Source organism: Nicotiana tabacum, chromosome 7 (genome assembly GCF_000715075.1).
Source record: "Nicotiana tabacum cultivar K326 chromosome 7, ASM71507v2, whole genome shotgun sequence".
In the NCBI taxonomy this organism is placed as follows: domain Eukaryota; kingdom Viridiplantae; phylum Streptophyta; class Magnoliopsida; order Solanales; family Solanaceae; genus Nicotiana; species Nicotiana tabacum.
In genome coordinates this window covers 104847073-104905633 of record NC_134086.1, presented here as the reverse complement: position 1 = coordinate 104905633, position 58561 = coordinate 104847073, and the positions used below count along the sequence as shown (strand labels likewise).

Here is a 58561-nt window from a genome sequence, read left to right as displayed (position 1 = left end):
GCGGTGCTTGAGAGGTCTATGGAGGTACATCCCTCTTAAGTATGGGGAAATCCCTCACCATATGGCGAGTGTCACTACACTTAAAACAAGTTATAGGAGGGTGTGGCTGCTGTGGCTGGCTCGGGCTAGGTCTGCTGGACTGACCACTAGAAACACCTCGTGCAAGAGGCACACTATATACTGGCGGTGCATAATAAGGCTCCTGGGGCCTAGCAGTAGCCGGAATACCACTGGTGGCTGGAAGTGCTGAATGAACAGGGTGACTCACATAGACCATACCATGGCGAACTGCAGTTGGGGCATGAGCACCAAAATAAGATCCAATCTCTCGAGACCTCTTGGTCTCTCTCTCCTCCCTCTCCCGAGCAAGAATTCCCTCCACTCTCCTAGAAATACTCATGACTTGCTGATACGAGATATACATCTCCAACTCTCGGGCCATGTTAATCCTGGTACTAGGATGGAGCCCCTCAAACTGACAGAGCCTCTCTCAAACTGTAGAAATCTAGGCTGGTGCATGTCTAGCCAAATCACTGAAATGAACTGCATACTCTAACATAGTCATAGCACCCTGGCACAACTGCTCAAACTCGGCTCGCTATAAACCTCTAAGGCTCTAGGGAACATACTCCCTTAAAAATATATCCACGAACTAAGTCCATGTAAGTGTAGCTGCCTCAGCCAGACTGTCCAACTCGTAAGCACGCCACCACTAATAGGGTACTCCTCTAAGCTGAAAAGTAGCGAAAGAAACCCCACTTGACTCCGCTATGCCCATAAAACGGGTACGGTGGCATTCCTCAAGAAAACCTGAGCATCCCCTGTCGCCAAACCGCTGAAAGTAGGAGGGTGGTACTTCTTGTACCTCTAGAGTCTACATTGCTCCTCCTCAGAAATTGCTACCTTACCGTCAGGCTGAACTAGGCTACACGTAGCACCGGTATACACTCTAGAATCTGATCGACCTGAACCTGCTAGGGTGCGGGCGGCAGAAATATGTGCTCCTCCCCCAGCCTGAGATGTGGCAGGAGCAAGGGGAATCAACCATGCGTGAGCTAGAGTAGTGAACATACTCATGAACTGTTCAAGGGTCTCCTAAAGGGTTGGTGCAGTAGTAGGCATCTAATGTGTCTGCGCTCCGATAGGACCTACTGGTGGCTCCTTTGTGGCAGCTCGTGCAGGTGCTCTGGCTGCACCACATGGGCATCCTCGGCCTCTTTCCCGGCCCCGGCCTCTAGCGGCTCTAGTAGGGGGCACGAGTGCCTAGTCATCTGATACCGGTTGTACGTGTCCTCACCATATGAGAGAATAGAGGATAGAAGTTCAGAATTTTGAAGTCAACAATTTCGCATGACAAGGAATCAAAAGAAGTGAATTTATTTCCTAACTATTCATAGCCTCTCAAAGATAAGTACATACATCTCCGTACCGATCCACAAGACTTTACTAAACCTGCTTGTGACTCACGACACTTATAAACCTGGCTCTGATACAAACTTGTCATGACCCAAATCCTCCCTCCATGAGATGTCGTAACGGCACCTAGTCTCTATGACTAGGTAAGACTAACATTGAAGAATAATGAAATGGAAAAATTTAGCAACTAACTGTAACATATAACTTAACAACTGATATAAGTGCCGCTCGGCATATACAATAACCACTCTTAAATACACACAAAATCTCCCAAGACCTGGAACACCATAAGTCACAAGCTTCTAAGATTTTGTCTAATTGTTCTATACATCAATACTAGAAGAAGTAAAAAGAGGAACAACATAAGAAGGGATAGAAGGGGACTCCGAGGTCTGCAGACGTGGGAATATGTACTTTGAAGTCTCCGAAACAGCAACAACTGTGCAACTAAAAGCGAGGCTAGTAGGAGGTAACTAGATCTGCACACAAAAACATGTGCAAAAGAGTAGCATAAGTACACCACAGTGGTACCCAGTAAGTGCCAAGCCTAACCTTGATCGAGTAGTGACGAGGCAAGCTTAACCTTTATCGAGTAGTGACAAGGTCAGGTCAGGGCCCTACTCGTAACAACAGGGGATCTCCCGAGATACCAACTCGTAGTCCCAAATGTAAATGTGCAGGGGGATCTACCGGAATACCATTCCTTAGTCCCAAAGTAAATGTGCAGGGGGATCTCCCGCAATACCATTCCGTACCCAAAGTAAATATGCATGGGGATCTCTCAGGATACCATCCCGTAGTCCCAAAGTAAATACACAGCTTAAAAAATGGAAATAACAACTATGATACAAAATCCTACAGTTTAGACTAAGTACAAGTCAAGGAAGAAGCAAGAAATCCACTAAGCATGATACACAAAGTTCAGATAAGCATTCAAGACACGTCGACATGTTATCCCAGGATAAACAGGATAATTACACATGCTAGTATAACTCAATTAAAGTGAAATAGATTATTACTCAGTGAAAAATAGTGTTTTACAACAAATAGCCTATGTACGCACTCGTCACTTCACGTACACGACGCTCACATATCACAACAATACCGAACCCTAAGGGTAGTTTCCCCCACACAAGGTTAGGCAAGCCACTTACCTCGAACCAAGCTCAATCAATCAGTAACAATGCCTTTTCCACGAATATCTGACTCTGAATGGCCCAAATCTAGCCAAAAGCAATTACATACGATAAATATAACTATAAGAAACTAATAATCTAATTAATAAAACCAAGGCTTAAGCAAGAAATTAGAAAATCACCCCAAAAGGTTGAGCCGGGCCTACTTCTCAAAATCGGGTAAAAGTCACAAAATATGAACACCCATTCAGTCACTAATTCACTTGTACCAAATTATCCAAATCCGATATCAAAATCTCAATCAAATCCCAAAATCTTAATTGAATAACTTCTTCTCATTTTCCCCAAATTTTCAACCCAAATCCGAAATTAAAAGATGAAACTAATGATAGATTAGTGGGATATAACCAAAATCAAGTGTAGAATCATTACCCAATTGATGCATCTGAAAATCCCTCAAAATCTCGTCCAAATCAGAGCTGTCAAACTCAAGTTTTGATAAAAATGGCCAAACCCTCGATTTTGAAATTTAATATTCTGCCGAGGTAATTCCTTTTCCCCGAACATAGACAAATGCTCGCATTCGCATAAACCACTCTGCATGCCTCTCGATTTAACACTACGCGAATGCGACCTCAGCTTTACGAATGTGAAGCTTTGAAAACTCCACTCTTCACGAACGTGACCCATGGCACGCAAATGCGTAGACCAAATGGCTGTGGTCCTAGCTGCCTCACACCTCTTCGCGAAAACATTCCACTTCTCATGTTCGCGCTGCCTCCACTGAACACACATTCGTGAACGCGGGATTCTCTTCGCGAACGCGAGGAACAAACTTCCATCAGCCTCCAAGAACACTTCGCGAACGCCAGACCTCGCTCACGAAAATATAAGAGGGAACCAGATAAATCATACCAGCAGATATCAGCTAGCAACTTAATCCAAATATGATCTGTTAACCACCCGAAATTCACCCAAGGCCCCCGGGACTTCATATGAACTTAGTCGAATCCTTAGATCACCTCAAACAACATAAAAACACGAGTTACCCACGGACTCAAGCCTAATAAATTTTGTAGTTTCCAAATCCTACAAACAACGTTAAAACCTATCAAATCACGTCTAATTGACCTCAAATTCACAAGTCATAAATGATACCATAAAACTACTCCAACTTCCGTAAATCTAATCCGACCCCGATATCAAAAAGCCCACTACCGATTAAAATCGTCAAAAATTCAACTTTTGCCATTTCAAGCCTAAATCATCTACAAACCTCCAAAACACAATCTAGACCTGCACCTAAGTCCAAAATCACCCAACTGAGGAGCTAACAAAATCGACAAAACTCCATTTCAGAGTCATTTTCACACAGTTCTGACTACGGTCAAAATCCTAAGTTTTAAGCTTCCGTTTAGGGACTAAGTGTCCCAGAAAACTCTGAAACCAAAAGAAAACCTCTCTGCAAGTCACATAAGTAGAAAAAGATACGGGGAAACAGTTAATAAGGGATTAAGGCTATTACTTCTCAAAATGACCGACCATGTTGTTGCAAGAATGCCGGAGATACTTATCAGTGATTCATGAACAAAATGTTTGAAAAGGAAAATAGGGAAAATCATGGAAGTTTACATAGACAATATGCTTGCTAAGTCTTTGAACGCACATGATTATCTTAAGCACTTACAAGAAACTTTTGACATCTTAAGGAAGCATAACATGAAACTTAACCCCGAGAAGTGCGTGTTAGGGTCAGCTCAAGCAAGTTACTAGGATTCCTGGTGTCAAAAAGGGGGATTGAGGTTAACCACATAAAGCTCAAAGCCATCGAAGACATCCCAGACCAGCTATCAAACATAAAGGAGGTGAATAGGCTCACGGGGCGATTGGCCTCTTTGAACAGGTTCATTTCCAAGTTTCCGAGAAATACCATCATTTATTCTTGTTACACAAAAAGAAGAAATTTTTTGAAATGGACCGCGTAATGTCAGTAGGCTTTGAAAAGATATTTTTCAAGTCCTCCATTATTATCGAATCCATAGGAAGGCGAAAAACTATTAATCTACCTTGTAGTCTCGGAGTTAGCGGTAGGCGTCGTTTTGGTCTATGAGGCTGAAGGTACGCAATTTCCCATTTATTACATTAATAAAATTTTAACGGGAGTAGAAACTCGCTACCCACATCTGGAGAAGTTGGCCTTAGCCATCGTAGTCGCCGCTCGGAAGCAAAGCCCTTACTTCCAATATCACCTGATAGCTTTGCTGACCACCTTTCCCCTTCGTAATATTCTTCATAAACCCGAACTTTCAGGTAGGATGGCCAAGAGGGCCATCAAAATTAGTGAATTTGACATAGAATTTAAACCAAGGACTGCAATAAATCACAAGTGTTGGCCGACTTTGTGGACGATTTCAATCTGGGATTGTTAACCTTGGCAACCAAAGAAGTTGTGATGGTGCCAGAATTGACATCAGGAGTTTGGACCCTATTTACAGATGGAGCTTCTAACGTAAAAGGGTCTGGGCTCGGCATAATATTAACCACGACTTCGGAAGAAACCCTAAGGTAGGCCGTAAGAACGATTCCTCTAATTAGCAATGAAGTGGAGTATGAAGCTTTGATTGTAGAGCTTGAATTGCCCCGGAGACTAGATTCTGAGGTCATATAAATCAAATGTGACTCCCAGCTGGTGGTAAATCTGATTTACAGAATCTTTGAGGCCAAAGAGGAACGCGCGTATCAATGCATAGTGAAGGTTCATGCTTTGCTTGCTCAGTTCTAGGAGTAGTCAATTACGCATATCCCGAGGGAAGAAAATGTAGAAGTAGACGCTTTGTCTAACCTTGGCTCGTCTATGAAAATAAGGGGATCGAATTTCGGTACGATCACACAACTCATGCTCGATTCTAGATGCAGATAGCTACTACGAGGTGAACGCGACTACTTTGGTCTGGGGCTGGAAGAATGAGATCATTGATTACATCAAACACAGAAAGTTTCCTGAAGATCCCAAGGCATTCCGGGCGGTACATGCTAAAGCACCGCAGTATGGTTTCAAAGGAGATCAACTGTACAGGAAATCTTTCCAAGGCCTGCTGGATCACTAGGAGCCTCCAAAGCTAATTATGTTTTGTGAGATATACACGAAGGGATCTATGAAATCATTCGGGTGCAGATTCCTTAGTACTAAAAGTAGTAAGGACATGATACTATTGACCCAGAATGGAACAAGATGCTAAAGCTTTCGTTTAAAAATGAGATAAGTGTCAATGCTACGCACCGTTGGTACATCAACCAGCAGAACCATTACATTTATCTTTCTTCTCCTTCTACTTTACAAGCTCACACTTGAGACTGTCTCTCTCAGTCTTTACTTCAGCCAATCGTTTCTTCAGCCTTTCATCTCAATATCTTTAGCCATTTTCTTCCACTATTTGAGCCTTCTTTCTCCTTTTGGGAGACCTAGTTCTTTTAGACACAATTGAGCCATCAGCCCCAGCCTTTGTTTCTTGATAATTTTTTTTGAGAAGTCTTTCTCTTTTTGGAACTAGGTGTGGGTAGTTCCATATCCTCATATTCATCTTCAAGAACCAGGTTCATCTTCTCAATCTAGACTACTCCACTTGGCTTACCAACCTTTTTTTTAAATTTTCTGTCCAAGAGACTTTCTTGGCACTCTCAGCTAAGGCCTTTTATACATTGGCCTCACTCTGCTTCTTTTTGCTCTTTGTAATTCTTTCTCTTGTGGGAGGGTTTGCTACAAGGATAGAAAAAGCACTCATTCTCTTAGTGTTAGTCATGCCCTTTCCTGCAGTCTTTCCAACTCTGCTCGTCTTATTTTGATTGTAACTAGCTACTTTTGCAGCAATTCGGGACTCTTGTCTATTTTAGCAAGAAAAGGAACTGATTTATGAAACCATTTTTTAAACCTAACCAGTCCATCTACTGTACTTCTATCACTAGAAAAACTACATATCTCCTCTAATTTTATCCCCATATTTTCATTCAAAGTCTCTTCATTATCACTAATCTTTTCACTCTAGACCACCATTGCACCTGTCTCTTCATGTAATCCATAACCAATGGGTGAATCAAATCTAGCCACTTGTTCTTCCACCCTTCCCCTCGCATCAACATCAACACCCTCACTCTCTTTTTATTTTTATTTTTACCACCAATGTCTTCACTACCAATACTTTCCTTTTCAATTCCAACCATATACCCAACCAAACAAATCGATTCTCAAGATTTTCTACAATTTCAAAACCAAACTCAGAGGTGGGAAATGTAGAGGTACCTATTCAATTTCAGAAGAAAATTGATTCTTCCCCCTTAGTCGTGGACCAGAAGGAATCATCAGAATTTTGTGGTTTTCTACTTGACTAGCTTGTAGCTGCTCATTCAATTTCTTGGCTTGTTCTTTGCTTGCTAGTGTTTTACGTGCAATCATTTTGATATGATTTGGGTGATTGAAAGTGTGAGTGAAGGTTCTTTGGGTGGTGAGGAAGAGTTTTCAGAGTTTTTGGGATTCTCATGGGTGTTTTCCATTTGATCAATTCAGATACTTGCGAGAAATGGTGAGAGTTTTGAGGTTTTGGAGATTTTGATCTTTCGGAAAAAAATTGAGATAAGAGGGTAAGGTTAGATCAATTTGAAATGAAAAAGGTTAAGTGTGTAACAACATCTTCTTGGAGGTTAGAAGTATTTTCTTCTCGGGAGTTTCAGTTTGAAAAGACGTCAGACTCTTTCCCAAAAATCTTGGCAATTATGGCGTGTGGGTTTATGGGTGAAACTAGTTTGTTTGTAACTGATTGGTTCAAAAGAATTTTAGAATACAGTGAGACTCTTTTCAAATTATGATTCATATGCAATTATTTCAAATTATGCAGATTGTAGAATACATACCTTATAAGCTCAATGAACCAGGTTCTCCACGCCTGATGTTTTCCAAGATAATAAGAGTAATATCATTAGACATCAGTGAGACCTTTTAGAGCATGTCACAATAGTATATTAAAAAATTATGATGTTAACCAATAGCTAATCCAATTATTTATAAAATCCACAACCTATGTAACTAATCATTGAGTTAGAACCGGTATTTTTAGGTGATCTTAATCATCCCTAATTCTAACCTATTCCTTTTAAAGTGATCTCTACTCAAAGCTTTTGTGAAGATGTCAGCTATTTGCTTATCAGTAGCACAAAATTCCACAGTGATCAAACCCTTCTCAAATTTGTCCCTCAAAAAATAATGCCTAACATCTATGTGCTTAGTTCTTTTGTGATGAACCGGGCTATTAGACATACTAATTGCACTAGTGTTATCACAGAAGATATGAATACAACCTACATCAATTTGAAAGTCCATTAATAGCTGCTTAATCAACAACAATTGAGCATAACACGAGGCAACATCCACATACTCAGCTTTAACAGTAGACAAAGCTACAAAGTTTTGCTTTTTGGTGGCCCAAGACACAAGACATGGGATAAGAAAATGTGCCATACCCGAGTACTCTTTCTATCCACAAGAAAACCTACATAATCAGCATCAACATATCCCACTAAATCAAAATTACTATCTTTTGGATACCACATGTAAAGATCAGTTGTGCCCTTTAAGTATATCAAGATCCTCTTGACAACCTTCAAGTGAGACTCCTTTGGATTTTCCTAACATCTGGCACAAAGGCCTACACTGAAAATAATGTCAGATCTTCTAGGAGTGAGATATAAAATAAAGCAAATCATTTTCCTATACATTTTCTAATCAACAGATGAACCATGTTCATCCAAATCTAATTTCGTGGATGTTGCAATAGGAGTATCAATTACTTTGGGTGTTCCTTCCTGGTATTATTGTTGAGGAATAGGTTCATCGAAAGGTTTGAGGATCAGTTCCTCTCTAGTCAGTTCCCCTAGTCAGGTTATGATGATAAGCCATAATTGCGTATTTTAGTCGCTTATTACATTCTAATTGAGTTTGGGCTTTAATCGCTAGTGTTCTTCACTAATTATGTATTTTATGCCTTGTAGGAGTGATTCCGAGTTATGTAGATATTATGGAATGAATTCAAGTGATTTGGTGCTTTGAAGTCTAAGTAAAAGACCAAGGAATCAAGTCGGGATCATGTTCGGGGATCAACGGATGATAGTTGAGAACGAAACGGAGAATCGATCAGGCATACGACATATTGCCTAGTAAAATGCACATAACCTTTTGCTCATAACTCCGTTTGGGCTTCACAATATATCGTTGGAAAGCTAATTGAATGGGATACACCTTTTATGTTTTGCATTTTTGTGTATTTCCACTACCGCGGTGCATGGTGCGGCGCTCCACGCCTGTGGAAATTTCCTGCAGCCTATCAGAATCACCTCTCTAAACTTCCCCACAAGCATACCGCGTGGTGCGTCGCCCCATGCGGTGCGCCTGTGCCAATTTTGCAGTGCCAGAGTCTTATTTCACTCAGGAAAAGGTGTTTCGTCTGGGCCCGACCCTACTTGGTATAAATTCATATAAAAATGCTATTTTAAAGACTTTTGACATATCTTAGACCTAGGGAAACTATTTTGAAAGGGACAAGACAATTGGATCATTCTTTGGAGGAGGAAATCATCGAGTTCTTCATTCCTTCATCTTTGATTTGTAATTTGTTTGTGCAAAAGACTTGGAAAATTGTGGTACGAACATGAGTGACTAGGCACTATAGTTTCTAGGGATGTGGTTGACATGATTATTAACGTTTATTAAATACATCTCTGTTAATTCGGATTATCATTTTGTGGTTATTTTTTTAATTCTAGTTTTAATTTGTGAATTGTTGTAGCTACCAATTCACCCTACTATCTATGCTATGCTTGCGAAAGCCATGTTTAGATTAGAGTAGAATTAGAGAGAGTTTGTTTCTGAACCCGTGGCTCTAGGGAAGATTTTGCGGTTAGGATTGGAATATACCTAATAGTCTTGCTTAATTAAATACCATATTATATTCGTTCATGATAGACTCAATACCATAGGAATATATGACTGATATATTATGGGCAGGCGAGTAGTATTGTGGGAACATGCTGTTCATATAAAAGATCTGGTTAATTAGCAACCATAGATAATCTGGATTAACGAGTGTAATTATTGAACTTAATAGGATTGATTAACCAACCACAACCCTGGAATCTTCATCTCCTCTGAATTAAAGTCTCGTCATACCCATTTGCATTCTTATTGATTTATTTGTTATTTGTTTAATTTTCGAAATATTAGACTAATAGAAGAACATCACTCTTGATTATCTTGGACAATTAATTGATTTTAGTTTGCTTAGTTAACAATCAATCTAAGTCTCTATGGGTTCGACATCCGACTTTCGAGTCACTTTATTACTTGACGACCACGTATACTTGCATGTGTGTTTGGTCCCAACAGTTAACGTGGGTGGAAGAACATGTTCTATCACCTATTCCTTTATGTGTTGTAGCTTCAGGCTGGACTGTGGTTTCACCATTTGAATTTCTTATTATCCCATTCTCTTAATTATCTTGTTCCTTCCTCTTAGAAAGTTGTTTGCATAAAAAAACATATACACTTTTCACTACACACATAGTTCTTTTATTGTATATGTTATATGCTTTATTATGTGAAGAATACTCCCTCATCACTTATGGGATTAAACTTTCCTTGGGAGTCTTTTCCATTATTATGAACAAAGCACTTGTATTTAACTACCCTAAAATGTTATATATTTGGCTTTCTCCCTTTAAGTAACTCATAGGGAGCTTTCTCAACAAGAGGCCTAGTCATGCACTTGTTTATGATGTAGCATGCAGTATTAACGACATCTACCCAGAATTTATGAGGCAACTTACTTGCAATTAACATAGTTCTAGCCATTTTATCCAAAGTCCTATTCTTTCTTTCAACTACTCCATTTTCTTATGGAGTTCTAGGAGCAAAACAATTATGATCTATGCCATGCTCATCGCAAAACTCAGAAACTTAGCATTCTCAAATTTAGTACTATGATCAGACCTAATTGATGCAAGTTGATTACTTAACTGTTTTTGAGTTTTCTAACAAATAAAGTGAACATGTCAAATGCTTCATATTTAGATGTTAAAAATAGTGTCCAAGTAAATCTAGAGTAATCATCAACAAGCACCAAAATATATGTCACGACCCCAAATACCCCGGTCGTGATGGTATCTATCACAGTACTAAGCAAGCCAACCCAACAAGTAATCACAGTGAATTCTTTTTATAAAACCATTTTCTAAAACTGATTAAATCTCAAATTTTCATTAGAAATATATAAATCAACTGAAATGTGCGGGAAAAATAGTACAAAAATATACCAACACAGCCCAACAAATTCGGTGTCACAAGTCTAGAGCCTCTAATTACAACCAGTCCGACTGACTAATACATAATAAGCACTAAAATGTAGAAAACAAAGATAGGAAGGAGGAAAGAAGGGCTGCGGATGCCATGCAGCTACCTTGTAGTCTCCGATAAGCTCTGATAATGCTGGGGGCCCTCACTCTGCTGCTCGGGCACCTGGATTTGCACACAAGGTGCAGGGAGTAATGTGAGTACGCCAACTCAGTAACTAACTAAAGTAAATAAGGTTTGAGTGCAATGACGATTAGTTAAAAATCATATATAAGAGTATGCAATAGAGTATCAAACCAAACTCAACATTAAAAAACTTCAATTTCAATTGAAATACTTTGAAATCATTTACTTAGCAGTTTTCAACAGAGGATCATTATAAAAGAAGAGTGAAATCAACAAAAATATCATAAATGGGCCCCTCGGGAAAGGTATCACTCATAGATATAGCCTCTCGGTCACTCGTGACTCACCTCTCATCACACAGTACTCACACTCAGCACTCAGGATCAATAATATCTCATAATAGTAATAATCATAATAACCATTGCGGCGTGCAGCCCGATCCATAGTTTATAGTCAACTACACTCACTCGGGGTGTACAGACTCCGGAGGGGTTCCTAAAGGCCAAGCATCATATCACTGCGACACACAGCCTGATCCAATATATATATCGCTCCGGCATGCAGCCCGATCTATATAAGTATCGCTGCGGCGTGCAACCCGATCCATAATATATATATATAATCCTCACCAATAGGTCCTCAACCTCTCTCAGTCATTAACCTCACAGCCATTTGGGCATAACAATTGAAATCAGGAGAACTCAGCCCAAACAGTTTTCACATTTTAAGAAGTAGAGTGATAAAAACCAGGTCAAAAAAAAAACTAAACAGGTAAAACTTGACTGAGAATATGCTTTCAAATAAATAGAGTGAGGAAAACAGTAAAAATGCCCCTAAGGGTCTCAACATGTCGGCACAAGGTCCCAAACATCACATACAACCCATAATATAGTATCAATATCTAAAATACGTGATATCATAAGATTTCAAATCAAATATGCGGCTTAATAGTCAATACGGGATGGACCAAGTCACAATCCCTACCGGTGCACGCCCACACGCTCGTCACCTAGCATGTGTGTCACCTCATTTATCAAAACAATACGAAATACCAGGGTTTTATACCCTCAATTCCAAATTTACAATGGTTACTTACATCAAACCGGATGAATTACTACTCCGCGATGCCTTTACCTCTCGCCTCGGCCTCAACTCATGCCGAATCTACCCAAAATCAGAATCATAATATTATAATATGCTAAGGGAATGAAGCCCATGCGAAAATAATCAAATTATACCAAAAATTCCAAAATTGATCCAAACCCGACCCCATGGCCCACATCTTGAAATTCCATAAAAATCACATCAATAGAATCTTTATCCTCCCATGAGTGTATTCATGTCAAAAGTGTCAAAATCATACCTCAAATGGCCCCTCAAATCCCCACTCAAAGCTATCCAATATCAAGCCCTAATCCCTCAATTTTCTTCCTTAATATCCACTAATAACATGATTAAACAATGGAAAAATGGTCATAAACTCAAGTAATGAAGCTTAGGCAACTTACCCAACTGATATTCTTCGATTTCCCCTTGAAATTCACTGCCCTAGCTCACTTCCCGTCTTAAAAAATGGAGAACTTAGCAAATATTCACGAAGGAAATCTTATATACCTTCTGACCTAGGATTTCGCACTTGTGGTCCCTTTTTCCGCCTCTGCGCTACCGCTTTTGCGGTCAATCTACCGCTTCTGCGATTTTCACTTAAATCCCTGGAATCGCACCTGCGACCTTTCTTCCGCATCTACGGTCACGCAGATGCTCCCAGATGCCCGCTTTTGCGGCTCCGCCTAAGTCACCTCTTGTCCGTTTCTGTGGCTTACTTCCGCATCTACGGGAGTCGCACCTGCGGCCTCCCAACCGCAGATGCAGTTATGACAACAAACCATAAAACTTCAGCTGCCAAACTCAACTCCAAAACTCTCGTCAACCATCCGAAATCACCCTGAGGCCTCCAGGACCTCAACCAAGAGCACGAACTAGTCATATACCAATATCCAAACTTATACAAATCTTCAAAACACCTCAAACAACATCGAATCAACCAAATCACATCGGATTCAAGCCTAAGGTTCCAAAATCTTCTGAATCACGCTTTTGATCAAAAAGTCTAACAAACCACGTCCGAATGACCTGAAATTTTACACACACATCACAAATGACACAACGGACCTGCTGAGACTCCTGGAATTCCATTCCGACCTCTATATCAAAATCTCACCTATCAACTGAAAGATGCCAAAATTCCATTTTTTCCAATTCAAGCTAAATTGCCAATATTCTTCCGAAGAATAGAAACATGAAATACCAGATGCACACTCGACAAGTTGGGTGGCAAATCAAGCTCATAAGCCACCTCCCCAATCCTCCGAAGCACCTCAAAAGGCCTAATGAACCGAGGACTCAATTTACCTTTCTTCCCAAATCTTATAACACCCTTCATGGGTGAAACCTTCAACAGAACCTTCTCAAAAACCATGTAGGACACATCCCGAACCTTCCTGTCAGCATAACTCTTTTGTCTCGACTGCACTGTACAAAGCCTCTATTGAATCACCTTCTCCTTGTCTAATTCATCTTGCACCAAGTATGTACCCAATAGCCTAGCCTCACCAGGCTCAAACCAACTGTATGTAGATCTACACAGTCGCCCATACAAAGCTTTATATGGAGCCATCTGAATACTCGACTGGTAACTGTTGTTATAAGCAAACTCTGCAAGCGATAGAAACTGATCCCATGACCCTCTAAAATCAATGACACAAGCGTGCAACATGTCCTCCCATATCTGAATAGTGTGCTCGAACTGCCCTTCCGTCTGAGGATACAAAGCTGTGCTCAACTCAACCTGAGTAACAACTCTCGCTGCACAGATCTCCAAAACTGTGAAGTAAACTGAGTGCCCCTATCTGAAATGATGGAAACTGGGTCACCATGCAAATGAACAATCTCCCATATATAGATCTCTGCCAACCGCTCTGAAGAATAGGTAGTACACACATGAATGAAGTGCACGGACTTGGTTAGCCTATCCACAATGACCTAAATAGCATCGAACTTCTTCAAAGTCCATGGGAGCCCAACTACAAAGTCCATGGTGATCCGTTCCCACTTTCACTCTGGAATATCCATCCGCTGAAGCAAGCCACCCAGTCTCTAATGTTCATATTTCACCTATTGACAATTGAGATACCGAGCCACAAATCCCACAATGTCTTTATTCATTCTCCTCCACTAATAATGCTATATCAGATCATGATACATCTTTGCAACACCCAGATGAATAGAATACCGCGAGCTATGGCCCTTCTCTAGGATCAACTCTCGAAGCCCATCCATATTGGGCACACATATCCGGCCCTGCATACTCAATACTCCGTCAAAATAGTCATATCTCTGGCATCATTGTGCTGAACTCTGTCCTTTAGGACAAGCAAATGAGGATCATCATATTGGCACTCTTTGATGCAATCAAATATGGAAGACCGAGAAATCACACAAGCCAATACCCGACTGGGATCCAAAATATCCAACCTCATGAACCGATTGGCCAAGGCCTGAAAATCAACTGCAAGAGGTCTCTCCCCAACTGGAATGTATGCCAAACTCCCCATACTCACTGCCTTCCTACTTAAGGCATCAACCACCATATTGGCCTTTGTCGGATGGTACAAAATAGTGATATCATAGTCCTTTAGCAGCTTCTACAATCTCTGCTGCCTCAAATTGAGATCCTTTTATTTGAACAAGTGCTGGAGGCTATGATGATCAGTAAACACCTCACAAGCCACACCATACAAATAATGCCTCCAAATCTTCAACACGTGAACAATGGCAGCCAACTCCAGATCATGGACAGGGTAGTTCTTCTCATGAGACTTCAACTAACGAGAAGCATAAGCAATAACTCTACCCTTCCACATCAACACACACCCAAAACCAACTCTTAAAGCATCACAATACACGGTATACGAACCTGAAGCTGATGGCAAAACTAACACTAGAGCTATGGTCAAGGAAATCTTGAGCTTCTGAAAGCTCTCCTCACACTCATCCGACCACCTGAATGGAGCACACTACTGAGTCAACTTGGTCAAGGGCACTGCGATAGATAAAAATCCCGGAACAAACCATCAGTAACAAACCGCCAAGCCAAGAAAGCTGTGAATCTTTGTAGCTGAGGACGGTCAAGGCCAACTCTAAACCGCCTCCATCTTCTTTGGATCAACCTGAATACCCTCGCTGGACACCACGTGCCCCAAGAAAGCCACTGAACTGAGCCAAAACTTGCACTTGGAGAACTTTGCATACATCTTCTCCTCTCTCAATCTCTGCAACACAACTCTCAAATGCTCCGTGTGCTCCTTTTGAATACGCGAATACACCAGAATATCATCAATGAAAACTATGACAAACAGTTTGCGATAAGGCCGAATTACGCTATTCATCAAATGCATTAATGCTGATGGGGCATTGGTCAGCCCAAAAGACATTACCAGGAACTCATAATGACCATATCGGGTCCTGAAAGTTGTCTTAAGAATATTCGAGTCCATGATCTTTAACTGGTGATAGCTTGAACGGAGATCAATCTTGGAAAACACTCTCGCTCCCTGAAGCTGGTCAAACAAATCATCGATACGAGGCAAAGGATACTTGTTCTTGATTGTTACTTTATTCAACTGCTTGTAATCAATGCACATCCTCATCATGCCAACCTTCTTCTTCACAAATAGAAAAAGCGCACCCCAAGGCGACACATTAGGCCGAATAAACTTCTTATCAAGGAGTTCATGAAGCTGCTTCTTCAACTCCGCTGGTGCCATACGATACGGTGGAATAGAAATGGGTTGATTGCCCGGCACCAAAACAATACCAAAATCAATATCCCTGTCCAATGGAATACCCCGCAGGTCTGTAGGACATACATTAGAAAAATCACTCACAACAAGAACAGAATCAATACTAGGAGTCTCTGTACCGACATCCCTCACAAAGTCTAATTCTGAAAGAAAACCCTTCCCAACCATCCACTGGGCATTTAGAAATGAAATCACCCTACTGGGGACAAAATTAGTAGAACCTCGCCACTTAATCCGTGGCACACTCGGCATAGCCATCACTATCTTAGCGTGACAGTCCAATATAGCACGACACAGAGATTGCCATTCCATGCCCAATATCACATCAAAGTCTACCATACAGAGCAACAATAGATCCACTTGAGTCTCCAGACCCCCAATAGTCACTACACACGACCGATATACACGGTCCATAACAATAGTATTGCCCACCAGAGTAGATATACGAACAGATAAAATAAGAGACTCACGGGGCGTATCTAAATAACGAGCAAAATATGATGACACATATGCAAAAGTGGAACCAGGATCAAATAACATAGAGGCATCTCTGCGGTAGACTGAGGCAATACCTGTAATCACAGCATTTGTGCGACAGACTGAGAGAATACCTGTAATCACAGCATTTGAAGCAACAACATCTGGTCTACTTGGGAGTGCATTGAAATGAGCCTAACCACAACCTAATCAACCTCCCCCTCTAGGGCGACCCCTAGCTGACTGACCCCCACCCCTAGCTGCCTGAGCGGGTGGTGAAGTAACTGGAGCTAAAGTCGAGGGCTGACCCCTTTGCTGCGATAGACCCTCAAGAAGACAAGGACTCTGCCTCCTTATATGCCAAAACTCTCCACACCGTAACAACTCCCTAGTGCTTGAGATGGAGACTGAAGGGAACCCCTGGCACCAGAATGACCAGTAGAAGGACCTGGAATGGAAGAACCCTGAATTGATGGAGCACGGGACGAACCCTGGGCTGGAAGGGCATTGAGTGATAAATGGCCCTAATGAGAACTGTGAGAACCATGACCTGATGATGCCCCAAGATAACTTGGGTGAGCTGACTGAGCTTGACTGAATGGATGGCCTCTATCGTGCTAAAACTGACCTCTCGTAGGAGCACTACCAAAGCTACAAGATCCCCAAGGCCTCTTAGCCTCCCTCTCCTGGCGACGAACTGACTCAATCTTGCGAGTGATGCCAACAACCTCCTCAAAAGTAGCACCTGATACCCTCTCCCTAGTCATGAGAATCTGAAGCTGATATGTGAGGCCATTAATGAACCTCCTGATCCTCTCTCGATCTATGGGAACCAACCAGACCGCATGACGAGCTACCTCAGAAAATCACATCTCATACTGTGTCACAATCATATCTCCCTGATGCAACTGCTCGAACTACCTGTGCAGCCCTTCTCTGCGAGACTGTGGCACATACTTCTCCTGAAAGAGAATGAAGAATTGCTTCTAGGTAAGGGGTGATGCACCAACAAGCCTACGTCTCTTATAAGTCTCCCACCAAATAAAGGCTGCTTCAGAAAACTAAAAAGTAGTAAATGCTACACCACTGGTCTCCAGAATACCCGATGTACGAAGAATTCTCTGACACTTGTCCAAGAAACCCTAGGCGTCCTCGCCCTCGCTACCACTGAAAGTCGGAGGCTGGAGTCTACCAAACCTCTCCAATCGATGCTGCTTGTCATCGGGCATAACTGGTACCATATACTCCAGAGCTGGTGCAACTTGCTGGGCTGGAGGTGCCCCAGGTGTCTGATGTCCCTGCATAACCTTCTCAGGTGTGTGAGCAACGAGAGTTTGAGTACCTCCCCAGCTTGAGAAGTAGCTGCGGCCATAGTAATAGAGACTTCCTGAGCCAACCCAGTGTATACTGATAGAATCTGAGCTAAAGCCTCCTGAAGGCCTAAAATCACAATAGGCACAACTGGTGACTAAGCTGGTGCTGCTAGAGCGTCCGTAACTATGACATAATCCTGAACTGGGAAGCTGGTGGATCTCTAGGTGTTGCCCTAGCTGCTGTGCGGGCTACACCCCTGTCCCTACCATGGCCTCGACCGCATCCTCGGCCTCTAGTAGCCCCAACTAGTGGTACTGGTGGTTGCCCATCCTGACCAATAGCCTCTTGTTCACTCGTGACTCAACTCTCGTCACACAGTACTCACACTCACCACTCAGGCTTAATAATATATCATAATAGTAATAATCATAATAACCGCTGTGGCGTGCAGCCCGATCCATAGTTTATAGTCGACTACGCTCACTAGGGGTGTATAGACTCTGGAGAGGCTCCTACAGCCCAAGCGTCATATTGCTACGGCATGCAGCCCGATCCAATATATATATCGCTACGACGTGCAGCCCGAACCATATAAGTATCACTGCAGCGTGCAACTCAATCCATAATATATATATAATCCTCGCCATTAGGTCCTCAACCTCTCTTAGTCATTAACCTCACAGCCACTCGGGCATAATAATGGAAATCAAGGAAACTCATCCCAAACAGTTTTCATATATTAAGAAGTAGAGTGATAAAAACCAGGTAAAAAAATAAGCAGGTAAAACATGACTGAGGAAATGCTTTCAAACAAATATAGTGAGGAAAACAGTAAAAATGCCCATAAGGGTCTCAACAGGTCGGCACAAGGCCCCAAATATGTCATACAACCCATAATATAGTATCAATCTCTAAAATATGTGATATCATAAGATTTCAAATCAAATACGCAGCTTAATAGTCTCTACAAAACGGACCAAGTCACAATTCCTACTGGTGCATGCCCACACGCTCGTCACCTAGCATGTGCGTCACCTCATTTATCAAAACAATACGAAATACTGGGGTTTTATACCCTCAGTTCCAGATTTACAATGGTTACTTACCTCAAACCAAATGAATTATTACTCTGAAACGCCTTTGCCTCTCGCCTCGGCCTCAACTCGTGTTGAATCTACACAAAGTTAGAATCATAACATTAGAATATGTTAAGGGAACGAAGCCCATTCGAAAATAATCAAATTATACCAAAAATCCCGAAATTGATCCAAACCCAACCCTCAAGCCCACTTCTCGAAATTCCATAAAAATCACATCAGTGGAATCTTTATCCTCCCACGAGTCAATTCATACCAAAAGCATCGAAATCAGACCTCAAATGGCCCCTCAATTCCCCACTCAAAGCTCTCCAATATCAAGCCCTAATCCCTCAAATTTCTTCCTTAATTTCCACTAATACCATGATTAAACAATGGAAAAATAGTCATAAACTCAATTAATGATGCTTAGGTAACTTAACCAACTGATACTCTTCGATTTCCCCTTGAAATGCCCTAGCTCACTTTCCGTCTTCAAAAATGGAGAACTTAGGAAAAATTCGCGAAGGAAACTATATATACCTTCTGACCTAGGGATTTCGCACCTGCGGTCCCTTTTTTTGCTTCTGCGCTACCGCTTTTGCGGTCAATCTACTGCTTCTGCGATTTTCACTTAAATCTCTGGAACCGCACCTGCGACCTTTCTTTTGGATCTACGGTCATGCAGATGCACCCGGATGCCCGCTTCTGCAGCTCCTCCTGACTCATCTATTAGCCGCTTCTATGGATTACTGTCACATCTGTGGGAGTCATACTTGCGGCCTCCCAACTGCAGATGTAGTTATGACAGCAACCATAAAACTTCTGCTGCCAAACTCAACTTCAAAACCTCCCGGCAACAGTCCGAAATCACCTTGAGGCCCTCGGGACCTCAACCAAGAGCATGAACTAGTCATACGCCAATATCCAAACTTATACAAATCTTCAAAACACCTCAAACAACATCAAATCAACCAAATCACATTGGATTCAAGCCTAAGGTTCCAAAATCTTTCGAATTACGCTTTTGATCAAAAAGAATAACAAACCACGTCCTAATGACCTAAAATTTTGCACACACATCTCAAATGACATCATGGACCTGTGAAGACTCCTCAAATTCCATTCCGAACTCTATATCAAAATCTCACCTATCAACCGGAAGATGCCAAAATTTCATTTTTGCCAATTCAAGCCTAAATCTATTACGAACCTCCAAAACATGTTCTGATCACACTCCTAAGCCCCAAATCATCTCCTAAAGCTATTAAAACCATCGAAATTCACATCCGAGCCCTTTTCATGTAAGTCAACATCCGGTTGACTTTTTGAACTTAAGCTTATTTAAAAGAGACTAAGTGTCTCAAACCTTACCAAAACCATTCTAGATTTGATCCGACTAACCCGATACTACATAATACGGATAAATAAATCATAAAAAAGTAGAAATGGGGGAAACAGAGTGGTAACACATAAAATGACCGCCCGGGTCATTACAATATATCTCTTACCACCTTTGTTCGTTGTCGTTATTGGTCCACACAGATCCATATGGACCAGTTCCATCGGTCTAGTAGTACTCACTATTTTCTTACTTTTGAAAGAAGATTTTTACCTACTTCCCCCCTTACACAAGCCTCACAACTTTATATTCCTTGAGCTTAATGTTAGGCAGCCCTATCAACAAGCCCTTGGAGACTAGATTGTTATGTTGATTTAGACTGGCATGCCCAAGTCTCTTATGCCAATACAAGGGATCATTGTTCATGACACACAAGCAAGTGAGTTCATTCTTCTTCCCTGCAGGACTTTCCACCTCCAATGATCTTTCCTTTCTTTCCATTTCCAAAGGAGACATTACCTCCTTTAAAGGCCACAAGTGAAAGGAACCTTTTCTTATTTCTTGTCATGTGTTTTGAGCAACCTTTTACCATATATCATTTTTGGCTGCTCTCTCTCATTTGGACCAGCAAAAGAAAATTAGAGGCTAGTCTTAGGAACCAAAACTAGTTTGAGTCCCTTTCTATGGGAAAATGGATAAATAAAATTTTTCTTTATCCAACTTGGCAGCCTATTCTTCCCTGGAATGAAATTTTTATTCATTAGAGTTGCTTTTTCTTTTGCTACACATTCACTCCTATAGTGTCAAATGTTACCACAGTGAGTGCATATCTTATTCTCAGGAAGTGTTAGGTATTTATTTTTTGGATCCCATTTGGGTGCAAAATTTCTAAAGCTAAGTCTATTTCTATTGATAATATGGTGTTCTTGTAGCCATGAAAGTGAATCAGAGGACCTGTTCCATTTATATGTTCTATCAAGCTCATGTTTAACCTTTGCCAAGTCCTCTTTCAAAACTCTTATTAGTTTATCCCTTTTGTATAAATCATCTTTGACCTTTTCCAAAATCTTCTTCTAGGTTGAATTGTATATCACTGGCTATCTCTTTTCCTATACCTAACTTTAACATTATATTTTCAGATCTAAGTTCTAAGACAATTTTATCAAGTGCATGAACGCGGTTCTTGAAAATCGTATTTTCCTTTTCAGTTTTACAAGCTTTAATTTCCAGGTTTTTACATTCTGCTTTTAAAAAGTTACACTCTTTTGACAACTATTCTTTTTCAGAACTTATATTTTTACATTCATCAATAAAGTTAGCAATAGTTCTGATAGTCTCTCTTTAGAAAGGAACTTAATTTTATGCTTTAGGCCTAGAAAACTTATCTTAGATTCTTCATAGGTTCATCTTCAGATTGTCGAATTGCTATAGGAGCTCGTTCAACATCATCATCAATGTCCTCATCTGAACTGTATTCCTTAGCAGCAACCAATGCATTGGATGGTCCTTGGTTGTAATTCTCCTTATCATGAACCTGTTCTTTCTTTCCATTTTATCTTTTAGATCTCTCATTTTTTCCATTCGACTTCCCGCATAGGGCAGTTCTTGAAAATGTGGCTCTTTTTACCACATTTAAAGCATCAATCAGGCATCTGCAAATGATCTCTTCTCCTCTCCTTCCACAAATAATAGTAGTGATCATTGGATAGTGGTAGCCTAATGGTGGATTGATCTTTATAGTTTCAAGGTAGTGCACTCATCTTGATCTTTTCCAAAGGTGTTAGCCTTTTCAAGGATAACCTACTCTGATACCAATTGATATTTTATATTTCAATACCACAAAAGAGAGAGGAGGGGGGGTGATATCTGTGGTGCCCAATTTTCTCATGCACTGGATTATCGAAATATCTGGTTCTTCTATGCATTTCTTACACTACAGTTACGAAATAAATAGTGCAAAAAGTAAAGAACACAAGGATTTTTAAGTGGAAAATACCCGACTTAAAAAGTAAAAAATCCACGACCTACTACCAGTAGGATTTTTCTTGAACACTTCACTACAACTCTGAGCTAATAACAAAGTTTACAACCTCTTGAAAACCTAAGGATTAACTCTAACCCTTGTAGCAACCAACCACAAGCTGTTACAACTACTTTAAGTTAACTCTAACTTGAAAGATACAACTCGAGTTTACAAACTCTTGCAAACCTATGGATTAACTCGAAAAATTGTAGCAACCAGCCACAGGCTGTTGTAACTAGTTCAAGTTAACTCTAACCTGTATAATACAACTCAGGTACCTACTACAATTAGCTTTTAAGAAATCTGAAAGGTACACCTCAGAGTGACTATTACACTTTGAACTAGAAAGAAAGAGAAATAAAAAACTTTATGGAACTTGTTCTTCAATCTGGTTCGTGTAGCTTTAGGATCACACTCTTGAATCTCACAAGAATTGCTCACACAATACCTTGTTATTTTGCTCTCAATTTGTGCTTTAACTTTTGTTCGGGCTTTGACTTTTGTATGTGTGTGTGTCACCTGTAATAGAGAACACAATTGAAATTTATAGAGTTAGTAGAATAAGGGTTAACAAGAGTTCTAATGCTTTACTCTTCCTTGGTGGAAGAGTTCTAATTATCTTCAACTTCTAACCCTTTCCTTATCTTGGATAGATTTCTCTTCAAGTAAGGAGTCCTTCTCCTTATTTAATATGTAGCATTTTTGTTAAGGGAATATAAAAAATAACCACTTATACTTATCCTTTGCATGTGTATGTCTTTTGCTTGAATCCGATCATAACCTGTGCATAGTTTCCATGGAACTGGTTCATGCATGTGTTCCTTTATCAATAATCAAAACCAAAACTACTCAGGTCAACACCATCTTTACCTTTGCTGCTTTTGGCCCCATGCAAGATAAGTAATTTTTGGCGAAATATATAGACGGACACTTAAAGTCGACATCAACTACCAGATAAACACTTTAAATATGCTAGTGACCAAATAAACACCTCTTTTTATTAAGTGACATAAAAGTTTGATTATATTTTGCTGCAACTTTTTCTATCGAAGACAGCCACCCACAAGTCATTCCAAGTCAAGAAAACTGTATGGGTTAAAAATTATCCTAATTATATGTGTACCAAGTCAACATTGAGAAAACCTTCGAAGGCTTCCATGCGTCATCAATGTGTTTTCAACAAAGGACGAAGATGAGGTCGAAGTGATCTGATGAAGATGAAGACAAGGTCGAGCTGACTAAATAAAAGGACCAAGACGAGCACACATTTTAGAAGGGCAGTAACGGCTAGTTTTAGAGATAAGACATTATGGAGAATATTCTAGGGGATATTCTCCCATGTGTACTATTAGAATATTTTTGGCCCATGTACCTTTATAAATAGAAAGATATGTAGCTATAGAGGGGGATTGGACATTTATTATAAAGAACAACATAGTGATATCCTTTGAAGATTTTTGCTTTATTACATACAAACAAAATATACATTTTCTTCAGATCTGTGTCTAACTTCTCTCCACGATTCAAGGAGAATTTAAATATTCAAAGACTCATCAATCATTTACCATTGTCAAGATAAATATCACAGAATCTCGCCCTTTTTCGATTACCTCACTTGCATTTATTTACATAAATGCCATTATATATCATTTATTATTATATGTTATTCTCTTTGTTCGTGGTGCATTAAATATTGTTTATTGTCACCCCTTTACTGCTATTTAGAAGAAACTTGCGATATTTTTCTACAAAGTCAGTTAATTTTTTTAAAATATTAATATTGGCTAAGATTAACTCCATTTTATTAGAAAATCTAATTGTTTAAACCTAGATCTAAAATTTGGGTAAAATAGTTTGGCACCGTCTATGGGGATTATCTCAGTCAATATTTAGTTTCCACTAGATCTACAACTCACATGACTTAATAATCTAACAAACCACAAGGTTTATCTACCCTCTTTGTGCGTACAAAAATTTTCATGGCATATAACTAAGGAAATGAAACTCGGGAAACAGATAACGTTCCCTTTAACCCCATGAACTCCATCAATGAAGGCTATGATACATAAGGTAAAGAATGACGCCTACTGCCTCCCCCAGGCGAGAAAGGTCGCCTGCCCTCTTCTGTAGCACAACAAAACCAAATGGGAAATGAGCCTCCACGTCCATGGGAGAAGAGGCACCACCTGTTATGAAAAATCTCCTCAAAGCATGTCTAACTGATACTCTAGTCATCATATTCGGTAAACAAGCTCCATGCTCGACCGTAGAAATCATGAGAATCCATGGAGTAATGTGGGAATGAACAAAATGACCAAGCAGACCCTCCTACTCCATGTAATACTCACACTATTACTGACAATGCTGGTGAAAGCATCCTCGCAGCCACATTAAAAAGAATGGAGAAAATGGAAAAGTCGAGCAAAACACTCAAAGACCAAATGAAAGAGCACCAAGAACGGGTTGACAAAATACTAGGTGCCCCTAAATTATTATCAAAGAGAGACGTAAGAAGATTTTTGGAACAATAGTACAATGAGGAAACAACCCCACATCTCATACCAAAGACCTTCAAGATGCCCCTATATCTTAGAATATACGAGAGGATAACTGACCCCGAAGATCATGTCACTCACTACATTACCATTGTGAAAGGAAACGACCTCACCAAAGAGCAGGTGTCCTCAATCTTGCTAATAAAATTTGGTGAAACCTTTACTGGAGGGGCGTTGACATGGTATTCACAGTTACCAACCTACTCTATAGAAACATTTGAGGAGATAGCAGACAATTTTTTGACAGCCCATGTCGGGGCCAAGAAAGCTGAAACAAAAGTAAACGACATCTTCACTATTAAGCAATCCCTAGGAGAGGGATTGAAGAACTTCCTCGCCCGATTCAATAGGGTGAGGATGACCTTGCCAAATGTTTTCGAAAGGATAGTCATGGAAGCCTTTCCAAATGGGTTAAGTAGAGAAGGTTCGAGGGCGACCAAAAAGCTTCTAAATCGACTAATAAAGCATCCACCGGCTACTTAGGATGAGATCCATAATTCCTACTGTGCCTAGGTCAGAGCAGATGACGACAACCTCAATAGACCAACTCGATGGCTCACCTCGATACAATCTGAGCTGAGCCCAAAAATGAGCGCAGACATAGTACGAGAAGAGACCACATAGTGTCGCGACTCCCTTTTTCTGCTAAGAAGATGGCCCTTCTAGGCCGAGACCAAACACTCAAAAGAATGATTGAGGTATGCCCTCCTTATTATCTGCTCACAATTTTTGTGTATCACCTACAAAAGTGGTCTACACTCTTAAGAAGCTCAGAACAAAAGTCAAGTGGCCGCCCAAGATGAGGTCGGACCCAAACATAAGGAAATTTGACACCCTCTACTAGTTCGACCAAAAACGTAGACATAAAATAGAAGATTGAATCGCCCTGACTAGAGGTGGCAAACATGTTGCCGCAAGGGAACCTCAAAGAGTTGCTCAACGACAAAGGCAGGAAAACCTTGGTGAGAGGTTGGGAACGCCCAGGACAGCCAAATCCCCCTTCACTAGTATCACGACCCAAATTAATGGGCCATGCTGGTCACCCGGTACCTTACTCAACCGAGTACCAATGTAACATATCTTTCCTATTACATCATCATATACACGTGACATACGGGCCTAATAGGCCAACATGATCATTTATAAATTCAAAACATAGGCCGACAAGGTCGTACAATCTTTCACATACAAGGCATATGTCTACAAGCCTGTAAGAGTACATATATGTCATAAAGGTCGGGACAGATCCCCGCCATACCAAACAACACACGTCTAAATCATACTAACCAAACACGCAACTCCGAAGCAAATGGAGTGCACCAACATCTTCCGCTGAGCTGATAGCCTACTTGGAGGGCTCTCGACCTATCTGTCTGGACCTGCGGGCATGAAACACAGCGTCCCCAGGCAAAAAAGACGTCAGTACGAAATAATGTACCGAGTATGTAAGGCAATATACTGAAAGCTGAAACTGAACTAATAATATAATAACTGCAAGTATCTGAAAGTCAAAAATAATTTGAAGACACCCTTGAGGTTGTCAAGCAAAGTTATGCCGCAAAATGAAAATACCCTTTGGTCCTCACTGATAAGTGTTGTATCTATTAAAATATATCAACAATAAACATTTGGAAATCACACTAACAATTAATGTGCATAAGACATGTAAAATCAAAAGTTTCTTGGTAACTTTGTGCTGAGAACAGTTTGCTCTGCAATTTTACGAAATTGTATACAATTATCTATTTGTTTATGCTAATTTTTAGTTTATTTTTTCGTGTGTTCTTGGTAACAATATTGTAAAATTAAAGAAGAAAAGATTAGTGAATATTGTAGTGTTTCAAAAATTGTTCATGTTATTCAAGATCATTGAAATCGTAATACAATATCTTTAATGCCTCTCGTTAATTATCTGACTGTAGAAGATTTTAGCCTTGGATTTGTTTCACCATAAAATCTATAATTAGAGGTTTCATATATGAATTCTGGGAATGCTTACCTACTGATACTGACTCAACTCTCTCAATATAGTAAGTAAAATAGTTGTCCGGCCCTATAAGGCTCGGTATATATATATATATATAACTGCTCTACTGTAGTAGGCTCGCTCATAGGTGTATATATACAAATGCTCTGCCGTAGTAGGCTCGCTCATAGGCGCTTGACCATACTAGGCTTTGTATCTCGGCCAACTGGGCTCGTTCATAAGCGCTCGGCCACAGTAGGCTCGGTATAGATATAACTGCTCTCCCGTAGTAGGTTGTCTCATATGTGCTCGGCCATACTAGGCTCTGTATCTCGACCAACTAGGCTCGCTCATAAAAGCTCGGCCATAGTAGGCTCGGTATATAACTTACCATCTTATCAGAGGTTGCCCAATAAGGGCCTACCCATCGATTATAGCTCGATGGTAATGAAAATACTTTTAATACTGTATATATGTAAATTCTCTACTCTCATGACTGGAAGAAAAAAATATTAAACTGAATATGAACTTCTGATAAGGAGAATATTATAACTTACAGAACTAGAAAAATATACGCAATTTGCGAGACTAGAAAAATATACGTAAATTCCGGGATGTGAATTTTTTTTATGCCTCGTTATCAAACTTGTATAATGACGAGATCATGCCAAAATGAAGAAAAAACTTAGCCTTAACATACATGTTCCTTAAATTATTTGATCAAAGTGAAGCTTCTGCTTCCGTGAAATATGTTGGAACGAGAAAATGAAACTTCTGCTTCTGAAATTAGAACGAACTTTGCTTGAATTTTGTTGGAGTTGGACGAATTTGATTCAATTGAAGCCTTTGCTTTTGAATTGAAATGTTTCTTCCTCAACACTTCTTTTGAACCAAGGACAACAACGATTTTGATAATTGGTAAAGACAGAATGTCTTTGTTTTAAGACTTCAAGTTATGTTACTGCTGCTACCTACCCAATATTCCATATGAGTCATCCTTATGTAGTGGCCTTTCTTCCACGTTTTCTTGGATAAGGGATTTAATCTTATCCACTTATTAGTTAACCGGTTAATATTTTGTTACCCGATAATTAATCTATTACCTGCATAATTTAAAATTTATTACAAATTACTTAAAATTCTATTTATTTTCAAAATACTTCATATACACTTTATATATTACACTACCATGGTCATATGGTACCTTGCATGGTACTAGTCCATAAATACCGAGTATTTTAGCTCGAGCCGTACTTTATCCCAACATGCCAAAGTTGGACGAAAATTTGTTTCCTTTGACTTGCTCCCCTTTCACATTTAGTAGTCACTTGTGAAATAGCATAATCCTTATAATCTCCAAATAATCTTTTACTTGGAATGATGTTAATTACCTTACGACAAATTTAATGTACAATACTTCAGGGTGCAACATCGTCGTAACTTAATACTGCGAAGCGTGACATCACCGTAATATAATAATGTTGGGTGCAACACTGTCATAACTTAATACTGTGAATCATAACATTACGGTAGTATATTACTGCTGAGGGTAACATCATCGTAATATATTACTGCAGAGTATAACATCGACGTAATACTGTGAGGGCGTAACATAATTTCCCCTTTTGGAACATTCGTCCTCGAATGTTGACTGATGCACTTATCAGTTTCATAACTTATATCATCCAAATACTTTAGAACTTCCCTTGCCATCTAGGCGAATGTCCTATGAATAAGTCCAAAGTCCAGGGCATTCCCCCCCTTACGCCTCCTTCTCACACCACAACTTGTAGTCGGAATCCTTCCAATCTCGTAACTATTGCTACCTTACATCATGCAGCTTGTACAATTTTTACCTTGTAAGTGTGCCCAATCTCTAGGCTTCATATGTAGAGCTTTATAAGATGTCCCTTTGGGCATCTATGAGTATACTGAAGTTCTTTGCTCGGTACTTTGTTGAATTCACAAATATTGCTATATCCCATCGCATAGGTCTGTTTAGCCGTCCGTATGAATTTACTGCCATAACTCTTACTTCAATTTACCATTGCTGAGTTCTGCTACCAAATCCCAACTTACTTTCATTGCTTATTCCATATCTATAAATTTAAGTCCTTTAATGCTTCCTCATTACTGCTCATCTTTAGAATGATGGTCTAGTCTCATCTTATACTTTGTGACTTTTGTCCATCCATTGTTGATTTACCTTGTTATTGATCAATACACCATTGAGAACTTGAAACTTCTTACGTAATACCTTGCCCCTAGGGCTTACGTTACATCAAGGAATATTCGAAGTAACTTTCCTGATCCACTTAGCGGTGATATTGTACTTCAATAACCATATTCTATAGCATCTCAAGGTGATTCTCTTATGTGAGTATTTTAATTACATTAATTAGTCACTGTAGGTTCCACTTTCCTTTGGAGTGCAGATAATGTTGTTGTGAGACTGTTGTTACACGACCATTTCCTCTTTAGGTCGTTGTGTTTAAGTTGAAGCCTTCTTCCTTATTTCCTCAGCTAGTTTTTTGTTATAGTACTTAGGGAGATCCCTTGACCCTCATAAAACTGTGAGCTTATTACAGACCTTTTGATGTCCGTCCTTGCCTATAATTATTCGTAGTTTCTTACCTCCGTGCCCTTGTGCTTGTAGGGTTGCTTCAACTGATATTTTGATTTCCTTCCTAGTGGCACTTTCTTTTATCCCCGTAAAACTCATACGGTATCTTTAACTACCCTAATTCTTGTTTGAATATATCTCAAGTATTATAATAACATTACTGCAAGGATGAAATCTCCATGTTAGGGTTTACTACATTTATCTTGCATGATCTACTGATTTGTCTGTAACTTCTTGTCTAGCCATGACTAGGCTCTTCCTGAATCAACTACCAACTATTCATTGACCCATTCTCATATCCATATTCCACGTAATCTCTCTTAGGTTATTTCCTTTGTCTAACTTACCTCTTGCACTGGTTCATTATTTATCAATAACCTTCCGGGCAAGAACCTTACTTACTTTTTCTGACATCGTGCTTACGTAACGTTATGGAATCATAGCATAACTGTAGGATTCGGATAAGTGAAATCTCATTCCTTTCTCATTTTTATCGCATTCTTCCTTTATCATTCCATATTCTCCCCTTTAGGGAAGTACTAAGACTTGGAACTACGACGACCTGCCTATAGATATTTTTCCTCTCTATCTTTGGCGTCCCTTCGCATCATCAATGACCCTTACTCACCTTGCGGTAATCCTTATGTACCAAGGATAATAAAATTCCTCAATCGCAATGGTGACACTTAGTGTAAGTGGCACATATGGTCCCTTAAACTTAACTTTGCTCACATTGCTTGCTTTAGGGAAGCGTTTTTATAAATGACCATCCTCTGAATTTGTCATGGATCTTCTTCTATTGTCCATTCTATTATTGCCGGAACGCAATATGAAATTCTCATGATGCTGAATATTATCAAATCACTCAGGCCCTAATTCATGTTTAGTTTATCTTGTTCACCAGTCCATATTGATCTCTATTATTCTGGGGTCTAGCTTTTCCTATTGGCAATCATGTTAGAGTCACGAATTTTTTTCTTAAAATGAGAATATGACTTCATGGCGTATAATCTTTTGTTGTCCTAAGGCATGTCACCTCTTTTCTCTTCATTCACTTGACTAGACTATGTAATACTGTCGTCATTTTTTTACCTACCTTTGTCATCCATGTATCACATCTTGCTCATAATGTTTTATTAACTTTGTTCTTATTTCCCGCTAATCATCTAGGTCTATTGCTTTACTTTGAAAACTTGAACAAAACAATATTTTGCTTTTGTCTCCCCTTGCTCCATCCCTTAGCTCTTTGGGTTGCCCAACATTTTCGTTCTACTAGGGACGCGAACAATTCATCGATCATATCTTCTTATGCTACTTATGTTAACCTCCATAGGTCATATATAGAATGGGATGCGACCAATTGTGTATACCTCTATTACTATTGAATATAACTCAAAAAGCTTATGTTCCTCTACCTCAATTATAAACTCCGTTAACCTTCATTAATTGGGTGCCCCGTACCCTTCTTCATCTTGCTTCTTTTGCTTGTTGAAACTTGTATTTATCTTCTTAATCTCTCATTGTCTTTCACCATAAAGATGGATAGGCATTCTTGCCTTAAGGATTCTTATCAAGAAGCTTACACCTTTCAGTACACCCATGATCTGCTAAAGACCTCACATTTATTTATCGTAGGCATTATACAAAAATTCAATTCCTCTGACTCAGCTTTTCCACAACAATCTCTCTTTCCAACCTTCTTTCCAGATATAGGTATCGCCTTATTGCGAATAGGATTTAGGAATTTGAATTCCTATGACTGAGATCTACCACACGATTTAGATTAAGAAGAAAGAGTAACAATCTTAAATGCCCTGTAGCATCCTGATTATAAGTGTGGTGCATGACACACCCATAAAAAAAGACTCTACTAGACACGGCTTGTAGACATCCCTAGGACAGAACTGCTCTGATACCACTTTTCTCACGATCCAAACCGATGGGCTGTGACGGGCACCTGGTACCTTACTCAACCGAGTACCAACGTAACGTATCTTTCTTATTACATCATCATATACACGTGACATACGGGCATACATAAACATAGGCCAACAAGGTCAACATGATCTTATTACAACATGATCATTTATAAACTCAAAACATAGGCCAACAAGGTCGTACAATCTTTCACGTACACCACATATGTCTACAAGACTCTAAGCATACATAAATGTCATAAAGGTCGGGATAGAGCCCCGCCATACCAAACAATACACGTCCAAATCATACTAACCAAATACGCAACTCCGAAGCAAATTGAATGCACCAACATCTTCCGCTGAGATGATAGCCTACTTGGAGGGCTCTCTACCTGTCTGTCTGGACCTGAGGGCATGAAACATAGCGTCCCCAGGCAAAATGGACATCAATACAAAATAATATACAGAGTATGTAAGACAATATACTGAAAGCTGAAACTGAACTGATAATATAATAACTGCAAGTAGCTGAAAGTCAAAGATAATCTGAAGACACCCTTGAGGTTGTCAAGTAAAGTTATGCCACAAAATGAAAACACCCTTTGATCCTCTCTAATAGGTGTTGTATCTATTAAAATATATCAACAATTAACATTTGGAAATCATACTAACAATTAATGTGCATAAGACATATAAAATCAAAAGTTTCTTGGTAACTTTCTGCTAAGAACAGTTCGATCTGCAATGTCACGAAATCGTATACAATTATCTCTTTGTTTATGTTAATTTTTAGTTTAGTTTTTCGTGTGTTCTTGGTAACAATATTGTAAAATTAAAGAAGAAAAGATTAATGAATCTTGTAGTGTTTCAAAAATTGTTCACGTTATTCAAAATCATTGAAATCGTAATACAATATCTCCAATGCCTCTCGTTAATTATCTAACTGTAGAAGATTTTAGCTTTAGATTAGTTTCACCGTAAAATCTGTAATTAAAGGTTTCATATTTGAATTCTGGGAATGCTTACATGTTGATACTGACTCAACTCTTTCAATATAGTAAGTAAAATAGTTGTCCAGCCCTATAAGACTCGGTGTGTGTATATATATATATATAACTGATTTGTCGTAGTAGGCTCGCTCAGAGGCGCTCGGCCATACTAGGTTCTGTATCTCGACCAACTGGGCTAGCTCATAAGCGCTCGACCACAGTAGGCTCGGTATATAACTTACATATAACTGCTCTCCCGTAGTAGGTTGTCTCATATGTGCTCGGCCATACTAGGCTCTGTATCTCGACCAACTAGGCTCGCTCATAAGTGTTCGGCCACAGTAGGCTCGGTATATAACTTATCATCTAATCAGAAGTTGCCCAATAGGGGCTTGCCCATCGATTATAGCTCGATGGTGATGAATATACTTTTAATACTGTATATATGTAAATTCTCTGCTCTCTTGACTAGAAGAAGGAAATAATCAACTAAATATGAAGTCCCAATAAGGAGAATATTATAACTTACAAAACTATGAAAATATATGCAATTTTCGAGATTAGCAAAATGTACGTAAATTTCGGGATATGATTTTTTCTTTATGCCTCGTTATCAAACTTGTATAATGAGGAGATCATACCAAAATAAAGGAAAAGCTTATCCTTAACATACCTATTTCTTAAATTATTTGATCGAAGTGAAGCTTCTACTTCCGTGAAATATGTTGGAAAGAGAAAACAAAGCTTCTGCTTCTGAAATTAGAATGAACTTTGCTTGAATTTTGTTGGAGTTGGACGAATTTGCTTTAATTGAAGCCTTTGCTTTTGAATTGAAATGTTTCTGCCTCACCACTTCTTTTGAACAAAGGACAACAATGATTTTGATAAATGGTAAAGACAGAATGTCTTTGTTTTAACCACAAGACAAATGCTTTTAATCTTATTTTGATAAGACTTCAAGTTATGTTTCTGCCACCTACCCAATATTCCTTATGAGTCATCCTTAAGTAGTGGCCTTTCTGCCACATTTTCTTGGGAAGGGATTTAATCTTACCCGCTTATTGGTTAACCTGGTAATGTTTCGTTACCCGGTAATTAATCTATTACCCGTATAATTTAAAAACTATCACAAATTACTTAAAATTCTATTTATTTTCAAAAAAATTCATATATACTTTATATATTACACTATCATGGTCATATGGTACCTTATATGGTACTAGTCCAAAAATACCAAGTATTTTAGCTCGAGCCGTATTTTATCCCAACATGCCAAACTTGGACGAAAATTTATTTCCTTTGACTTGCTCCCCCTTTCACCTTTAGTAGTCACTTGTAAAATAGCATAATCCTTATAATCTCCACATAATATTTTGCTTGGAATGATGTCAATTACCGTATGACAAATTTAACGTACAATACTTCAGGGTGCAACATTCTCGTAACTTAATACTGCGAAACGTGACGTCACCGTAATGTAATATTGCTGGGTGCAACACTGTTGCAACTTAATACCGTGAAGCGTAACATTACCACCGTAATATATTACATATGAGGGTAACATCATTGTAATATATTACTGCATAGTATAGCATCGACGTAATGCTGCGGGGCGTAACATCATTCCCCCCTTTGGAACATTCATCCTCGAATGTTGACTGATGCACTTATCAGTTTCATAAATTATATCTTCCAAATACTTTAGAACTTCCCTTGCCATCTAGGCAACTGTCCTGTGAATAAGTCCAATGTCCAGGGCATCCCCCCCCCCCCTAGGCCTTGTTCTCACACCACAACTTGTAGTCAGAATCCTTCCAATCTCGTAACTGTTGCTACCTTCCATCATGCAGCCTGTACAATTTTGACCTTGTAAGTGTGCCCAATCTCTAGGCTTCATATGTAGAGCTTTATAAGATGTCCCTTTGGGCATCTATGAGTATACTGAAGTTCTTCGCTCGGTACTTTGTTGAATTCACAAATATTGTCATATCACATCGCATAGGTCTGTTTCGCAATCCGTATGAATTTACTACCACAACTCTTACTTTAATTTACCGTTGCTGAGGTCTTCTATCAAATCTCAGCTTACTCTCGTTACTTATTCCATATCTATAAATTTAAGTCCTTTAATGCTTTCTCATTACTGCTCATCATTAGAATGACGATCTAATCTCATCTCATACTTTGTGACTTTTGTCCATCCATTGTTGTTTTACCTCGCTATTGATCTACAATATACCACTGACAACTTGAAACTTCTTACGTAATACCTTTCCCCTAGGGCTTACGTTACATCAATCAATATTCGAAGTAACTTTCCTGATCCACTTAGCGGCGATACTGTACTTCAATAACCATATTCTATAGCATCCCAAGGTGATTCTCGTATGTGAGTATTTTAATCCCGTTCATTAGTCACAGTAGGTGCCACTTTCCTTTGGAGTGCTTATAATGTCGTTGTGAGACTGTTGTTACACGACTATTTCCTCTTTAGGCCAATGTGCTTAAGTTGAAGCCTTCTTCCTTATTTCCTTAGCTAGTTTTTCGTTATAGTACTTAGGGAGAACCCTTGACCCTCATAAAGCTATAAGCTTATTACGGACCTTTTGATGTCCTTCGTTGCCTATAATTATTCGTAGTTTCTTACCTCCATGCCCTTGTGCTTGTAGGGTTGCTTCAACTGATATTTTGATTGCCTTCCCAGTGGCACTTTCTTTTATCCCCGTAACACTCATACGGTATCTTTAACTACCATAATTCCTATTTGAATATATCTCAAGTATTATAATAACATTACTGCGAGGATGAAATCTCCATGTTGGGGTTTACTACATTTATCTTGCATGATCTACTAATTTGTCTGTAACTTCTTGACTAGCTGATTTGTCTACACTTGTCGTTGCTTTACGAATTTTAGATATCGATGTTAAGAGAACTATGATAGATGACAAGAGAGGAGCGTGCATCATCCATCCTCGAGTCCTCGCACTGATGAGACTCGAGGAAAGGATAGTGCCATGTTGCATCACACTAACCGATTTTAACAATGCAGCTGAATGTACATCGGAAGAAATCACACTCCCCATTCTCGCCAGGAGAGTAACTCTAGAGACGACTTTCCATATCACGGACCAGGACACCGGATACAACGCTATTGTGGGACGACTATGGATACATGCTTTGAGAGCCTTCCCTACAATTTATACGAAGTGATCAAATTCCCAATACCTTGGGGAATATTCAGCATATGAGGAGAATATCGTGCATATCAGAAATGATACCAAATTGCCATGTACAACATGACAACTCAAAACAAAAGAAAGAAAAGGAAGCATAGCAATTAGCAGGGTCGAGGTCGCCACAAGGCAGACTCGAGGAAACCATTATGGATCTAGCGATGGATGAAGCCACCTAATAAACCATAGAGGACCTTGATCCCGTTCAACTAGATCATATAGACCGCAGCAAAAAGGCCTACATCAGCTGCAAAATCCGAGAAACAGGTAAGTTTAGTCAATTCTTAATAACTAACACAGATTTATTTGCCTTTAGTCATGCAGACATGCTAGGTATCCCCAATGAAATCGCAATCGACCCCTTCTACCCCTGATAAGGCAAGTACGACAAAAGTTCAACCCCTCTATCAATAATATCTTCAACAAAGAAGTAGAGAAATTATTGGCGAACAGTTCTATCAGGGAGGCAAAATACCCTAAATGGATAGCCAATGTGGTGATGGTCAAAAAGAAAAACGATAAATGGAGGATGTGCATGGACTTCAAATACCTAAATAAACCAAGCCCAAAGGATTCATTCCCACTCCAACACATCGACCAGCTCATCGACACAATGGTCGTGCACGAGCTGTTATGTTTACTGGACATCTATTTAGGCTAAAACCAAATACTCATCGAGGAAGAGAACCAAGAGAAAACTACATTCATCGCCCATATGGGAACATATTGTTATAAGGTCATGCCATTTGGGTTGAAGAACACATGGGCAACCTATCAAAGGTTGGTCACAAAGATGTTGAAAGATCAACTTGGCAAAACCATAGAGGTGTATATCGACGACATGCTAGTTAAGTCCGTGAAGGCAGAGGATATATACTAAGAAAGTACATAAAGAAATTAAACTTTGCGGAAGGAGCATTTGGCATAGCCACGAGAAAGTATTTAGGTTTCTTGGCATCAAAACGAGGGGTTGAGGTCAATCTAGATCAAATGAAGGCTTTCGACGGGATACCAAAACAATTGGCCCCTAAAAGGCAAGTCCAAGGACTGACTGATCGAATTGCCGCTTTATCTAGATTCATCTCGCGGTCGTCCGATATATGTCATATATTTTTTAGCATACTTAAAAGGAAAACGGCCTTGAGTGGATGCCCCAGTGTGTACAAGATCTGCAAGAACTGAAGGCGTACTTGTCATCTCCACCCCTGCTCTCAAAACATGAACCCGAGGAGCGCCTCATCGTTTACCTCACCGTCTCCAAAGTATCTGTAAGTGCAGTCTTGATTCAAGAAAACAAAGGTACACAATCTCCAATTTAGTATATCAGTAAAGCATTTGTCGATGCTGAGACAAGGTACCCTCACCTTGATAACCCTGCATTGGCCCTGATCATAGCTTTACGAAAGCTTAGACCCTATTTTCAATGTCATCCAATCTCGATCGTCATAACGTTTCCTTTAAGAAGCATATTACACAAACCCGAGCTGTCGAGGAGGCTGGCCAAATGTGCCATCGAGTTCAGTGAGTACGACATCACTTATCAACCTCACACAATGATAAAGTTTCAAGTACTCGCTGACTTCATCACAAACTTTAGAGCAATAGTAATGACAAAGGCTGAAAAGGAAGCCACTCAATTTTATTTTCAGACACAGGACCTTTACCGCCACTACATGTGGGTCTGGGCCGGGACTCGTACTCGAGGTTCCCACCGGTGAGATAATTTTCCAATCTATAAGATGCCCGGACATGACTAACAACGAGGTCGAGTATGAGGCTGTAATTGCAGGATTAAGATTGGAAATCAAGTATGGAGCGAAGCGGTTAAAGCTTCTCTGCGATTCTAAACTCGTAGTCAATTAGGTTACTAGAACTTTCCAAATCAGACTGAGATCTGCGATTGTTACCCAGTTTTTACGAATGCCAGCTCAACTAAACTACGAAATCAGAACGTCGAAGCAGACACTCTCGCCAAGTTGGTCGCCACCATCAAAAGTGTAACCCTTGAGAAAAAGAGTGTAGTTCACCTCCTCAGCTCGGCCTTGGACCATATTGAGGTAAAATTTTTAAATCTGACTTAGAATTGCTGCAATTGCATTATAAACTATTTGCAGGACGACACCATCCCAAATGGCGAAGCCAGAAAACCAAGAATACAAGTTGCCAGGTATAGCCTCATTCACAACAACTTATACAAGAGAATGTTTGGTGGTCCCTTGGAAAAATGCTTAGGTCCAAACCAAACCCAACACGTCCTCGAAGAAGTCCATGAAGGTCATTTCGGCAATCACTTGGGTGATCAAACACCCCTCAGGTGCCTCATACATGTCGGTTATTATTTGTACACCATGAAAAACGATGCCCTAGGATTTGTGAAGAAATGCGAGAGATGTCAAAATAGGCTCTGCTAATTCACCAAGAAGGCGAGCACCTCCACTCTGTGACTTATCCATGGTCTTTCATTAAATGGGGAACAAACATCTTGGGACCACTTCCACTAAGACGAGGCAAAGTAAAATTCCTTTTAGTTTTAACTAACTATTTCTCTAAGTGGGTGGAAGCAGGAGCATTTACCGAAGTGCATGAACAAGAGGTAATCGCTTTCATATGAAAAAATATCATATGCTGATTCGGCCTAGCCAAAGATATGAGTTATGACAACGGGCCCCATTTTACGGGAAGAAAAACCACCGGAATTTTTGAAAAATGTCATATTAAGTGGATATTTTCAACTCCTTATCACCTAGCCGGCAATGGGTAAGCGAAATCCTCTGACAAGTCCATACTGAACATCATGAGAAAGAAACCCGAAGGAGTTAAGGGACTGTGGAGGGAAATACACCCAGAAGTATTATGGGTGCATAGAACCACCCCGAAGACGAGCATAGGAGAGACACCATATTTCATAATCTATAGAACAGAAGCAGTTATACCAGTCAAGGTCGTAGAGCCCAGCCTGAGGTACTCCTATGAAAGCGGCATCAACAATGATGAGAGTAGGAGGCAATATCTCAACAAGGTCGATGAGCGAAGAGATATGGAATACATAAGGATGGTCGCATAGAAATAACAAGAAGAGCATTACTATAACAAAAAGACAAAGGTCCGATCGCTCAAGATCAGGGACTGCATACTCAAAGACAAAACCCAATCAAGCGGGGATAACCAAGATGGAAAGTTTGGGACCAACTGGGACAGACTATACAAAATTATAGGCAAAGAAAACAAGGGTTCATTCCAACTAGAAACCATGGAAGGAAAACCCCTGCCGGATAATTAGAATATCAACAACCTCTAATACTTTGATGATGTCCAAATCCACTACTAAAAAGTAAATGGACACAGTTGCATGCAATATAATTCACCTAACTATGAGTTGGGGTCGAATCCCACGGAGAACAATATGTAGGCGATTAGGCGTGTAAGAGAATTATCACTTATTATGCTAAGCCAAAGACTTAGAAAAGTGTTGAGAAAATATTCATAACTAAATGCAAAAATATAAACTAACCTAGAAAGCAAGTAAAATGATCAATGTCTACAAGTATAGATACATGAGAAATTACACTGAAATAACGATGCAATGTATTTTACGATATTACAAATATGAGTGAGTTTATGTTAATTAGCCTCAGGTAATAATTCTATATTAGCTTCTTCCAAAGACTAACAAGACTTCCTAATTGTATTATCCCTAAAACAATAAAGAGATTAATCACAACGTATTATGGCTACAAGTAGTTTAATCCTATCACTAGGTAAAATCTATAAAGTGAGGGTTAACGCCTCAAATTCTTGTTAATTAATCTTTCCCATCCCCAAATTATCTTTTCCAAAATTAATTCAAAGTTAATGGGTGAGTCCTAGGGTTAGCTAACCCTTTTGGAAACATTAAAAAACAAGAATAATAAAAGAAATAATAACTCACTTCATAATAAATAAAAATCGTTCGATACATAAGCACAACAAGAATTTTAATCCACACTTTAAATATGAATACGTCTATAAACAAGATTCAATTGTTGAAATAAATACTACACACTTAGATATAGAATACAAAGCAAGGAATTGAAGAAATGAGCACAAATGAGTAAGAAATTCTCAACCAAAAGCTTGAAATCTTCAAGACCCAAGTATGTGTGCAAGAACCCTAGCTTCCAAAACTTGTCTTCTCTTGTCTAAGGACTGAAAATAAGAGAAAGATTTTTATAAATGAGCTAGGTCGTGTATTAAATAGTTTGGGGATCAAAAGGTGAAATTCCATTTCTGCCTAGAATTTGCCCATGCGATTGCACACAGACACTTGTGTTCGCTGTGAATAACTTCTCCGAAGGTATTCGATCACGTATAGTGTCTCGCGTTCGCATAGTTGTCATGACCCCAAACCAACCCAGTCGTACCAACCCAGTCGTGATGGCGCCTATCGTGAAACTATGTCAGCTAACACATTTCCAATTTAATCCACATTTCTTTTAAAAAATTAAGTAAAACCATTTCTCAACTGAAATCCGATAAAGAAATAAAGTTAAAATCAATAAAGTGGAAAAATACAAGCCCGCCCTCGGGTGTCACTAAGTCATGAGCGACACTACAATAGTTCTGAAACAAGAAAATACCAAAACAGTCTGGAAATAACAACAAAGTACTAATAGGAAGATAGAAAAGGAGAAAAACGGAACTGCGGTCGCTAGGAAGCTACCTCGCTATCTCTGTGAACTCCGCAACTGCAATAGTCAACAATCGCTACCGTGTCCTGAGATACCTGGATCTGCACACAAGGTGCAGGGGGTAACGTGAGTACACCAACTCAGTAAATAACAAGTCCAAACTATGGACTGATAGGTAGTGACAAACCAAACCTCAACAGGTAATACAATTAAACTTTACAGAAAAGTAGACATGCTTGTAGTTCAAGTAAAAACTCAACAGTAAATAAATGCAGTCTGAACAGAACGGAGTATAAAGCTCAGAAAATCTCTATGTAATGCATAGATAGCATGATCAATGTTCCGTGTACCTCCACTCACGGGTGCTCAACCACTCGATACTGTATATGGCCATCCGACCCAGGGAAGATCCATCCCAGAATATATATTCATCGCTGACCGCAGTCATCCAGTACCGAGAAGGCCATTCCAACCCTATAGAGAAGATCCATCTCCAGGTATAAATACTTCAGACAAGATCCATGTTTAGGGAAGATCCATCCCTCAATATCATCAACTGCGCTCACTGGGGTGTAAAGACTCCGGAGGGGCTCCTTTCAGCCTAAGGGCTATAACAAGCTAATGAAGGCATAATCAATATCTCGCTATGGTGTACAACCCGATCCCATACTGTCACACAACATTAGGCTCTCGGCCTCAAACAGTCATCACTTTCCAGTCTCATACACACGGGCTAAAAATGTCATGATACAGCCCGAACAATGATATGATGTGTCAAATAACAATAATCGAGACTGAGGCATGATATAATATGCATGAACAGGACTGAGTATAGAATATCAATTAAACAAATGATATGACAGCAAGAAATGACCTCTCGGTCTCAACAGTGTTGGGTGAAGCCTTAACATGATAATTAGCATGATTTACAGCTCAATAACTTGATCATATAATTACAGCACAAATTTCAGCAAGAAAGAGTCACTAAGCGATGCCATGGAATGATCCAGGCCGCAATTCTTACGGTGCACACCCACACGCCCGTCACTTGGCATTTGCATCACCTTATAGTAATCATAGAACACATAGTTCGAGGTTTCAAACCCTCAGAACCAAGTTTGGAAGTGTTACTTACTTCAAACCAAGCCAAACTCTAGCCCGCGACGTCCTTGCCTCTCCATTCGGCCTCCAAATGCCCTAAATCTGACAAAAATCAGTATATAACCATCAGTATATGCTAAAGGAATGAAACCCTTACGAAAATTATCAAATTAACTCAAAAATCCTAAAATTGGCCAAACCTGACCCCCGGGACCATGCCTCAGAATCCAACAAAAATCGCAAAACTAGAATCCTCATCCTCCCATGAGTCCATACATACAAAGAATATGAAAATCAAACCTCAAATGACTCCTCAAATCCGCAATTTAAACTCTCCAATTCAAAGCCCTAATTTCCCAATTTTTGCCTTTAAATCCCACTAATTGCATGTCTAATTAGTTAAAAATTACCATAGAATCGAGTATTGAATTCAAAAACCTTACCTCCAAGTGTTTCCCTTCGAATCCCTCTTAAATCCCTCTCAGAAAGTATCAAAGCCGTTAAAAATGGTGAGAAATAGCCTAAAAATAACGAAGATGGCTTTTTAGACATTCTGCCCAGGTGCTCCCTTCTTCGCGAATACGGTCAAAGCCTCGCATTCGCAAAGCACAAAAATTCCACTTCTCAAATTTCTCTTTTGCGAACGCGAGCTCCTTATCATGAACGTGAAGCTTCAGCTTCTAAAGCCTTCGCGAACGCGACCCCTCCTTCACGAACACGATGAACAACTCCTGGGGTCCCCAGCTGCTCCAACTCCTCTTCGCGAACGCATTCAACTCCTCGCGTTCATGATCCTTCCACTGGCCATACCTTCTCATCCGCAATCCCCCTTCATGAACGCGAAGAACAATTCTCTACAACAAAAATACCAAAAAATCTACTATCTCCTCAAGTCCGAATATGATCCGTTAACCACCCGAAACTCAACCGAGACCCTATGGACCTCAACAAATCATGCCAACACATCCCATAACATCATTCAAACTTGTTCCAACCTTCTGAACACTATAAACAACATAAAAATATCAAATCACCATCGGATTCAAGCCTAAGGATTTCTAATCTTCTGAATTCTGCAAATGATGCAAAAACCTATCAAACCTCATTCAAATGACTTAAAATTTTGCACGCATATCAAAAATGACACAACAAACCTGTTCCAACTTTCAAATTCAAATCTGACCTTTATATCAAAATTTCCACTGCCGACGGGAAAATGCCAAATTTTCAATCTCGCCAATTCAATCCTAAATCTTCCATGGAACTCCAAAATACATTTCAATCACGCTCTTAAGTCCCAAATCACCTAACAAAGTTATACGAACCATCAGAATTAACATCTGAGACCTTCTACCCATAAGTCAACTGACTTTTTCAACTTAAACTTACTCAAAAGAGACTAAGTGTCTCATTCCTCAACAAAACCACTCCGAACCCAAACCAACCAACCTGATACCACATAATACAGCTGAACAAGACATAAAGAAGCAAAAATGGGGGAAACAAAGTGGTAACTCATAAAACGACCGACCAAGTCATTATATCTTTCCCCTCTTAAACAAACGTTCATCCTCAAATGGGTCAAGAAACATACCTGAAGCCTCAAATAGGTGAGGATATCTGCTCTGTATCTCCCGCTCGGTCTCCCAAGTATCCTCATCCATGGACCAACCTCTCCACTACACTTTCACTGAACCTATATCCTTTGATCTCAACTTTTGAACCTGACGGTCCAAAATAGCCACTAGCTCCACATCATAAGTCAAATCACCGTTTAACTAAACCGTGCTAAAATGAGACAGATCGCCGATATACTTCTGGAGCATAGAAACATGAAATATCGGATGCACACTCGACAAGCTGAGTGGCAAGGCAAGCTCATAAGCCACCTCCCCAATCCCTCAAAGCACCTCAAAAGGCCCAATGAACCGAGGACTCAATTTACCCTTCTTCCCATATCTCATAACACCCTTCAAGGGTGAAACTTTTAATATAACCTTCTCTCCAACCATGTAAGACACATCACAGACCTTCCTGTCAGCACAACTCTTTTGTCTCGACTGCGCTGTACGAGGCCACTCCCGAATCACCTTCACCTTTTCCAAAGCATCATGCACCAAGTATGTACCGAAAAGCCTAGCCTCACTTGGCTCAAGCTAACCAACTGGAGATCTACACCGTCTCCCATATAAAGCCTCATATGGAACCATATGAATACTCGACTGATAATTGTTGTTATATGCAAACTCTACGAGCGGTAGAAACTAATCCCACGTACCACCAAAATCAATGACACAAGCACGCACCATGTCCTACAATATCTGAATAGTGCGCTCGGACTACCCGTCCGTCTGAGGGTGAAAAGGTCTGCTTAACTCAACCTAAGTACCAACTCTCTCTACACGGCCCTCCAAAACTGCAAAGTGAACTGAGTACCTCTGTCTTAAATGATGGAAACTGGGATGCCATGCAAGCGAACAATCTCTTGGATATAAATCTATGCCAACCGCTCTAAACAATAGGTAGTACACACTGTCACACCTCCTTTTTCTACTCGGAAAGGGTATAGGGATGTTTTTCCAATTAAAGTGACAATAATCGAAACATGATTGTTTATTTAAGTTCAGAGTCGCCACTTGGGATAATTTACGGTGTCCCAAGTCACCGGTTTAAAATCCCAAATCGAGGAAAGTTTGACGTTGTTTTACAGTCCGAAAACACAGAAATCAGAGTAAGGAATTCTGTTAACCCGGGAGAAGGTGTTAGGCATTCTCGGGTTCCGTAGTTTTAACACGGTCGCTAAACTATTATTATTGGCCTAATTATCTGATTAATTACATATTTAAAACCAATTGTGCATTTTTAGCTTTTCATCCGCTTTTAATTATTTAAAATAACTATGGGATTTGTTTGATTATAAATCGAGTTACGGGAATAGTACCCACGATCTACAACATACACATTTTATTATTGTTCGAAGTTGGAGGTTGAGTTACGCCAGCGTGCACTCAAATTTTGGGGTAATGTATCATGACTATGCCATGGAAACCGTACCCATAGTCACGATAGTTTATTAAAAGCTCAATTTTATAAAATTTAGCACCTGAGCCCCTTTAATCTAATTTGACATAGTTCAGTTGATGAATAACAACCCAATTTCTATACTGTGACAAAATCATGTTCAACTATAACCAATTCGAGTAACATATGAAAAGGTAACTAAATGAATAGATTCAAAACCATAGACAATGATTAAACAAATCACAAGATCAAACTTCCAAACAAACAATTAACATTAAGCTAGAACAAAATGAGTTAAGGATTGAAGAACTGAACCTCAGTTAGAGCAAGGACCCTTTCGATGTTAATTATATCTAAGCCGAATGTGTTCCTCAAACTTAAACCGGAACTGTCACGATCCAACGAACTCAAGCACGCTCCGATTTAAAATTTTGATACGACCTTAACGGTAGAGATCGAACTAGAGAGTTTAATTCTTTGAAAGCTCAAACACGTTTTTGTCTTTCAGTTTCAGAATCTTAGCGAGAGGGATAAAATTACTTACGCTGCATAGTGTCATTTTAAAGCCAACTAAAATAACCAGCTGCTTTGTTTTCTTATTCTTCCAATTGGGTCCTTTTGATAAATTTAAAAATGAAAACTGAATCGTTTACACATATATTTGAATATCCGACGATGAAAAATTAATGAGAATTCCGAAAATTGGACTGGATCGAAGAAACAAGCACAACAACAGAACCTGTCGGAACAATAAATGACAACCTCAAATCTACAACTTCCATAACACAACTTCAATGAGAAAAAACTGATCTAAACCCCTCAACTCCTCACGCCCAGAATCAAAATTTCTCGATCCTTAACGCAGTGTCTCCAATATAGGAGTTCACATGTCAAATAGTCAACAAAACGAAAAGACGAAATCGAAGAAAGAAAAACTCTCTAGCTTGTATACGTGATTTGTCGGAACTTAGAGGGTGTGAGATAGCAACTCAGAGAGTGTAAATAAATAGAGCAAAATAAAGGTGGGAGGGAGGGTCGTTAGTTTTTTATCTTCAAGCTTAAGGTCTGTAGGATTTTTTGTTGGAGAAGGTCTCCAAAACGGCTAAAACTTCAAGGGTCTCCATAGGTTCTCGCTGCTTAGGGTGTCTAGACGAAGAAGGGGTGCTCGTTTGGGTTCTATGTGTGTGTTCAGCGGCTATAGCTTTCTTCTTTAGTTAGAGTGAGAAATCGGAGATGGGGAGCTTGGGGAGACGGTTGTCTCTTCGTGTGTGTAAAATAAGGTGTTGACACCCTTTTTGGTGTTCAAGATTGTGAATAACGGTTGATCCCTAGGTCTAGGAAATTATGGTCCTTTTTAAGTCTAAGTCTAGGGTTTTAGGGGTATTGGGCTTGGTTTATTATGCGTTAGATCCGAATTAGGCCAAATTTAACTTTAAAAATGGCCCTTTAACTCTACTAGACTAAAAAATATTAATTCCTACAATAACAACTACAAAATTATGAAATTATTTCAAATTAATTAAAGTAAAATTAAAAATTAAAAATGCAACTGTTTTATATCAATTAGCTAAATAAAAGAGAAATATTTTTTAAATTTTCATTTTTGTGACAAAATAAAGTAAAAGAGCCAAAACTAATTAAAATAGTGATATTAGGCCTAAACTTAATGTTTATATGCTAAAATATGTAAAATCTTGGGGATGGTCAAAAATCACATGTCTACAGCTGCCCCTCTTTGACTGGAAACGCGATGAGTTTTCGGACAAAGAACGACGGGACAGGTTTTTTGACCTGACCCTTATTAAGAGAGACCAAAAACTAAGAGAAAAGAGAATGTCACCGAGCCCTGATATCTAAGCTGCTTACAAATCCTTGACTATAAAGGAATCAGGTCACGTATAGTTCAGAAGTAGGAAGAGTGATGGAGTATACCGAGGTGGAGAGCCGATTGAGGTGTCGTTCCGTCGAGGTTACGGTTTGCGGTCCTGTTATGCATCAAAAAATGAAAAAGACTAACTAAGTTTGTCAGCTATGAGTTACAAGATCCCTATCTATAAGTCTTCTGAAGCTTGATCTTGAGTCTTGAATGGTTCTTCATGCAGACTTTCGATTTGAGCCTTGACGCTTGCTAGCTACAGGTGGGCGCCTGCAACTTATACTGGAAATAAATTCCCTTGTTCTCCAGGTGGGCGCCTGATGCTGAATTAAAATTTGAAATAAATTCCCTTGTTCTCCAGGTAGGCGCCTGCAACCTAAACGTGAAATAAATTCCCTTATTCTCCAGGTGGGCACCTGATGCTGACTTAAACTTTGAAATAAATTACCTTATTTTCCAGGTGGGCGCATGATGCTGACTTAAAATTTGAAATAAATTCCCTTGTCATATAGGTGGACGCTTGATGCCAACTAGAAATGTATTCCTTTGTTTTCCAGGGGGCTCCTAATGCAAAAACTTGAAATGTATTCCTTTATTATCCAGGTGGGCGCCCGATGCCACCTTGAAATGTATTCCCTTATTTTCCAGGTGGGCGCCTGATGTTGAAATTGAAAATGAATTCCCTTGTTATCCAGGTGGACGCCTGATGCTGAAAACTGAAAATGAATTCCTTTATTATCCAGGTGGGCGCCTGATGCTGAAACTGCAAATGAATTCCCTTGTTATCTAGTTGGGTGCCTGATGCTGAACATTGAAATGAATTCCCTTATTCTCCAGGTGGGCGCCTGTCATTACAACAAAAGAGCGAAAACAAAAGAAACTTTTCTGCTCCAATTTGATACTGGTAACATCTGTGAGTTTTAACCGAATTATGTTATCCAAAAGAGCTATAAGAATTTAAAAGCTAAATTTCATTATCCAGGAGGGCCCTAAAAATTAAAATTAAATCTCATTATCTATGAAGGTCTTAAAAACTTAAAACTAAACCCCATTATCCAGGAAGGTCCTGAGGACTTGAAATTAAATCTCATTATCCCGGAGGACCCTGACAACTTAAACTTAAATCCCATTATCTAGGAGGGTCCTCAGAACTTGAAATTAACCTCATTATCCAGGAGGGTCTTGAAAACTTTAAATTAAATCCCATTATCCAGGAGGGTCCTAAGAATTTACGGTTGAACCTATCTGGCGCACGCTTTCCTCATGGGGGGTTCCTCCAGAACATGAAATTTCCTGCCCATGTTTTAAACAAATAAAACTTATGAGTTCAAACATGGTAGTTGGTTTTTGGCCTTGACTTTGAGGGTGATTGCTCCTTCACTTCCCATGATAACTTTGATTTCAACTCGAAAGACCTTGCTTGTTTATTGATTGACCACTTTCTTTGTCACCCTTATCATAGAAAATACCTCTAATCCGTTCAAACCCCAAATCCCTCTATCTATTGCATTGTGCTCATGAATAGACATTTATCGAACCTTTGCATTTCACATGAATCCCAAAGCATGTTGATTATTACCAACTCAGTGTGCATACTATTCTTTCTCGACTTTGCCACTTTGATGTGCTAGCCAGATTCCGTTTTATGCAATTGGAAAGCTGGTGGAAAATTTTGAAGTCATTTCTCACTTGTTCTAACCAAACAAACTCAGGAAGAGGAAGTAAACAAGACAAAAGGAACAGAGTAAATGACAATGGAAACAGATGATTCCTAACAAGAAAACTACAAAGTAGAAACTTATCAGATATGGATACCAACTCTAATGACCATGATATGAACCTTTGGATTAAGTGGCCTAATCTGTCAAGCAAGTCTTGTTGTACCTCTGAGTCGTGAAACTAGACTTTAATGCTCAAATTATCCTATCTGATTCACGATCCTTATTCGACTTGTAGTACCCCGAAGGGTTTTCACCATCAAGCCTCTCCCATTTTATTTTTTCTCTCAACCTACCATCGCCTCATGGTGAGTGAAGGTTTTCACCCATAAGACTCTCTCATTTTCTTTTCTTCTTTTTTTTTCTCTGATTCTGCAGATGACAAGGCATTAACCACGATAAAAATATCATATGCTCCTGATATGTTTGACTCGGCACTCTCAAATATTATCTGGGAGGTCTTTTTTGGACTGTAATATGGCTTTTGGACGATGTTAGAAAGATCTCAAAATGTCCAAATCTGTACTTATTTTCCTCAAGTATCCCTATCATCTTCAAAATTATTTCATTGCTTCATGACTAAACTAACTTTTAAGACCAGACTGAGAATTACGCGTGCATGTCATATCTCTAGATTCAAAAGGAAAAAAACTACAAAAGGAAAAGAGAACTAAACAAAAAATGACTAGAAATAACAGAAAATAGAAAATTGCATCAGACAGACAGTGAAAGGGTTTGGACAACAGAACAAGCAAAATAAACTAAGTTACAACCCTGGAACAAACCTAGATAATACTAAATAAGTTACTACGACTAAAATAACTAGACAAAATAAAATGATAGAAGGGTTTGATTCACAAGACAATATCCGGATTACAACTCTGAAATAACCCGGACAACAGAAATGACAACAAAATAAACCACCAAGACTTCTCCCCGGCTAACTAAGAAAGGAGTGTCTTTCCAATTACCAAGCTCGACATCCTAGCCACTGTGTTCCATATCAATATTATCATACCAACTTTAATATCATTAACTTCAGTCAGCAAGTTCCCAAGAGGATTCTCATACCCTGTCACTGTCCTTGATCATAATTATCCCTTCTTGAATCATTCTTTCCATTTCCCTTTTCGAAGCATGACAATCTTCGATACTATACCCTTGTACATTAGAGTGGTACATGCACCGTACATTAGGATCAAAACCTTTTGCATATGGGTCCGGAGTATAGCCAAGGAGCGGCTCAATTAGGACAAAATATTTTAACTTTTCAAATAGTCTTGTATAGGATTATCCGTTTGGTGCGAAACTATTCCTTTGTCTTTTTTTCCCTCCATGCCCCAGTTTTCTAGGGTTGTTGGATGCTCGAAAATGCTGTGAAGGCGCACGAGAATTTTGGGGTGCTGGTGCTCGCCCTAGGGAGTGACCTAGTGGTTGGACAGATGGTCGCATGTTGTTCGAAGGATAATACTGGGGTGGATTATGTGGATCTTGGGGATGTTCATGAGGTCGGTATTGAGGTTGAAAGCGCTTAGCGGGAATGCCTACTGGATCCTGTTGTTGGCGGGGCTCAGCAGAATCTTTTCTATCAATTGGAGGACTGACCCGAGCAACTTGTTGGTTCCATCTAAACCAAAACTCCCCAAAACATTCTTTGGGATTATTTTCCATCTGAGATAGGGAGGAGCGGCATGGGATAATGTCTTCATTGTGTTGATAGTGCCAAACAAAATCTTGAGCCATGTCACCCCATGTATGCCACTTACTGACATCTTGACGAGTATACCATTCCAAGACTGCCCCAGTCAGGCTGTCACTGAAATGCACCATCAACAGCTCATCTTTCCCGCCAACACCTCTCATTTCGCTGCAATAACCCCTCAGATGGGCTACTGGATTTCATGCCCGTCATACAAGTTAAGCTTTGGTATTTTAAGTCCTGCGGGCAAGTGAATGTCAGGGAACATACACAGATCCTTGAAGGCAATACTTTTCTGACCTGCCAACCCTTACATGTTTCTCAAAGACTGCTCTAAGATTTTCACCTTCCTGAATATCTCATCTTGCTCCACTATCTTAGCAGGCTTTTCAATTTCATCGGGATGCTCAAAATGAGGAGCGTGAGAGTATGGATCCGAGACCTTGAAAGTTGGTTCTGGAGCATGGTGTTGGGCATCAGGGATTTTGAACACAGTCTCGTTAGAGGACGAGGAAAAATAGCTGGTGGAGGAGCTACAAAAACATGAGTGGTCAAATAAGCGTGATATAAGATGCTTTTGAGGGGTGAAGTGTGAAAAGGTTGTGGGGAGATATCAGTAGTAGTGGGAACCTGGGCTTGTGATAGTGGAGGGATAGTTGCAGGGTTTTCAGTGTAGTTAGTGGGGAATGAAGGTGGAGGATGCCCCCTGATCCAAGACTGGTACATTTCTGCCATATGTTGTTTCAACCTTTGGACCTCCTCTTTCAATTTAGACTCCGACTCCACAAACTCCCTCGATGGGTCAACAACTCTTGTGTCTAAGTCTTTACTAGCCATTACTACCTTGCTCTTTGACCTTTTGTTGTATGGAAGAATTACCAGTTTAAGAACCACAAACCAACCACCCTTCTACTATAATGAAAATAATAAAGAGGAACAAAATGAAGTCATCATGTTAGCGTTAGGGCATTTCACAGCTAATAATATCATATTGCATTGTAATGCACCTAGCACCAATTAACGGTTCAACGAATGACTTTGAGGGTCATAAGGTCACTTGGCATCATCCCAATTTGTCCATTTGAATCTTCTCTTTTCTTTTCTTTTCTAGCACTTCTTGGATTGCTCATTCCTTCCTATTTTTTTTTTAATTATCACTCTTTTCTTTCCTCTCATTTATCACATCCCATAATTTCATCATCTTCTTCTTCTTTTTTTAATTGTAAAAGAAAATGATTCGATCGAACCCTATGTAGGTTGCTTACGTATCATGTTCCACATGAATCAGACCAAGCATAGTTCTATAAAAGTAATGGATAAATTAAACTAAAAAAAGTCTTTTTGGAGTTTTCATTTACAACTCTTTTTCGGTTTTCAAATATAAAACAAGAAATATGATAATGAGAGACTTGACAAACTATACTACGACAAAAAAAAGTACTACTGAACATGACTATAAAGTACAAGACAATAAAAAAAACAGACTCAAAAAAAATAAAAATAAAAAATATCCTTAAGTAACTTTTGGATGCAACGGTCCTGACTAAGAGGGTCCTTGGGCGTCTGTCATGCTCAAGCTCTGGTAAGTAGATCCATACCTGTGTGAGAAAAATAAGACCAAATAGGGTTAAAAGCTTAGAACACTATATGAGACAATAAAACTTCTTATTGGACACCTGCCACATATGATTGAGGCTATTTTTGCAAAATGGCTTATATGGCCGAAAGGCGGCTAGAAGTGCAAACTCAACAAAAGTGACCTCTAAGACATGGAAAAATTACTTTGCAGAAATGACCCATTTTGTAGAAATGGCCTATGTGGCAAAAAATGGCTAAGCATGCAAATTCAACAGAATGGACCTTAAACTGAGAGGACACCTTGTTGTTGCCTTAGGACTCTAAGACATAGGTTAATTGAATCACTTTTGCGAAAATAGTCCTATTTTGCAAAACGGCTTGTGTGGCCAAAAGTGACTTGACATCCAAATTCGACAAAGACAGACCTCAAAGTAAAGAGATACCTAATTGTGGATTAAAGACTCTCCAGACACAATTAAACAAACCACTTTGCGAAAATAGCCATATTTTCCAAAATGACTGATGTGGCAAAAAGTGGATAGACATGCAAATTTGACAAGAACGGACCTTAAATTAAAGAGACACCTAATTGCGGATTGAAGACTCTCCAGACACAATTAAACAAACCACTTTGCAAAAATAGCCATATTTTGCAAAATGGCCGATGTGGCCAAAAATGGCTAGACATTCAGGATTTGGCTACAACCCTTGAAGCCAATAACCTAAGACTCATTAAGAAGACCGGACCCTATGTGGGTTGCCTACGTATCACGCCTCGAAAGATGAGAATCAGGTATGTGTAGTTCGGGAAGATTGGATACGGGGCGAGAATCAAAGAGAAAAACATAAACACTAATTTGGAGAAAACATATTTTTTGTCTCTTTTTTAAAAAAATGATGAAACATGTAAACTCTTTTTTGGATTTTCTTTTTCCTTTTTTGTTTTTTTTTTCGAAAAACGATGGGAAAGTGCAAAATCTTTTTGGATTTTTCATTTTCATTTCCTTTTTCTTTTTCTTGGGAACTAAATGTGAAAGAAAAATATAATTGGCCCTACTTGCTTCATTTTTATACTTCACTCTCTTTTCTTTCCTATTTACCCTCAACCATCATTAGTCCGCCAAATGACCCTTTTTACCCTTGAAGAATGGAACATGTAGCACATAAGATGCAATAGGATGGTCTTTTGTTTTTCGGTACAACTGTCCTAGACGGACCCAACCCCTGTGTTGAATCCCCAAAGTCAAATGCACATGATGCAAACAAACGTGCCTACTAGGGATCTGGCATGAAGTTATGTTATTCTAGGTTTAAAATCTGGGTGTATTGTTCTAGACCTGGCTTACCCGAGCGGACAACTCGAGCCGAGAGGGGCAGCGTACCGAAAATACAGAAGGTTCACCGGCTTTGCAACTTATCCGATCCTCGTTCTAAAATTGGGATATGACTCTAACAGAAAAGAAGCCACATGAAGTACACGCTTCCCAGATGATTTAGAAGACTTAGAGAGAAGAGGGTTTCGTAACAGTTTATATACAGTTCAAGCAATATCAAAGCGGTAAAAGCAACATTTAGCACATTAGTCTCAAATACGTAAAAATAATATAATAAATAAAAGCCAACTATAACAGTTATTCTAAGCTCGAATTCTGAACCCTGAACCAGAAGATCTAGGTTCTTTTCGCCAGCAGAGTCGCCAGAGCTGTCACACCTCATTTTTCTACCCGGAAAGGGTATATGGGAGTTTTTCCAATTAAAGTGACAATAATTAAAATGGGATTGTTTATTTAAGTTTAGAGTCACAACTTGGAATAATTTATGGTGTCCCAAGTCACCAGTTTAAAATCTCGAATCAAGGAAAGTTTGACTCTGTTTTACAGTCCGCAAAACACAGAAATCCGGGTAAGGAATTTTGCTAACTCGAGAGAAGGTGTTAGGCATTCTCGGGTTCCGTAGTTTTAGCACGGTCGCTCAACTATTTATTGGCCTAATTATCTATTTAATTAATATTTAAAACCTATTGTGCATTTTTAGCTTATCAACCGCTTTTATTTATTTAAAACAATTATGGGATTTGTTTTATTGCGAATCGTGTCATGGGAACCGTACCCACGATCTACAACATGTTCATTTTATTAATGTTCGAAGTTGGGGGTCGAGTCACGCCAACATGCACTCGAATTTTAGGGTTACGTATCATGACTATCTCACAGAAACTGTACCCATAGTCATGATAGTTTATTAAAAGCTCAATTTCATAAACTTTAGCACCCGAGCCCCTTTAATCTAATTTGACATAGTTCAGTTGATGAATAACAACCCAATTTCTATATTGTGACAAAATCATGTTCAACTATAACCAATTCGAGTAACATACGAGCAGGTAACTAAATGAACAGATCCATAGACAATGATTAAACAAATCACAAGATCAAACCACCAAACAAACAATTAACATTAAGCTAGAACAAAATGAGTAAAGGATTGAAGAACTGAACCTCAGTTATAGAAAGGACCATTTCGATGTTAATTATATCTAAGCCGAACGTGTTCCTCGAACTTAAACCGGAACTGCCACGATCCAACGAACTCAAGCACGCTCCGATTTAAAATTTCGTTACGAGCTTAACGGTAGAGATCGAACTAGCAAGTTTAATTCTTTGAAAGCTCAAACACATTTTTGTCTTTCAGTTTCAGAATCTTATTGAGAGGGATAAAATTACTTACGCTGCATAGTGTCATTTTAAAGCCAACTAAAATAACCAGCTGCTTTGTTTTCTTATTTTTCTTATTGGGTCATTTTGATAAATTTAAAAACTAAAAATGAATCATTTTCACATATATTTGAATCTCCGACGATTACAACTTAATGAGAATTATAAAAATTGAACTCAATCGAAAAAACAAGCACAACAACAGAACCTGCCGGAACCATAAATGGAAACCTCAAATCGGCGACTTCCATAGCACAACTTCAATGAAAAAAAACTAATCTAAACCCCTCAGCTCCTCACATCCAGAATCAAAATTGCTCAATCCTTAACGTAGCGTCTCCAGTATAGGAGTTCACATGTCAAACACTCCACGAAACAAAAAGACGAAATCGAAGAAAGAAAAACTCTCTGGCTTGTATACGTTGTGATTTGTCGGAACTGAGAGGGTGTGAGATAGCAACTCAGAGAGTGTAAAGAAACACAGCAAAAGAAAGGCAAGAGGGAGGGTTGTTAGTTTTTGATCTTCAACCTTAATGTCTGTAGGATTTTTTATTGGAGAAGAAAGTTCTCCAAAATGGCTGAAACTTCAAGGGTATCCCTAGGTTCTCGCTGCTTAGGGTGTCTGGACGAAGAAGGGGTGGTCGTTTGGGTTCTTTGTGTGTGTTCCATGGCTATAGCTTTCTTATTCAGTCAGAGTGAGAAATCAGAGATGGGGAGCTTGGGGAGACGGCTGTCTCTTCGTGTGTGTAGAAGAAGGTGCTAAAGTCTTTTTTGGTGTCCAAGATTGTTAATAGCGGTTGATCCCTATGTCTAGGAAATTAGGGTCCTTTTTAAGTCTATATCTAGGGTTTTAGGGGTATTGGGCTTGGGTTATTATGGGCTAGATCCAAATTGGGCCAAATTTTGGCCAAAGTTAACTTTAAAACGGCCCTTTAACTGTACTAGACTAAAATATTAATTCCTAAAATAACAACTACAAAATTATGAATTCATTTTATATGCTAAAATATGTAATATCTTGGGTAGTGTCAAAAATCACATGTCTACCTACACATATAAGAATGAAGTGTGCGGACTTGGTCAACCGATCCACAATTACCCAAATAGCATCGAACTTCTTCAAAGTCCGTGGGAGTCCAACTACAAAGTCCATGGTGATCTGCTCCCACTTCCACTCTGGAATATCTATCTGCTGAAGCAAGCCACCCGGTCTCTAATGCTCATATTTTACCTGCTGATAATTGAGACACTGAGCTATAAATCCCACAATATCCTTCTTCATTCTTCTCCACCAATAATGTTATCTCAAATCCTGATACATCTTCGCGACACCTTGACGGATGGAATAAGCCTCCTCCAGAATAACCTCCTGAAGCCCATATACATTGGGCACACATATCTGGCCCTGCATCCTCAATACTCCATCATCACCAATAGTCATATCTCTAGCATCATCATGCTGAACTCTATCCTTAAGGACAAGCTAATGAGGATCATCATACTGGCACTCTCTGTTGCGATCAAATAAGGAATACCGAGAAACCACACAAGCTAAGACCCGACTGGGCTCTTAAATATCCAACCTCACAAACCGATTGGCCAGGGCCTGAACATCAACTGCAAGAGGTCTTTCCCAACAGGAATATATGCTTCAACCATCTCCACTGCCTCAAATTGAGATCTTTTTGCTTGAACAAGTGCTGAAGGCTATGATGATCAATAAACACCTTACAAGACACACCATACAGATAATGCCTCCAAATTTTCAACGAGTGAAGAATGGCAACCAACTCTAGATCATGAACGGGGTAGTTCTTGTCATAAGACTTCAACCGATGAGAAGCATAAGCTATCACTCTACCCTCCTGTATCAACACACACCCAATACCAACTCTCGAAGCATCATAATACACTATATCTGAACCTGAAGCTGATGGCAAAACTAACACTGGAGCTGTGCTCAAGGCAGCCTTGAGCTTCTAAAAGCTCGCCTCACACTCATCCGACCACATGAAAGGAGCACCCTTTTGAGTCAATTTGGATGCTATAGATGAAATCCCTAAATGAACCAATGATAATAGCCCGCAAAACTAGGAAAGCTACGAATCTCTATGGCTGAGGACGGTCTGGGCCAACTTTGAACCGCCTCTATCTTCTTCGAATCAACCTGACTACCCTCGCTAGACACCATGTGCCCCGAGATAGCCACTAACCTGATCCAAAACTCACATTTGGAGAACTTCGCATAAAGCTTCTCCTCTCTCAACCGCTACAACACAACTCTTAAATGCTCCGTGAGCTCCTCCTGACTATGCGAGTACGCCAGAATATCATCAATGAATACAATGACATTGAGTGACTGAGTTGGTATAATTGAACAATTGGGTTGGTTAGTTTAATTAGTTGATTTCTGAGTGCTAATTAATCAATTTCAGTTAGTTTTAGATTAAATTAGGGGATTGGTTATAGCTGTTAAGGATGAGGTTAGGATCAGTAAATTAGAGAAGCCTTCAGGGGTAGTCTGGGTATGGAAAAGGGTAGTTCTGATAGGAATAGTAATTTCAAAGCATATGAAAGGGCAGTATAGGTATTGTATGGGTAGAAGAATACCCTAGGGCCTTCTAGAATGGGATTTTAGTGCACATTTCAGCACAATAGGGGTGCTTACTTGTTTAGCAAGTTAAGAATAGAGGGACTAAACTGAAAATAGGGAAGGGACTAATTAGAAAATCAGAATCTGATTTATTCTCTTTTGGTTGCCTATAAAAGGGCATGAAATGCCTTGGGAAAGAGGGTTCTTCTTCTTCCTTCAGCTCTAAGCTCGAAAATCCCCACAAAAGGCTTTCCTCCCTGCTTTCAATTCCAGTTAGTAGTTCCATTCCAGTATTCAAAAAAAAATAATAAAAATATCAAAAATGCAGAAATGAAAAGACAATTTTACAGTTTCATTATTAGTTTTGGATTTCAGTTGGGTTTTGGGTTTAGCAGTATTGCAGAAAGTGTTTGGGTTCAGCTGTGAGGGTTAGGAGTGTATCTCAAGTGTGTGTTGAGTTGGTTTGTGGAGTCTGTTGGTATTTCTGGTTTTCAAAAGCAGTTCCTGGCAGATTCTGTGGTGTATATTATTGAGTTTGTTGTTGTTGCTGTTCAAGGTAGCTGACTCCTTTCCTTTTCTCTATTTACATTTCAATTTCCAGGTACATGTTTTGTAGCTCTCAAGTCTATGGAAATGAAGAAATATGTTGTTTGATGTTGATCTCTGAACTCCTCCTGTTTTTGTTTGATTTTAATGTATAAAACAGTTAGCTTACTCGATATTTCATGACATTTGTGTACTAGACTAATCTCGGATTGTATAAGTTGGATTGATGAACTGTTAAGCATGAGTTTGTTCATTTTGACTATTAAGTGGGTGCTTGGGTATGCAGATTCGTGTATGTAATCAAAACTGTGGACTGTTAGACTGATATTCGTCATTTAGCTATGTTATAGTGTAATTTCAGTGGGTGTAGTATAACTTGGAAATCAGGAGAAACTAGAAAAAAAATAATTTGAGATCCATGGTTTCTATTCGTGTTAATTACTGGAGATTGAGCAGGAAATCAGTATATAGTTTCGGTCAGCTTAGAATAAATGTTCATATTGCCCCGTGTTAATTCAAAAACAGGAATTAGAAGTAGTTAAAGTGTAATTGCTTCAAAATATTCCAATCACTCTGAATTAGTTCATGAGTATCGTTAATTGGTATAGTTTTGTCAAATTTGTTATCAAGTCCAGTTTTGGCCAATTGCTATAATCTCATTTCATCGTTGTACGATTGGATTTTAGTTTGTAAGCTTGGGCTCAATATTGGCTAGCCAGGCCCACTCCCTTTTAACTTAATCGGTTTGAGGCTTGGAGGATATCATTTGACTTGGGCCAAAAGGTAATACTATAATCCCAAGGCTGGACAGAACCAAAAGTGAAGCATGCGTTACCTGCTTGTTACTTGGGCTAATTACGAAAGCCCAAGATTACTGAAGATTCGAATCATGGACAACTCCGGATTTAAAAATAGCAATTCTTAAACAATGCTAATTAATTAGCACTTTACTTTTATTCATAGAGACAATTAAGTAGAAAATTATAGAGTGCTTTAGGTTGCCTTTTTAAAGCAAAATGAGATGAGCCTCGCTAAAACAAAACACATAAATTGTGGGGCCCTCGTTAAATAAGTACATTAAAATACTTAGCATGTGGGAGGGCCGTTTAGCGAATTTCACAGCCTTCCCCAAAACAATATTATGCTAGAATCTTTTAGGCGCGATTTTAATTAAAGTACCTTCCTAAACTCGGGTGCGCATTGATGCGGCCCAAATCCAAATCTCGACGAAGTCGAAACGTGTTGACAACCGCGGGCGCATTGACGTGGATCGAAATGCGTTTTCACGACGTCGCAATTCTTTTAAAATAAATAACAATAAAAGTAGTGTAAATTTAATAAAAGGCACATAGGTTAGCATGTATTGAAATCAGATAAAATAAAATACAACAGTTAAGCGACCGTGCTAGAACCACGGAGCCCAGGAATGCCTAACACCTTCTCCCGGGTTAACAGAATTCCTTACTCGGATTTCTGGTTCGCGGACTATAACAGAGTCATATTTTTCCTCGGTTCGGGATTCAACCGGTGACTTGGGACACCCTTAATCTCCCAAGTGACGACTCTGAATAATTAATAATTAAATCCCGTTCCGAT

At 39.4% G+C, this 58561-nt stretch overlaps 1 long non-coding RNA gene across 1 annotated transcript; it reads right to left on the bottom strand.

Moving 5' to 3' along the window:
* Positions 1 to 31286: 31286 nt before the first annotated feature.
* Positions 31287 to 33183, bottom strand: LOC142182559 (uncharacterized). Its single transcript, XR_012711368.1, has 2 exons — positions 32890 to 33183; positions 31287 to 31633 (listed from the first exon to the last, which is right to left on the bottom strand). It is a non-coding gene; the product is annotated as an uncharacterized LOC142182559 (long non-coding RNA).
* Positions 33184 to 58561: the final 25378 nt, after the last annotated feature.